General features: G+C 44.4%; 1 non-coding gene across 1 annotated transcript; it reads left to right on the top strand.

Annotated features, from left to right (window-relative positions):
- The first annotated feature begins 67,300 nt into the window (after positions 1 to 67,300).
- LOC148091712 (small nucleolar RNA SNORA74) lies at positions 67,301 to 67,495 on the top strand. Its single transcript, XR_015715610.1, has one exon. It is a non-coding gene; the product is annotated as a small nucleolar RNA SNORA74 (small nucleolar RNA).
- The last annotated feature ends 4,594 nt before the right edge of the window (positions 67,496 to 72,089 follow it).

Genomic DNA, 72,089 nt, shown 5'->3' with positions numbered 1-72,089 from the left:
CTAATGGACAGAATTAACAAACAAAAGAGAAACAAACTCCTAGATATAGAGAACAGACTGACAACTGTCAGACGGGAGGACGGTTGGGGGCTGGGTGAAAAAAGTGAAGGGATTAAGAAAACAAACCTCAGAGACAAAGACAACAGCCTGGTGATTACCAGTGGGAAGGGGGTGGGGGAAGGTAGAAGAGGGTACCGGGGGGATAAATGGTGATGGAAGGAGCCCTGATTGGGGTTGTGAATACACAACACAATGTACAGATGATGTATTATAGAATTGTACACCTGAGACCTATGTAATTTTATTAACCAATGTCACCCCAATAAAGTTAATAAAAAATAGATAAAAGTTTAAAAAAGAAAAAATCGAATGTGTGATCAAATTGTCTACACTTTGAATATAATCATAGTTTATTTTTAATTGTTTAGCTCATTACTATCTTTACAACACGTTATGTGAAAATGTTGATAACAACACAAGTAGTAATTATGCTTAAGTGAAAGCACAAAAATAGTTTGTGCAATACACTTCTAAGAATTTATGGATCAGGTATGTCTTTATGTTGTCATTCTTTCCACCTTTCCCAGTAGAACACCTACACCTGCATCACACAAATACAGTCACCTGTGATATTTGGCCCACTTTCACTTAACGGGAACCACCACTTTTCACATCTTTCTATGTGTTATGAAATTATATCTGTTATGCAGAAGAGTAGAATATATTTTATTGAACACTATGCTAGCTGCTGTTATAACTTTAAATATTTAGACATGTGGTCCATGAGTCTCTCTTTGTGTTCTTGTCCTGGCCTCTGCAAACATTAGGAGGAGGAGTTTTTCCAATGAGGAAAATTCTAACAAAATCCAATTAAATTTAAATGCAGATACACTCTAATGCCAGTAGGGGACACAGTGTCACTTCCTCCAAGAGTAACTTCCAGGTTGATGGCTGATGAAGGCTTTTTTTTTTTTTCGCCCCCAGAAACATCCAATAAAGGCACTTTTTATTTTCTTTATATTCAACAATCTTAACACCAGAAATTCAGCAAATAGAAGCAAATACTTTTTTTCTGGGATTTCTTGTTTGCTAACTGGCTTTCCCTTCTTTCAGCAACTCAAAGGTTAAAATGGAAATTAAAAAATTCATGATTAGGTCTTTGACATTAATATATACTTGACACTAGTTTACCAATCTGATCACTGAAAAGGACAATCAAATGACTGGAAATTTTTGTTAATTTTTTTTTAAATTTAAAAATAAATTTTAAAAAATGGCTGGAATTATGTGTGGCTAGGGTGCTTTTAGCATGAGGGGCTCTGTCACTCAACCCTTGGCAGCCTAGCTGTCCTCACCATTGGGCTGTGGTTCTACGATCAGGCTGGTTGACTGTGCTGTCATCTAGAAATATTATTGAGTGTGAGATACACTGTATAGTAAGGCTCCTGGGGACTACAGGAAGGGTGGGAGAAACAGAAGAAAATGTCACAGTGAGTTCCTATAAAAGTGTGTTTTTTCCTTACTTAAAATGTCAATCACTTAAGCATTATAATTTTTCTCATGATCCATGAGCTGCTTGAGTGTAATGTCATGTGCAGCTCTATGATAAATTCCTTAGATACTTCAACTTGTAGTGATGAGATTTGAGGAATGGGTTACAATGCTGTCCTTAATATAATACCTATAATCAAACCCTGTAAAGACCTATTATAAAGGACCTTTAAAATAATGTTAAAAGTTTGATGTAACACGTCAGTGTTTTGCCAGGCCAGCATAGCTCAGCGGTTGAGCGTCGACATGGGATCCAGGAGATCACGCTTCGATTCCTAGTCAGGGCACAGGCCGGGTAGTGAGCTCGATCCCCAGCGATGGGCATGCAGGAGGCAGCTGGTCAATGACACTCTCATCATTGCTGCTCCTATCTCTCTGTCCCCCTTCCTCTCCCTGAAATGAATGAGAATGTATTTTTTTTTAAAAAAAAGATTTCAGTGTTTTATTTTCTTAAGCAATAAAAAGGAGCTAAGATTTTTCTATTCCTATTATTGACTTACTACAATAAAATGTAATGCCCTATAGAATATTGCAGGATGAGCATTTTATTGCAGTAAATGAAAGCCAATAATAAACATTTGTCAAATTTGAGACAGTGTGACAAAACAAATGTATTCCAGGAAAGGTGTGTGTGAGCACAGGCTGCCCATTTGAGAACAAGCTGGGGGCTCGCTGTCTCTCTGGGCCTCAGTATTGTCATCTGTTGAATAAGAGCGGTGGAAAAGACTCTCTCAGATCCAAAAAACAGACAGAACAACTTTAACCAGTTAACTCTCACTTCATGCTTTAATGAGATTGGAATTACATTACTCAAGGGGGAACCTCAGAGAATACTTTCCATTCATTTCTAAATATTAACTTTATTTTCTAACCCATGTGGCACCCATCACCACCGCGCCTCACTCCTGCTGCTCTCTGCCCACAACGCCCTCATCTTTCTTCTTGCCCCGGCAAGCCGCCCCTCCCGCACCCCAATAAACCTGCAGGATACCTTTGCCAGCGGCCCAATACCAAGCTCCTCTCTTTCTGTGCACTCGCAGGTCTCAGTTCCCACCTGCTACAAGGTAGCAGTTGCTACCGGGGCCTCCCCCATAAACAGGGCGCTTCTCTAGGGAAGGCAGGACTCCCTCCTCTCCTCCCTGCAGCTGCTGAGCCACAATCTGGGACATGCCTGGAGCTCAACAAGTGTCTGACACATTATTTAAACTTAATTACAACGGAAAGGGCAATCTTCCTACAGAGACAGATTCACATTCCTCTGTAGCGGTATTGGAGAGGTGACAATAACTTTTTGAGAACCTCTAGAAAATAAACTATCTTTAGCCCAGCTTAGAAGTATCCATTGATTTTTGAAGTGTCCCTTGATTTGTAGAGAGCACAACACTATAGCAAGGATCAAAACCGAAATAGCCTACACGACGTTAGCACAATTCTCTTCCTTAAAGAAAGCCAATACCTAATCCCAGTCCCTGTAAGAAGCTGAAAGTAATATCGCTTTTTCATAACACAGAATACCAACAGTTTTAAATGCTCGGGTTTGTGGTATGTTTTTAAAACGAATTCAGGTAGGTTGGCCTCCTCTTATTCCTATCAACTCGTTTTCATCGAGCTGTCATTCTTCCCCATCAGTGTCCCCGCAAACACACAAAAGATGGGGCAGAGGGAACATCTCCTTGATGCCCTTTAAAGTTCCGAGCATTGCTCAGGGTTTCCGTTGGCCTGACAAAGTCAAACGACCCATCCACGCCAGCTCCCAGCATCTCCTCCATTTGTCTTCACCGGCGGCAGGGACATGGAAGAGACAGTGCATTTTATTGGCAAGTTCCAGTGCAGCTTTGTCTTAGGGGTAAGACAGGACAATGCACTTTCTGAAGTGGCCAACTAGCCACATATGAGAGTCTACGTGATCGCTCCAAGTGCAGGGGACACTCTGACCATCAGTGTTCACATGAAGCCGACGACAGGGTGCGCCTGTGGCTGGACTGGGTGGAGGTGGGGTGTCCTCAGATTCCCGGCCGGGGCCCAGACTCTCCCTCAGGCCCCCAGAGCACTGCGCTGGAACCAAAGGCCTTCAAAGGGCATCAGAGAATCTTTGCAGCTGGAAATAAGGTGAAATTAGTGAGGCCCCGGAGGGGGGAGTGTGTTTAGGGTGCTGTGGAGGCGGCAGTGCTGGGAGAGCCCGGCCCCTGCCAGGAGCCACTCGGGCGCCTCTGCATCTGCTTCGCTGCGGCATGAGCCCGGGCCAGGGAGGGTCATGGAAGGAGGTTCTAGCATCAGCATCAGGCCCGTCAGAGCACTCGGGGTGTGCATTCCAGACGGGGTGTTTACAGACACATGGCAGACGGGTGGGGTCACGGGGGACCAGCTTGCTCTCACAGCTGGTCTTCAATAATGACGGTGTTCATTCATCATCGTTCTCATCCCAAGCGGGGCTCGGGCTCTTCGGGCCTCTTTCCAGCAGCTCCCCTAGATCTCTGAGGACCCCCTCTCCTTTCTCCAGGTGTTTCTCCATATTCTCTCTGATCTTCCTTAATTCTTGGAACTTATCTCTCAGCTCGGACAAGATATTATCAACACTCCTCTCTTCCGCCGCAGGCTGAGCACCGTGTTCAGCTTCTGGAGGAGAAACTTGAGCAGCGGGTTCTCCCCTGGGGCTCAGCCTGCCTGTGGCCCAGGTGTGGGCACCTGTGTGGTGAGAGCCAGTGGCCTCCAGAATCCGCAGGGCTCCTCGCAACACAACTGCGCTCCTGCTCAGCTCCAGCTCTTCCTCCCAAGGCTCCTGCTCGGGTGTGTACGCAGGCAGCAGCTTCCTCGTGGTCTCGCGACTCTCACTGAGCTCCTCCCAGGAGCAGAGAGGAGCCCGAGACCGGAAAGGAGCTGCAGGTGGAAAAGAGCTTGGGCTCGATGACTTGGGGGTCTTTGGAGGCTCCAGGGGCCACCCGTTGATGCTGACCTCTCCAGGGCTGCTCTGGGAGGGCTGGGGCAGCAACCAGGAGTTGGGGGTCAGCTGCACATCCTTGTTACCACCATAATGCCCCCGTGGGGTGAGTGAGCTGCAGGGGAACACAGATCGCAGTTCCCTTGGCTTCTTCAAGTTCTCAAAAAAGGACCTGATGTAGAGCTCATCCAAGCATGGCCAGCTGTCTGCGAACTTGCAGGATACGGTGCTCCCTGATGTTTCCAGGCCATGCTTGGTGTTTTCCCTGCTCTCAATCTGCACAAGAAAAGAAAGGGAATGCTTAGTAGACTTAAGATTCTTTGGCAAAGGCTAGAAAAACAATCATACTAGAAGCCTAACAAGTCACATCACAAGCTGTACAATCAGAGGTAAAGTAAACTACCCCACCCACTGTGCCCACTGCCTCATCTTAACCCAATAAGAAATAAAGCTGAAGTTTACTTTTTTGTCTCTATTTTTCACAAGACAAGTTTGGCATAGTACGAATTAATAAATTACTTAACCTAAAATTATCTGACCCTTTGTGCATTAATGAAAACTGCTCCATCTCTGTTGCACATTAAAGGGACACAATGGCAGGGTGTGTGGTTTTAAGAGAATTCTTAATCAAGGCTTTAGTAAAAAAGTGTAGTACGCTAGTGACAGGTATAACCAAAAATATTCTCTGAATTAATATTATGACTTATGTGGAATTAAACCTTTCAACTTTGATTTACACTTCAGATATAGTTTCTAAGTGTGTGTTAAACAGGGAGGCCACAAATCCATTCCCTCTCCTCTTCCTTTTAGAAAGATCTCATGAAAATTAAAGACATAGCCCAGGCCAGTTTAGCACAGTGGATAGGGCATCAACCCACAGGCTGAAGGGTCCCAGGTTTGATACCTGTCACGGCTGTGGATATGGGTTGCAGGCTCCACCTCAGGCCCTGTCAGGGTCGGGGCACGTGCAGGAGGCAACCGATCCATGTGTCTCTCTCACATCAATGTTTGTCTCTTTTCTCTCTCCCTTTCGCTGTCTCTGATATGCATTGGGGGAAAAATCCTAAAGTGAGGAATAAAATAAAAAAGTTTAGAGACATAAAAAAGGTTTTTCATAATATAGTATATGCATCAGATGACTTTTAAAGTTTCAAAGCTGAAAACCAGACAGAGCAGTGGTAACTGCTGTGGCAGAACTCAGGAAACACAACCTTGGTGCCTGCAAATAGTGGCTGGGGCAGGAATTTGAGAGCTGGTGTTCCTGAGAGCACTCAAGGCAGCTTCAGAATTCAGAGGCTTCGCCCCCAGATCCTTGCAGTGACGCCTGTCACTTAACACAAGTCCTGCCCACTCCTGGTGCTTCCAATTAGACCCAAGGGACAAGCAGGGGCCACTGCACATCTAAGGAGAGCCAGCTAGTAAGACAGATCAAAACAGGAAGAATACAATGAATGGGAGAGAGAAAACTCAGAAGCAAATAAAAACCTAAAACCAATAGAATCCTTACTCAGCTTTAGAAAGGCCAAAAGTGAAAGAACCAAATGCCATTAAAAGAAGAATGACAGGATATCAAAGAACTCTCTCAATTAAAAACAACACAGACCAAACAAAGAATTCAATGGAAGGGCTGGAGCATAAAATAGAAAATCTCCAGGAAGTAGAAACAGACAAAATAAAAAACAGGAGGGGAAACACTTAGGCATCCACACAGGAACACTGGCCTAAGAGCTCCAACTTCTGAGTAAGAAGAGTCACTAGACAAAAGCGTAAGTGGAAAAAGTAACAAAAAAACAAAAACAAATTCGCTGAGAGAAGATCTGCAGACTTAATGATCATAATAAAATAAAAAGCTACATGACAAACTATATCATAAAATTTCAGAATCCCAGAGATAGGGAAGGTACCAAAAGCTTCTGAGGTCCTAAGAGACGAAAGGTCTGGGGTGAAAATGACTAAAATGGGTCCTGTACAAGGCACCAGAAGATGACAACAGACTTAAGAGCAACACTAAATGAGCAAACAGTGGAAACGTCTGAAAACTCCCAAAGTCAGTTTCAACCGAGAATTCTATATCCTATGAAATAGGAGGCATTTCAGTGAGGCGACATCTCTAGAAATGTCTGCCTATGTACCATTTCCCAGGAAAATGTGCTCCAGGAAAACAACGGAGTATAACGGGACCGAGGGCAACATGGACTAGAGTAGAGAAGATTCAACCCAGAAGAGCAGTTCTGCGAGATCCCAGGTGACTCCAAGAGATAAGCTGGGGAAACGGCCCAGAGCAGGCCTAGGGGAAACCAGTCATGCTGGGGTCGGATAACAAAAGGCCGGGAAGGCTGTTTCCAAGAAAAATATGAAACAGATGTGTTTCTTTCTTTTCTTTTCTTTCCTAAATATGTCTTTATTGATTTCAAAGAGAGGAAGGGAGAGGGAGAGAGAGATATAGAAAAACATCAATGATGAGAGTTATTGATCGGCTGCCTCCTGCACGCCCCCAACTGGGGATCGAGCCCACAGCCGGGCATGTGCTCTAACCAGGAATCCAACCTCGATCTCCTGGATCCTAGGTAGATGCTCAACCCCTGAGCCAAGCCAGGCCGGGAAAAACAGTGTTTCATAGATGGAAAATGTTTTCAATAGGCATGTGAAAAATGTGAATAATTCGAGAGAAAACAGCTGTTCCAAACAATCAAGGGAATAGTCACTAAATTAATTCCACACACACAGACAAATGAGCAATTCCTAAATATTAAATTAGTGTAGCATAAATGGAGTGTTTCTGTCCAATAGTCATCTTTTTGTCCCTGATTATTAGAGTGTTAAGTACAAAAGTTTGTTTCTGCCACCAGGAAGACCAGTCTACTTACTGCATCTGGTTATGTGACATCATGTTGGCTCGAAAGAGGGGGACTGAATGATCCTGGCTAAGTGGGGAGTGTTAGATGTCAGTAAAATTTGAGAAAGACAATAAAGGGTATACAAGGAAGAGGCACAGCCACAGAACTACATGGCTCAGCAGGGGAAAACATTTGCACGGGCATAATAATGTAACATTGATTCTGATTCAATAAAATTGTGATACATGGGAGGGAACAGAGGAGGGAAATAAGGGCACGGTGGAGTGAGAAAGCTAAGCTTGCACCAGCTAGGACAGGAAATCAGTAGACCGTGCTAAGCATTAAGTGAGCTAGTATACTTTTGTTACTTTTGTTAAAAAATAAGATTAAAAAATTAAGGCAAAACACATTAAGGCAGATCTTTATATCACAACCATGTCATTGACATTTAGGCCAGGCTGGCTGGAGTGGCTCAGTAGCTGAGCATCGACCCGGGCACCAGGCGGCCAGCAGTTCGATTCCAGTCAGGGCAAGTGCCAAGGCTGTGGGCTTGACCCCCAGCAGGGTGTGTGTGGGGGGCAGCCAATCGGTGTTGATGTTGATGTTTCTCTCTCATCAATGTTTCTATGTTTCTATCTCTCCTTCTCCCTTCCTCTCTCACAAAATCAATAAAAACTGTTTTTAAAAAAAGAAATTTAACCTAAATGTCAAAAACCTTTATAAAATAAAGGGGGGAGGGGGCGCATTACTAAGCCAAAGGCATTCCTGAATACGTATGTTTGAATTTTAGAGAAACAGAAGAGATTTAGAAAATCAACAAAAAGAAGCCCATTTTATTTTTTACGAATCATGGCAGACAACGTTTAAATCAAACCACTCATTTCTTAACTTTTCAACTGTTCACTTACATGAATTACATCATTGATCTTCCTCTGCTTTTGCCCTAAGAAGAGAAAAAAATTAACTGATCAATTCTGATCCAAATGCCACAGAAAAATAAAAGCTGCTGATTATCTGACAGATTGATTACTAACATACAAAATGATACAAAATGCTATTCCATTGTTTATAATATCTGACAAAATTTATCATTTAAATTACCTGGAAAGATGAGTCCCATAAAGTAAAATCTAAAAACTTAGCTTTACTTTCTGAAAAAACAGATATTCCCTGTTAGACGCAAATGAAAGAACATCCAAGTACAGAAGAAAACAGCAAAGCACATCGGAGCAGGTGAGGAACTTACCTAAGAGACAAATTTACCTGTGGCACATCTGGGTCTCCAGCCAGTAGTTGTTTCTAATCCTACATTGATTTATACCCACCTCACTTGAGTCACGAGGGCCTCACAGTTGGCAGCTCTAAGAACAAGTTTCAGGCCAGGCACTGATCCCTAGATGGATCAGCATCCATGGCTACATCCTGAACCACTTATTGGTAATCAATTAAAATACCTTAATAAACAAATAAATGGGTTTCTACTCCATTCATAAGTAACCTCTAAACTTGAATTTGAAATGAGTGAGCTCGCCTCACTGAACACTCCTGCAGCACACAAGTCATCCTGCTCTCACAAAGGCCAGAAGGAGAATAAAAGCTCCGAAGAGGGTCTGGGCTGGACTTTGTTTCCCACGCTCCTCCTGTAACATGGGCCGGGCATCGGGGGCACACAGCCCCATGACTGCAGGGACAGGGGCATGGGGGGCTTTCCCTTCACTGTCTCCCCTCTCTCTCTACCTGTTGGCTGTTGTCATGTTTTTAATTTGGCAACGTAAGGGAAAAGAGGTCAGCGCCCCATTTAAATAGTCAGGTATGGCATGTTTTAAAAGTTCTCACAGCTCATCAGTTGAAAATCGCCGATTTAGGCTAATTCTAACTCTATTCAACAAACGGGCTTATTTGGTGACCTGTGGTTCACTGTGGGGCTATTCCAGGGGACAAATTTAAATATTAGCATGGAACCTCCCTGTTCTAACCCCCAGAACGCTTCCCGCAGAGTGATTTTTAATTCTTGTGAAGAAGTGGTTTTTAACTCTTGTCCTGTATTTCCAAAGCTGAGGTGTCACTTCTTCCTTCCATGCCACCTGATTAGTTTTAGGCCTCAAATAGACTTATTTCTGGAGCTAATCACAGGCTATTTGTAAAAAACTTTAGCTACACCAATGTAGAGGGTGGTCTGCCTGCAGCCCAGCCTACACCAAGCTGGGATAATCTTCTACTTAGGCAGGAATACAAACCAGGCCCTCAGATTTTCATACAACAGTGTGCACCATATGGAATGAAGCTGTCATTTAAAAATATAACCCTGTGACACTCCTCAGTAATGTGCATGTCAAACCACTTCACCCAGCGGGTAAGAAAGTGGAGCAAGGTCCTCCTACATGAATGGCTCAGGCGCTAGATTCCACACCACGCAGTAATGCTTCTACTTTTAAAAGGGAACGTGGCCCAGCTGAGCATGGCTCAGCCACTGACCATCGACCTGGGAACCAGGAGATCAAGGTTCCATTCCCGGGCCCCACTTTCCTCCGCAGTCAGCTAATTCCTCCCTGATGGCCCTGAGCTGGCCTCTGCCTCAGCGGAGGGACACAGCTCCCTCCCCCAGCCCCCAGGCTGCTGCCGCTCCGGCTTCCATGCTGCCCTCAGGGCCTCTGACCATCCCAACTCTGGCTTCCCAACCGCTTCTCCAGCTGCCTCTAACTTGGTTCTCAGTCTTGCCTATTTTTAACTCCTCAATCCATGCTGTCCTCACTGGGGCTCAGATGTGACATTTCACAGAGTAAAACACACCTTTCTTGATGTATTTCTTAAGAGGATTTTGCTCAGTGCCTTGGACTTTTAAGAACATTTCTGAGTTGCAACTTACTTCCATTTTATTTTACGTTCTGTAGTGGTTGCTATTTTAACCCTAAGATTAATTATTTTTATACGTTAAAAAAAATGGGAGTGAAACAAATTTAGTATCCTAAAAGCTGATCACATGATGGGTCATTCTATAAATTCTTTTCCTATGTGTCATGTATCGGGAGTTTACATTTCTGCTCTATCAGGTTTCGTTTTTCAAGTCTCAGACAACACCTTTCATTCTTCTCAGAACCCATCTTCTCACATGTAAAACAGATATAGTTTCTATACCACCTAACTCAAAACATTTGTGAAGATCAGATAAAATGCAAGCGCAATCCATATACTGTATCTAAAGCACAAAAATGGCAAAACAAAGCTTTTCCAAATTGACTCAAAGCACAATGTGAACATTCAATATTTTATTGGAAAGTGTCTGAGTTGTGCACTCATTCTAAATTTCTCAGTGGCATCTTTATTAAATATGTTTTGGGTACCCGCTAAAGGGAAGGAAATGATAGTTACATGATTAGCAAGAACTATTCCCAGTGGGTTGGGTGTTTTTTTAAATAAAGAAATATGTACTTCCCCTGCCAGTGTCAAGCGCATTACTGCACCGCCTCTGTCTTTTTTTTTTTATATATATATAACCTAACCTGGAGATCAGCACATAGTCGTAAAGACTTACCTTGATGATTTGATAGCTCCACAGTTTTATACTGTGTGGGTGGAACAGTTTATTTTACCAGTCATTCACTGGACATGAGTTATTTCCATTATTTTCCTTTTGAAAATAATGCAACAAACACTTTGTGAATTCCTGGTTTTATCTGTATGGACCACGTCTTTGGGATAAAATCCTAAAAGTAGGATCTCTTTATCAATGCATCTGCATTGAGGTGAGGTTCTGTCAGCGGTCCCTTCGTGGGGTCAAACAGTTTTTCCTTTCCAGCAATACATAAAGATAGCGGTTTATTCTCAACCTTACCAAAAAATTAAGTGTCAAGTTTATGGATCTTCTCCCAATAGCTGAAAAAATGCAGTGTATTTATATTTACATTTCTCTTATATGTGTAGATGTGCTTAAAGGTAATTTGCAATTCCTTTAGTGACTTGTGTGTTCATATCTTTGTCAGTAGCTTCAGATTAATTTAGTTTCTTTGAGTCGGCCTATTTTAGGCCCTTATTGATTGTTTTGTTCAAGCCCCTGCTGGCTCTCCCCTGAGCTACTGCACCAGCCACTAACTGGTGTCTCCGCTGCCACCCTATCCTCACACTGTCACTCAGTAGCTTCTCTTTTTCCCTCCCACTCCCTTTCTCTTTCTCTGTCTAATTCACCTAATTCACCTCATGTCCTAGCAAATAATCCTCCAATGGATTCCCATTACAACTAGGCTAAAATTCATGTTTCTGTCGAGGCCCAGGAGGCACATACGGTCTTCACCCAGCACATTCCTGCAGGCGTCCCTCTCGCTGTGCAGCAGCCACCCCTGGGCCTCTCTGCTCTTTCCTGTGCTCAGTGTTCTCCCCCTGAGATGCTCTGCAGGGAGCCTGACCCCCACCCTCACCCCTGGCTCCCTCTCGTGTCCGGGACTGCTCAGTGTCGCTGCAGGACAGCGGCTGTCTGCAGCCACCCTGCCTTTCCTGAGGGCTCCTGTGCTGTGTGCCCCCAGCTCCTCTAGAATGAAAGGGCCTGAGGGAAGGGGAATTTGGGGGGTTGTATTGTATTGTGTTGTTTTGTTAATCCTAACCCAAGGATATTTTTTCTATGGATTTTTTGAGAGAGTGGAAGGAGGGAGGGAGGGGGAAAGAGAGAGGGGGGAAGAGAAACAACCATGGGAGAGAATCACATTGAATGGTTGCTTCCCACACATACCCAGACTGGGGTGGGAATCGAACCCACAACCCAGGTAGGTGCCCTTGACTGGGAAACAAACCCTGGACCCTTCAGAGCACCAGCCGGTGCACGAACCACGGAGCCACGCCGGCCAGGGTGAGGGGAGAGTTCTGTCCTGCGCATCCCTAGTTGTTCTGCACCTGGAATGATGCCCAATGAACATCTGTTTCCGGAACCAGAACCAGTTAAGTTTCTCTCAATTTCCCTATGTCTTCTAAGATTTCCTCTAAAGCTATATTTTGATTTCTCGTGTAAGATCAGCATTACTTGCAAATCTTAAGAGTAGTCATTCCAAATTGAAGACAAGAGATCCACAAAAGTTTAAAGGGGAGTTGTAATGTCCCATAAAAAAATAATGGTAACTTTAATTTGAGATAAGAAAATTTCATGTTAAAATACTTTAACTACAAAATGACATCCTAATTAGGTTATAGGAGAGTATACCAGAAAAGTTCAATGCCTCCATTTTATCTGTGTCCTTAGAATAGAGCATTAATGGGGACAGGAAGGGTTTCTCCTTAAAGAGGGCCAACCATGAAGGGTGGTGCTGATGGCGCTGCGCCACTTGCCCCGTCACTGAACAGCTGTCAGTCCCACGGGAGAGCCGCCTGCACTGCTGGGAACACACCCCGAGCGCCCTCCAGTGGGCAGGCCCAGACCCTGGAGATTAAGGCCATTGCTTCTCTTTAGAACAAAACTTTACAAAGCAGCACATAGACAGTGTAAAATAAACATAAGATTTTGTTGATATGCATACACAAGATTCACAAAGGATCAACATCCAAATATTACTTAAAGTGCTGGATATACTGAGCCTAAGTGAATGACTTTTCAGTATTTTTTAAATCTTTCCAATCAAATGATTAGTAATGTTAATCCTGAAAAGGAGTGTTTAAAATAGCTGCTGGAAAGAGGAAAGATCTGTTGCTCTGAGGTTTTTCTACATAATATTGCCAGTTCCTCCCCACTCACTCCTCAGGGGAAGGGGAAAAACGGGGCACGTGAGAGAACACCTAGAGCCAGCAAATTAGGAAAGTTCATAGGGTCATAACATAAAAGGCTGTGGGAAAAGTTGATGAGCAATAATAAAATCGGGTAACAGGACTTTAGCGTCTTTACTGAGGTACTGATACTACATCAGTTATGTTAGATATAGAGCTAGATAAAGACAAGGGAGTAGAAACATTCCTTTAACTTGATCTGAAATCTGTACTGGGTTATTACGAATAGCTTCTTTGAAATGCCTAAAGGAATCACGCTGGAACAAGACACAGCAACACTCATATGATTTTGTGTAACCAAATAATTCAGTGCCCTATTGTAGAAAATCAGAAATATTTTACATCTAAGTAGGTATTTCTCAGTCTCCTGAGAAACTGATATAAAATTTTCTGAAGTAAAGACATTCAAAGCAAACTTTCAATGTGCTTGTAATTGATATTTTCGTGTTGTGACCTTGTTTCTATGGGAACTTCATAGGCAAATGCTGAAATCGAGGCTTCTTGTATTACTTTATCAAATATCTCCTAAATATTCAAAACAAATTGAAATGAGAGTGTAACTATCATGTTCAACATAAGAAGGTGAATTCTGTTCTCGTAAAGCCTGTTTGTTAACTGTTCTGACCGCACACTATTTATCACAGCCCTGGGCTGACTCCACTTGCCTCACCTGCTGCCAGGCCCGGGTCTCCTGAAGCTCCTCTGTCCAGGGCATTCTCGGCTTTAAAGGAAAATCATCAGAACAAACTCATTAAAATCTAGCAATTTGTTTAGCTAGTAAATTCACACTATTTCCTGACTTCTACTTTTATTCTTATTCACTCCAATGAGCTTATAAACATAGGGCTGAGAGGTATGTGTTGCTTCTGAGTCCTGCACAGTCATTTTGGATGGAAATAATCAAAACTGGAGTAGGTTAAGACAGACCCGCTTTATGGGGAGATTCTAAAATATGAGCTGTGTTCTAAAGTTCTGTAAGCACCACGACAACTGCATCTGGCGTGTGTGTCACCTGCAAGTCAGCCCCTCCTACTCCATAGCTGTGCTCCACCCAGATTCACATCTCTCAGCCCGGCCTGTTCAGCGGCAATATAGGGACAGTTAACACGGGCCTCACTTGTAGTTAAAGGGGCCACATGATATATCCATCAAAGGGAGATGTAAATCTTCAAAGAATTTCATAAAAGTCCTTTATTGGTCTCTGGCACTATTATCTCCTAACACTTCCCATCTATGTTAAGGTTTACCATACAGCACCAAGCAGGGCACACATTTTTCCAAATTTTTATTCCCTTTTTGCTTAAAGCTACAGTTAATGAATTCACATCACTTTTTCACAACATTTAAGTGATATAAAAAAGCGGATTTCCCAGTTACAAAGCCACATGAACCATCTGGGTCAATCCATAGGTTTCATTACTACAAATCTTAATAAAATTAAGAGCTTAACTAAAGTTTAAGTACAATAAGAGCTTTAAGACATTTCATCTATGAACTAATGAAATAATATGGCATTTATTGTTTTCAAAGATTTTTTTATTGAGTTTTTAGAGAGAACTAGGGATCAGCTGCCTCCTGCCCACCCCCTACTGGAAATGGAGTCTGAAACCCAGGCATGTGTCCTGACCAGGAATTGAATCAGCAACCTCTGAGTGCATGGGATGAAGCTCAACCAACTGGGCCACAGGGGCCAGAGCGAATCTGGCATTTAAATGAAACAAATGGACAAATATATTTTAACAACTTTATGAGAGAATGGCTTCCACTTCAAAGAACAGTGTTCATGAGCCACATTGTTACCCAGAATTATTTTAAATCAACCATTTCCTCTCTTTTCCTTGTGTCCTCCATCTTCTCTGTGCCCCCCCATCACCACCCATTTGGTCTTTAAAACTTTCACCTCAACAGTCTAACAGGATTCTATTGGAAAGCAGCGGTGGGGGGATGGTCAGAGGTAACCATGGAGACATACATTCTTGTGCAGGATCAGACATCTTAATGCCAAAAATTTTAAATTACAAATCAAAGTCTAAATTTGCTTCTTTCTTTTTTGCAAAGGTTGAACAACAAGCAATCTTATGAACCACACCACCTCTCTTTAGAAGAGGCAATGTAAAAACAAAATCTCTTGAGTCACTAAAGACTAAAAGTGGAAAAGTAGAAATTTTCAAGTAATCGAACTCCATGGGTTCTCCTTTGGGTTAAAAAACCCAAACAAATGAATAAATAAAAATTATGATCTACAGTGCTAAGAGTGACATTTCACATTGTTCACTGATTTTATGTTTTATTTTCCACAATGTTCTTTCCTTCTGTGTTCAAATTGTAGTGGGAAAGGTTGAGGCAGCTCCATCCATAAAACTGAAAACAGATCACTTAACACCATATAGACCCCTGTGTCAGTGTCTACCTTGAATTTAAACAAGAAATTCTAAGTTGTTTGCTCCTGAACTGTCCAGAGTGTCAACTACCTTAACAGGTGGGGGCAAGGGTACCACCAAGCTTTTATCTGGTTCCTTCACTTAGGGACCATCTGGAAAGTTAAGAGTGGATACATAAAATGGATACTCCAATGGTGAGGTATTCAAGTTTTCATTGAGAAAGGAAGGAAACATACCCAAATGTTTTCATAAAATCTCAGGAAAAGCTAACTAGGGCTATAAAAGGGAATGGCTGAAGAGTAGAGTGACCCAGGCAGGGTTGAAAAAGAAAATTCGGTAAAGACCTGAGAGTTCTAGGTATGACTAGACTCGAGGGGGGCGGAATCAAGGGTGGGGTGCCAGGCCTAGCCAGCCTTGGTCCCTGGTGGCCAGCCCTGAAAAAGTCAGCTCCAGGCAGAAAGCCTCAGGCCATAGATCCCTCCCAAGGGATCCAGGGGACAAAAAATTCCAGAGGTACACCTGAGAACAGACACCACCCACCACCTCCTTACCTTGGAGCATCTGCAGGTCAGTGAGTTGCTGTCGATGTTGTTGCTCACTGCCTCCAACATCGAACTTCATGGATGTGGGCGATGCTGCTACAGCCACCATGTTTCCAGCTGCCACCTTATAAACTTCAGACTCGTAGTCAGGTTCTATTGGCCCTGAGCTTCGGCCCAGCTTCAGGCTGGCATTGGGCTTCAAGCAGCAGCTAAGCTCGTTGCCCATTGTGTACCTTCACTCCTCAATTCTGTCACCACCTTTACTTGTCACCCACCTTCCCTGCCTTCAGCAGTCTCTCCTCCAAAACAATGACACACCTGGCACCCTTCAAGCAGGCACAAACTAGCTTTCTGATGGCCTGGCTGCCAGGCACAGGGCCCGACAAGGGCTCAGGGCCCCTGCCACACACCCTCTGCTTTGCTGCTACTGCCTCCTTTTAGTTGACTAGTATGTGAGGATGGCGGCCAACCAAACTAATTCAAAAGGGGTAGGGAAGAGACTAACACTGAGAACTACAACCACTTCCAGAAGAGAACACAACCAAATCTCCTCCTCCTTCACAGCCAGTTCTCAACTGAAGAGCATTTTCCTGGCTGGGACCAGCCAACCAGAACCCATTCCGTGGTCACCTGGCTACCAGAGACCAATCACGCAGGATTCTTCCTATGTGCCGGGCTCACAGAAAAAGCATATGATTGTCTGGTAGGCATGGTTCACTCGTTGAGTATTGACCTATGATCCAGGAGATGGAGGTTGGATTCCCAATCAAGATACATGCCTGGATTGCAGACTCATCCCTCCTAGGGGGCTGCAGGAGACAGCCAATCAATGACTGTCATCATTGATGTTTCTCTCTCGCTCTCCCTCTCCCTTCCTCTCTCTCAAATAATAAAAACTCTAAAGAAAAAAAGCATGTTTTACAATGCCTGCCCCCTGCCCTCCATCTCCCCAAGGCCAGACCTCTGTTCTTCTTCACCTCGCCAGTAGATGTGCCATAGACTCAGGTTTCCATTCACTACAGCGGTGGGGAATGTCTGGCCCACTGGCTATATGCTGCCTGAGAAATCATTTGATCTGGCCCTGCCAAGTAAACCGCAGATGGGACTTGGAATTCAATAAATCTAGGAGCTTTTTTAATAGCTAATTTTTAAGCTGACGATTTTGTATGGCGTGAGAATGATGTTATAAATATCCAAATGGCCCTTGGCAGATAAAAGGTTCCCCAACCCTACATGATTACAGGCTGCCTGGAGCTGTCTGCTTGTGTGAAAAGTACAGCAGGCATTTGCTAATGCAAGCAAGCCGGTTTCATTAGCAACGCAGTTTCTTTGGGACTGTCAGCTGAGTTCTTTGATATGTTGCTCACCAAACTTCACTTTCCTAACTAAATGCTCCTCCTGTTTCCCTCCAAAAACTGTTAGTTTTAACCTGCATCTTGACCATAGCAACCTCTGGAGCCCTGGTCCTACTCTCAATTAACAGACTCTAAAATGCGGGTCAAAGACACCTTACTCCTCCACTTACTCAGGAGTAAAATCAGAAGCAAACTCATCCCTCCCAGTTCAGAAATGCAGGAATTCACTGATTTCCATTTCTCATTTCTGTTTCTCCCTACCACATAAAGAGTTTCCAGTTTTCCTTTCTTTCTGAACAACAAAGCTTAAAGCACAATTTTCTCACTCAAAATTGAGAAACTCAAAGTGGGATAACACTATCCTGATTTGATGAAGATGATGATAATGATGGTAACATTTGACAAACACCTACTGTGCCCCCAACCTTCTTTCAAGTGAGATATCTATTTAACCATCCAAAACCATCCTCATCTTATGGACTTTGCAGAAGAAACTGAGACACAGAAGTAAAGTAATACTTCTCAGGTCACATGATTTTTCAGGGATGGAGTGAGGATATGATTCCAGATAATTTTGGATAAGGACATTCTATCAGGATTTTTTTAAATTTTTTGATGTGGAACTTTAATATACTTTCTGTTTTTCAACAGTAAGTTTCTCCAATGTGCCAGACACTGTATGTTTGAAACACTCCCACCTTCAGTGAGTCCAGCAGATAGAAAAAACAAAGGCTTTAGCCAGACTCACTAAGAAACAAAGAGAGAGGACCCAAATAAATAAAATCAGAAATGAAAGAGGCGATATAACAACTGATCCAAAAGAAATACAAAGGATTGTAAGAAAATATTATGAGCAACTATATGCCAACAAATTGGACAACATAGGGGAAATGGACAAATTCCTAGAAGCATACAGCCTTCCAAAGCTGAATCAAGAAGAGGCAGAAAACCTGAATAGGCCGATAACAACAAATGAAATTGAAGCAGTAATCAAAAAACTACCAGCAAACAAAAGTCCTGGACCAGATGGATTTACAGGCGAGTTTTACCAAACCTTCTAAGAAGAATTAACACCTATTCTATTCAAACTATTCCAGGAAATTCAAGAGGAGGGAAAACTCCCAAAGTCGTTTTATGAGGCCAGCATCACCCTAATCCCAAAACCAGGTAAAGATACTACAAAGAAAGAAAATTATAGGCCGATATCCCTGATGAACATAGATGCTAAAATCCTCACTAAAATACTAGCAAACCGGATCCAGCAATACATTAAAAAGATCATACATCATGACCAAGTGGGATTTATTCTGGGGATGCAAGGCTGGTACAACATCCACAAATCAATAAATGTGATACATCACATAAACAAAATGAAGGACAAAAATCATATGATCATATCAATAGACGCAGAAAAAGCATTCGCAAAATACAGCACCCATTTCTGATAAAACTGTCAGCAAAGTGGGAATAGAGTGATCATACCTCAACATAATAAAGGCCATATACGACAGACCTACAGCCAACATCATACTCAATGGGCAAAAACTAAAACCATTTCCATTAAAAACCAGAACAAGACAGGAAGGTCCACTTTCACCACTCTTATTCAACATAGTTCTGGAAGTCTTCGCCATAGCCATCAGACAGGAGGAAAACATAAAGGTATCCAAATTGGAAAGGAGGAAGTACAACTTTCATTATTTGCAGATGACATGATATTGTACATAGAAAACCCTAAAGACTCCATCAAAGTGCTACTAGATTTGATCAATGAATTTGGCAAGGTAGCTGGATACAAAATCAACATCCGGAAATCAATGGCATTCTTATACACCAACAATGAACTTTCAGAGAGAGAAACTGAAAAAGCAATACCATTTACCATTGCAACTAAAAAAATAAGATACCTAGGAATAAGCTTAACCAAGGATGTAAAAGACCTGTACTCAGAAAACTAGGTGACACTGAAAAAAGAAATGGAGGAAGATTTAAACAGGTGGAAGAAGATACCATGCTCATGGATTGGGAGAATTAATATCATTAAAATGTCCATACTACCCAAAGCAATTTATAAATTTAATGCAATTCCTATGAAAATACCAACAGCATATTCCACAGACCTAGAACAAACATTTCAAAAATTTATATAGAACCAAAAAACACCCCGAATAGCGGCAGCCATCTTGAGAAAAAAGAACGGAGTGGGAGGGATCACATTGCCAGACTTCAAACTATATTACAAAGACACTGTAATCAAAACGGCCTGGTATTGGTACAACAACAGGCTTATAGATCAATGGAACAGAACAGAGACCCCAGAAATAGACCCACGACACTATGGTCAGTTAATATTTGACAAAGGAGACAAGAGTACCCAATGGAGTAAGGACAGTCTCTTCAATAAGTGGTGCTGGGAAAATTGGACAGATACATGCAAAAGAATGAAACTAGACCACCAACTTTCACCATACACAAAAATAAACTCAAAATGGATAAAAGACTTAAATGTAAGGCACGAAACCATAAAAATCCTGGAAGAAAACATAGGCAGTAAAATCACAGACACCCCACGTAGTGGACTTTTCACTGATACATCTCCTAGGGCAAGAGAAACAAAGGAAAAAATAAACATATGGGACTACATCAAACTAAAAAGCTTCTGCACAGCAAAAGAAAACAGCCTCAAAATGCAAAGGAACCCCACGGTCTGGGAAAACATATTTGCCAAGGATGAATCTGATAAGGGGCTAATTTCTAAAGTGTACAAAGAACTCATAGCACTCAGCAAGAGGAAGACAAACAACCCAATTAAGAAATGGGCAAAGGACTTAAATAGACAGTTCTTCAAATAGGGCATACAGATGGCCAAGAGACACATGAGAAAATGCTCAACGTCACTAATCATCAGAGAGATGCAAATTAAAACCACAATGAAGTATCAATTCACACCTGTCAGAAGGGCTGCCATCAACAAATCAACAAACAACATGTGCTGGCGAGGGTGTGGAAAAAGGGGAACCCTAGTACACTGCTGGTGGGAATTCAGACTGCTGCAACCACTATGGAAAAGAGTATGGAGGTTCCTCAGAAAATTAAAAATGGAGCTGCTGTTTGATCCAGTGATTCCACTCCTAGGAATGTATCTTAAGAATCCTGAAACATTCATCAGAAAGGATATATGTACCCCGATGTTCATAGCAGCACAGTTTACAATAGCTAAGATCTGGAAATAGCCCAAGTGCCCATCAGTAGATGAGTGGATAAATAAGCTGTGAGGCATTTACACCATGGAATACTATGCAGCTGTAAAGAAGAAGAATCTTGTACCCTTTGGGAAAGTATGGATGGACCTGGAGAATATTATGCTAAGTGAAATAAGCCAGGCAGCGAAAGACAAATATCACATGATCTCGCTTATATGTGGAATCTAAAGAACTTAATAAACTGATGAACAGAATAGATTCAATGACATGGAAGTATAGATGAGACTGATGAATGTCAGAGGGATGGAGGAGGGCGGGTGGGTGGAGGGGGAGAGAGTAACCAAAGAATTTATGTGCATATATACACAACCCAAGGACATGGACAATGGTGGGGAGAGGGACTGGGGAGGGGGAAAGGATGGGGTGGAATGGGTCATTGGGGAGAAAAAGGGGCACCTGTAATATTTTAAACAATAATAAAACTTAAAAAAAAAAAAAAAAAAAAAAAAGTTGGGTCATAGTTTATGACAGATATGGCCCAGTAATGAGATAACAGGTATTCACTTAAGTTGGACAGTGATATCATCTTTGTTCAAATCTGCCAACACTTCTCTGTAACTATAGGTATAACCTGCTGGCACTGAGGCCCTTGTTGACACTGAGGACTGAGGCCAGTGGCCCTACTGTTGTTGCTATTCTTAGTCTCTGGGCATGTAGGTTGCACCCAGCTTATAGAAGTACCACTTCCTGAATGTTTAATGTCAGTTCTTAACTGTGGTCAAGTAAGTGGATCAACCCAAGAGTCTTGGCTGAACTGGCACACTTACTTAACACATGGTTTTGAAATCAGTTTCATGTGTTCATTGCTCTTTGAGAAAGAGAGCCAGTTTGGTCTTTGGGTTCCAAAAAATAATCATCAAAAGGCAGCCTACAGAAGAATGACAAGTAAATGTTGATAGAGTCAATAGGCCTGGAGAGGACCTGGAAAGATAAGTAGGAGGCAAAAATGAGTTTTTTTGAATATATCTTTTGTTTTTTTTAAATACATCCTTATTGACTTCATAGAGAGGAAAGGAGAGGAAGAGAGAGGGAAAAACATCAATGATGAAAGGTATTGATCAGGTGCCTTCTGAACGCCCCCTACCTAGGGGGCTCGCAACCTGGGCATGTGCCCTGGCCAGGAACCGAACCATCACCTCCTGGTTCATAGGTTGAAGCTCAACCACAGAGCCATGGCGGCCGGGCAGTATATGCATTCTTAAAGGAAGTTACTGATGACGGCTCTTTCCATAAGTGTGAAGCCATCAGGAGCGTAAGAGGAGTTTGGAAACTAACAAAAGTCTTCTGAGAGGAGCATGCTACTCCATGTTTGGTCCAACACTGAACTATGTTTTTGCTCATGCACCCATAGCTTGTGATTTGATAGTAGGTTAGGAATTTCCAAATTGGGTGTGTTAGCCAGTAACTTTTCCCCCATAATTGACTAATAGAGATTGTACAGTTCCCTGAAATTTTATTTGCAGATATCAGAGGAGGCTTCCATTTTTCCATTCCCAAGGCATGGAAGTGCGGGGGAGAGAGAAAAAAAGAATTGAGAGAGGAGGGAGGGAGAGCAAGAAAGGAGAGGTGAAATATTGGCAGTTGGCAGTTGGAATCAGTTGGCAGTTATGGGATCAGTGAGTCTTCAGTTGGGATGGATGGAGCCTGAAGATTGGGGACTTGGGTGTAAGATGTAGGAATAGAAAACAGACATAATGGAGGGGAAGGGGGGGCAACCAGTTTACCTAAAATTTGGAGATGAGATGTTTGCTGAATGACCCTGATGAAAAGTACTTATGGATCAGTCTGAGGCCTGTTTAAAATGACACTTCATTCAGTTTATCAGATGAGTCAGCAGGATGGCCAAATGGGTAGGCAGGGGTACCAAGAGGGCTTAGGATTTGGGGCCAGGATCCCTGGCTCTCCTTTTTTTACTCCAATCCTTTAAGATGCTCTGCTAAATAAGCTTATATCTGTTAATAAGAGGGTTAAAAACATTTTGATACATCTTAATTTGGGGATCTCAAAAAATAAACAGCATAGAAATGATAATACTTTCATTCTAAATGGAAGGTTATCTTTTTAAATTTGTAACATAAGAAATAGAATGAGTCTAATAATTTCAATAATGCAGCATGTATAAATGCCAGGACAGTCTGTGGCATTTCCGTGAAGTGTCCCCATGGCTGTAAGTGAGGACTATGTGCGTCCTGAAGCAAAGAAGTGAGGGACAGCAGCAAGTCCACAGAAAGCCGGGAGGTCTTCAAGGTCCTGGATGCCCTGGCTCAAGTGGACAGGCACACACTGCACAGTACAATGAATAGAGCTTCCAGTGCCACATCTCAGCATCATGTGGAACTGAAGTGCTTCACATCTCAGGATAAAAATGGCTTCCTCTCCTTCCCTGTGAAAGGTGAGAGTGGGGCAGCGATCCTCAGAGTACACAGTGCCCCTTTCTGCCGTCCCCATCAACTCCCAACCTTTCAGAAGGTCACATGGAGATAAATGTGCAGTCTATTTAAATAATAAGGCAGGTTTGAAGAAAGAATTGCCTTCAGATGCATTTTCTCTGCTCCCTAAAGAGCTTTGTAAAATATTGGATACATGAGAAGAAAAAATAATACATCATCCATGCATCTCAACCAAAACTCGGTGAGTGGAAGGGACAGTAATAACATGTGTTCTCACTTGAAGCTTCAATCCACAGTTAAGGCAGGTTCCATGAAAGACCCATCCCAGGTGCTGACAGAAATAGTGCCCGTCACAAAGAGGTGGAGAGATCAGCTGAGAAATGTTCCTGAGTTAAAATTTGCTTCAATTTGTTTTTTATTGCAATGTCTTATGGGTAACCAAAAAATACTGTAAAAATAGGGCTTAAAAAAAAAAAAAAAAAAAAAAAAAGGTTATTTTCATAGTCCTAGCAATAATGAATGAATGCTAAGTACAGGAAGTTGATAATTCTAGTTGAAAGTTCAAGTGTGAGCAGGTGGCCGCTGGGCCCCAGACCCATCTACTAATTCTGCAGCCAGGAGGGTGTCAGCTCAATTGAGGGCCCTCCAGTGGGAAATGGGTGGGCACAGGGACAGGTCAGCAAGGTCATGAAACAAGAGCCATGGGCAACCAGAAAACGAACTATTTTTAAACTTGCCCAGTTCATAGGCATCAGAAGATTCCAATGAAATTAAAAAGGGCCACTTGATTAATAAACAGATGGCAAATCCCAAAAAGTCACACCTGATGCCCAACGAATATTTTGAGAAGTCTCAATGCACAGTGCTGTAACTTTGCTTTTCGAAGACGTAACACTTGTCTATGAAAAAGATCTCACTTGAAAACTGACCTCTTTGGAAACGGAAAATGGAAAGTACAGCCCCTGTGGCACTGTGATCCTATCTCCAAGGCAGAAGGACAAGCTGGGCTCCAAGGCTGAGCTTCCTGTCCAGGGGCCGCTGAGGCTTCTCCAGTCCCAGCGAGGTTGGCGGAGCCAGGATCAGGACTGGCTCCCTCTCCTCCTGCCCTGCAGCTTGCGTGCAGGGAGAAAACGGATCCACATTTAAACTTTCATCACTTAGGTGAAATTAAGATGTATATTGTTTTCTTCTTCTTTCCCAGGGAGCACCACAGTAATGCTACCCGCTGATGGGAAGAAAAAGCTCAGAGTATACAGTGGCCTGACGAAGTCACAGGACCCATCCCTGCCAGCTCCCACCATCACCTCCATTTCTCTTCACCAGCTGCAGTGACATGTAAGAAACAGTGCATTTAATTGCAGGTTCCAGTGAAGCTTTCTCTTTGGGGGAGGACAAGACAATGTACTTTGTTAGATGACCAACTAGCCTCCATATGAGAGTCTGTGTGATCTCTCCAGGTGCAGGGGACACTCTGATCATCACAGTGTTCACATGAAGCCGACAAGACAGTGCCCCTGTGGCTGGACTGGGTGGCGTGTGGCGTATTTTCAGATTCCCGGCTGAGGCCCAGACTCTCCCTGTCCCCCAGAACACTGCGCTGGAACCAAAGGCTTTCAAAGAGCATCAGAGTATCTTTGCTGTGGACACTGCAGTTCTGGAAGAGTCCAGCATCTACCAGAAGCCATTTGGGCACCTCTACGTCTGTTTTCCACGTGGCATGAGCACAACTCCTGGTTCAGGAGTCCAGGGAGGTTCATGGAAGGAAGTTCTAGCATAAGCATCAGGACAGTCAGAGCAATCGTGGATGTGCATTCAAAACAGGGCATTCACAAAAACGTGTCACACTGTTATACCCAGTTTACATGAGACTCATTCACACAGAGAATAAATTGAGTGTTTGGAGATTTATTTAGCCGCTGGCAGTGACTGCAAGGGGCTCTTGCCCTAAACAAACTCACAGCCCCAAACAGTTTTTGCAGGGAGAATATAGAGGTAGAAAAAACAAACAAACTACATTCTATTTGGTGAAGGGGGAGTAGTTCAGTCAAGGGGATGCAAGTGGTGGAACTAGCGAAGCAGTAGACAGAAGCTAAGATAAGCGTTAATTAACTTTCTAGTTATCTATCCTCTGGAATTTTGTGGGCTGCAATGCTTTACACTGCACCAAGAAAGCAGAAGAGGTCATTGCTTCTACATAATAAATTCTGTTGCTCTTGTTTATCTTAAAGTAGCAGTTGTAAGGGTAGAATACGAGGTGCTGTACTTCAACACGGGCTGGGGTGATGGGTGACCAGCTTGGTCTCATGACTGGTCTGCCAGAAAGAATGGACATTCATTTCATTAGACATTGGTCTCATCTGGAGCAGGGCTCGAGTTCTTCACACCTCCTCACACCAGAGCCCTCTAGGCCTCTGAGGGCTCTCTGTCCTTCCTCCAGAAACTTATTCATATTGTCCAAATTCATTTTTAGTTCTTTGAATTAATTATTCACCTCAGAGACCATATCATCAAGACTCTTCTCTTCTGTCACTGTCCGACCATTGCTTTTAGTTTCTGGAAGCAAGACTTGTGGAGCAGATTCTTCCTCTGAGCTCAGACTGCATGTGGGCCTCCCGTTAATGCTGGGGCCTGGAGTGCTGTGCTGGGAGGGGTGGGGCAGCAATTGGTAGTTGGGGGTCAGCTGCACCGGCTTGTTGTCTCCATTTTGGCCCGATAGGGTGAGCGAATGGGAGGGGAACACAGATCTCACTTCCCTCGGTTTCTTCAGATTCTCTAAAAAGCCTTTGATGAACTGCTCATCCATGTGTGGCCAGCTGTCTGCATCCTTGCCAGATAGGGTGCTCCCTGATATTTCCAGCCCAGGCCTATTATTTTCAATGCTCTTAATCTGCACAAGAAACGAAAGTGAATATTTAGTAGACTTAAGCTTGTTTGGCAAAGACTAGAAGAACAATCATACTAGAAACCTAACAAGTCACATCACAAGCTTTAAAATCAGAGGTCAAGGGCCTATACAAATTCTGTCCCCGCCCACTGTGCTCACTGCCTCATCCTAACCCTATAAGGAATAAAGCTGAAGTTTACTTTTTTCTCACTACTTTTTCACAAGACAAGTTTTGGATATTAAGAATTAATGACTTTTAATTAACTTAAAATTTCCTAACACTTTATGCATTAGTGAAAACTGCTCCACCTCTGTTGCACATTAATGGGACACAATGGAAAGGTGTGTGGTTTTAATAGAATTCTTAATCAAGGCTTTAATAAACAAGTGTAGTGCACTAATTACAGGTATAATGGAAAATATTCTGTGAATTCATGTTATTACTTACATGGAATAAAAACTTTCAACATTGATTTACACTTTAGATATAAGTTCTAAGTGTGTATTGAGCGTGGAGGCTTTACCACAAATCCATTCCCTCTCCTCTTCCTTTTAGAAATATCTCATTAAAATTATAGAAATAGCCTTGGCCACTTTAGCACAGTGGATATACCATCTGCCACGGGCTGAAGGGTCAGAGGTTCCATTCAGGTCAAGAGCATGGACCTCAGTTTCAGGCTCCATCCCTGGCCCCTGTCAGGGTTGGGCATGTGTGGGAGGGAGGCAGTCAATCGATGTGTCTCTCTCACATCAATCTTTGTCTCTCTCCTCTCTCCCTTTCACTCTCTCTGAAAAGCAATGAAAAAAATATCAAAGAGTGAGGATTGAGAAGAAATTTAAATATATACAAAAAAAGTTACTCACAATGTAGTATAAACAGCAGATGATTTTTAACATTTGAAAGTGGAAAACTGGACAGAAGAGTGGTAACTGAGGTGACAGAACACAAGAAGCACAAACTTGATGTCTACAAAGTGTGGCTGGGACAGGAATGAGAGCTGGTTTATCTGAGAGCACTCAAGGCAGGTTCAGAATCCAGAGGATTGGCCCCCAAATCCTTGCAGTGATGACTATCGGTGAACACAAGTCCTGCTCACTCCCTGTGCTTCCAAGTAGACCTAAGGGACAACCAGGGACCACTGCACACTCAAGGAGAGCCACCTAGTAAGAGAGATCAAAACAGGAAGAATGCAATTAATGACAGTGATAAAATTCAGAAGCAAATAAGAACCTAAAAAATATATAATTCTTACGCAACTTTAGAAAGGCAAAAAGGGAAATAATCAAATGCTATTAAAAGGAGAATGAAAGGTTATAAAAGAACTCTCTAAATTAAAAACACAGACAAATAATTTCATAGAAAGGCTGGAGCATAAATCAAGAAACTGCAGGAAGTAGAAACAGACAAAATAAAAAACAGGAGGGGAAAGGCTTTTAGATCCACACAGGAACACTGGCCTAGGAGTCCAACTTCTGAGTAATAAGGATCACTAGACAGAAGTATAAGTGGAAAAAACAAGAAAGAAACTAAAGCAATTCGCTGAGAGGAGAGAAGATCTGCAGACTTAATGATCATAATAAAATAAAAAGGTACAAGCCAAACTGTATCATAAGATTTCAGAATCCCAGAGATAGAGAAGGTACTAAAAGCTTCCAGAGATGCAAGGTCTGGGGTGAAAATGAGCAATATTGGTAATATACAACACATCAGACGATGCGAACAGACTGAAGAGCAACACTGCAAATGAGCAAACAGTAGAAATGTCTTAACACACCCAAAGTTAGTTTCCAACCTAGAATTCTATATCCTATAAAATAGGCATTTCAGTGGGGTGGGATCCATACAAATGTCGGCACATGTACCACTTCCCAGGGATATGCGATCCAGTAAAACCAGGGAGTATAACAAGACAGAGGGGAGCATGGGACATAGTATAGAGGAGATGCAACACAGGAGAGCAGTTCTGTGAGATCCCAGATGACTTCAAGAGTCATGCCAGGAAAACGGGCACAGAGCAGGCCTAGGGAAAACCAGTCATACTACAGCCAGATAACAAAAGGCCGGGAAGGTTGTTTCCAAGAAAAATATGAAATAGATGTGCTTCTTTTTTTTAAATGTTTTATTGATTTCAGAGAGAGGAAGGGAGAGAGACATAGAAACATCAATGATGAGAAAGTTGTCATTGATCAGCAGCTCCCTGTATGCCCCCAACTGCGGATTAAGCCCCCAACCCAGGCATGTGCCCTGCCCAGGAATCAAACCTCTGTCTCCTGGATCCTACGTCAATGCTCAACTGCTGATCCACACCTGGCCAGGAAAAATCAATGTGTTTCATAGATGGAAAATATTTTTGACAGGCATGTGACAAATGTCACTACATTTGAGGGGAAATAGCTGTTCAAAACAGGCAAGGGAATATAGTCAGGAAATTAATTCCACAAACACACACACAAATAAATTACTAAATATTAGTTAGTGTAGCATAAATGGAGTATTTCTGTCTAATAGTCATCTTTCTGTGCTTGATTATTAGATTGTTAGGTACAAAAATGTGTAGCTCTAACCAGGAAGAACAGCCTACACACTGCATCTGGATATGTGACGTAATGTTGGCTACAAAGAGGGGGACTGAATTATCCTGGATAAGTGGGGGAGTGCCAGATGTCAGTAAAATTTGAGAAAGAGAATAAAGGGTATACAAGGGAGAGGCGCAGCCACAGAACTACATGGCTTGGCAGGGAAAAAGATTTGCACAGTCATAACGTAACATTGATTCTGATTCAATAAAATTGTGGTACATGTGAGGGAGCAGAGGGAGGGAAATAAGGGTGCAGTGGAGTGAGAAAGCTAAGCTTTTACCTGCTAGGACAGGAAGTCAGTAAACAGTGTTAAACATCAAGTTAGCTATTATACTTTTGTTAAAAAGTGATTAAAAAATAAGGGCAAAACACATTAAGGCAGATTTTTAACTCACCTTGTTATTGAAATCTAGCCCAGCCTGGCCGGTGTGGCTCAGTAGTTGAGCATGGACCCAGGACCCAGGAGGTGAGCAGTTCAATTCCCAGTCAGGGAGCGTGGCAGGGCTGTGGCTTGATCCAAGCAGGGTGCATGTGGGAGGCAGCCAATCGATGTTGATGTTGATGTTTCTCTCTCATCAAAGTTTTTATGTTTCTATCTCTCCTTCTCCCCTCTTCTCTCACTAAAATCAATAAACATATTTTTAAAAAAGAAATTTAAGCTAAACCTCAAAAACCTTTAAAAAAACGGATATTACCAAGCCAAAGACATTCCTGAATACATATGTTTGAACATTAGAAAAACAGAAGATATTTAGAATATCAACAAAAAGAAGTCCATTATATTTTTTAGGAATCATGGCAGACAAGGTTTAAATCACACCATTAATTTATTAACTTTTCAACTGTTCTCTTACATGAATTACATCATTGGTCTTTCTCCTCTTTTGCTCTAAGAATAGAAAAAATATGATCAATTCTGATAGAAATGCCACAGAAAAAGTAAAGTTTCTGATTATCGGACAGGTTACTAACATACGAAATGATATAAAATTTTATTCAATTGTTTATAATATCCAACAAAATTTATAATTTAAATTACCTGGAATGATGTGTCCCATAAAGTAAATTCTAAAAACTTAGTTTTACTTTCTGACCAAACAAATATTCTCTGTTAGATGCAAATGAAAGAACCTCCAGGTACAGAAGAAACAGGTGAGGAACTTACCTAACAGACAAGTTTGCCTCTTGCATACCTGGGCTTCCACCAGGAGTTGTTTCTAATCCTACATTGATTTCTACCCACCTCATTGTGTCACTAGGACCTCACAGTTGGCAGCTCTGAGAACCAGTTTCTGGCCAGGCACTAATCCCTAGATGCACCAGCATCCCTGGCTGCATCGCGGACCACTTATTGGTAATCAACTAAAATCTCTTAATAAAAACATAAGAGGGTTTCTGCTCCATTGAAAAGTGACCTCTTTAAGTTTGAATTTGAAATGAGTGTGGTCACCTGAGTGAACACGCCTGCAGCACACAAGTCATCCTGCTCTCACAAAGGCCAGAAGAGTAAAAGCTCCAAGAGGGTCTGGGCTGATCTTTGTTTCCCATGCTCCTCCTGTAACGTGGGCCGGACATCGCAGGGGCACATCCCTCAAGACTGCAGAGAGGGGACATGGGGTAGCTTTCCCTTCCCTGTCTCCTCTCTCTCTATGAGTTGGCTGTTGTCATGTGTTTAATTTGGCAATATAAGGGAAACGAGGTCAGTGCCCCATCTAAATAGTCAGGTATTGCAAGTTTTAAAAGTTCTTGCAGCACACCAGTGAAAAATTGTCATTTAAGCTAATTCTAACTATATTCAACAAACAAGCTTATTTGGTGAGCCGTGGTTTACTTTGGGGCTATTCAACGTGGCACATTTAAATGTCAGCATGGAACCTCACTATTGTAATCCACAGCACACTTCCAGGATAGTGATTTTTAATTTTTTCAAAGAAATGATTTTTAACTTTTGCCCTGTATTTCCAAAGCTAAGGAGTCACTTCTTCCTTCCATGCCACGTGATTAATTTGGGGCCTCAAGTAGAAGGCTTTCTGGAGCTAAGCATAGGGCTATGTGTAAAAACCTTTTGCTATACCAATGTAGAGGGTGGTCAGCCTGCAGCCCACCTTACACCCAGGTGGGATAATCTTCTATTTAGGCAGAAATATAAAACAAGCCCTTATATTATCATAAAACAAAGTATGCACCATGTGGAATAATAAATCTGTCATTTAAAAAAATAACCCTGTGATTCTCCTAAGTAATGTCCATCTCAAACCACTTAACCCATCTTGTAAGAAAGTAGATCAAGATCCCACTAGATTAATGGCTAAGGCGCTATTTCCCAAACCATGCAATAATGTTTCTATTTTTCAAAGGGAATTTCCCTGGCCGGGCGTGGCTCAATGGTTAAGCATTGACCTAGGATCCAGGAGATCGAGGTCCATTTCCCAGTCAGGGCACATGCCCGGGTTGCGGGCTCGATCCCCAGTTGGGAGCGTGCAGGAGGCAGCCAATCAGTGACACTCTCATCATTGATGTTTCTATCTCTCCCTGTCCCTTCCTTTTTATGAAACCAATAAAGATATATTAAAAAATAAAAAAGGGGGGGATTTGTGGTCAAATCTAAATATGCTATATCTCTGGTTCTTAGAGGATCAAAATGCATGCTGATATGTTAAAAACTAATTAAGTAATGAATAAATCTACCAGTATTTCACAAATTTATCTACTTAGAATCCTTTCTCCCCGCCAAGTAATAGATTCCTACACAACCCTAATTTGGGGCTTCCTGCTTCATAGGAATCTGAATGATTCACTTGAACAGAATCGCCAGCACTAGAAACATACACAACAAACTGACTGCTTTGCTCTCCAAGGAAATTCCTGCACTGAATTTCAAGTTTATTAAACTGCTTGTGGAGAAATTAGTCAATATTTTTTGTAAAAGTCACATAAAATTATTTTAAAGGTTTTTCCCCTGCATATTTGAAAAACGAAGCCATGTAAGCTATTTTGAAAACTGAATTAATTCAGTTGTACAAAAAGTGACAGCTGCCTTCTAAGTTCAGACTAATTAAAGGCCTCAAGACGATTCCCTATCGAAAATAAAGCCAATATATTGCGTTTGAATCTAAAAAAGATATAGCAGAATCATTTGCCATTGCAGCCATGTTATGGATGAGTGCCTATGGCATGATAAAGTTTCATTAAAATTCTTCAGTGGAAAGAGCAGGAAAACTAATTATTAGAATCCAAAAAGAAGTAGGCCTGGCCCTAGCGAGTTTGGCTCAGTGAGTAGAGTGGTGGCCCAGGGACTCAGGGGTCTTGGGTTCAATCCCGGCCAAGGGAACATACCTGGGTTGCAGGTTTGATCAGATCCATGTTTTGACATGTTTGGGAAGCAACATATTGATATGTCCCTCTCACATCTATGTTTCATTCTCTTTCTCCCTTTACCTTCCTCCCTTCCACTCTTTGTAAAAAAAAAAGTCAATGAAAAAAATATCCTCAGGTGAGTGTTAACAAAATACCTTGAAAACCAGATGACTAAACCAAAAGGTTAAATCATATTTTGGGGCTCAATATATAATATTAACTTGCTTTCTAACTAAGGTGAAGGCATATTAGTGTAAAATACAAGCTATCATACAAGTTTCAGCTTCTACTCCAGCTTTGGATAGTTGAAAATTTCCTAGTCACGTGAATCAGGAACCTCACAGTGCCTGCATTTGTGACTCTTTGATCACAGTTTGACCACAGCTCACAGTGCGTTTCCCCTTTGGTGAGTTGCCTGTCACTTGTATACAGCGTATGTTTCCCACCCACTAGGATCCTAATATTTTCAGTTAGCATGAGGCTTTCAAGAAATATTTTTTGTTTAAAGCCTATAGCAATTTTAACTGTAACTGGCACTCTTTGCCAAGGAAAAATATTGCACCATCACTTTTTATAGAATGGATTTAAGCAGCATATTTCAGAAAGACACTGATTTCAACATCGATTCTAATATATTCCCATTGAAGAGAAATGTCAGCACTTCCTGGGGCAACAGCTGGGCCCCTCTTTAAGGTCCCTGCCTTTACTGAACTGCTCAGTCATTCCCATACTATTCATGACCATACAATGTATTAGTTTCATGACCCATAATACAAAATTCAGAATCTGAAGATAACCATATACACTGATTTTTTTATCCAAGTCCACATTTTCTGCCCCAGCCAGTTAATCCTACCTGACGGCCTTGCGCTGGCCTCTGCCTCAGCAGAGGGACACAGCTCCCTCCTGCAGCCCCCAGGCTGCTGCTGCTCCAGCCTCCACTCTGCTCTCCCGGCCTCTGACCATCCCAACTCTGGCTTCCCAACCACTCCAGCAGCTGCCTCTAACCTGGCTCAGTCTTGCCTTTTTTAAACTCCCAATCCATGCTTTAAGGACTGCGACTGAGATGTGACATTTCACAGAGTGAAGAACACCTTCCTTTATATATTTCTAAAGAGCATTTTGCTCAGTGTCTTGGAATTTTAAGAACATTTCTGAGTTGCAATTTACTGCCATTTTGTTTCTGTATTGTTGCTATTTTAACTCTAAGTTTAATTATTTTATTACACTAAAAAAAAAAAAAAAAAAAAGAGGGTGAAACAAAGGTAGGATCCTGAAAGCAGATCACATGATGGGCCATTCTATAAATTATTTTCCTGTGTGCCACATGTTGGGATTTTACATTTCTGCTCTATCAGGTTTCATTTTTCAAGTTTCGCACAATTCCATTTACACTGCTGAGAACCTGTCTTCTCACGTGTAAAAAAGATACAGTTTCTATACGACCCAACTCAAAACATTTGTGAGGATCAAAGAAAATGCAAGCGCAACCCATATACTGTGTCTAAAGCACAAAAATGGCAAAACAAAGCTTTTACAAATTAACTCGAGCACAATGTGAACATTCAATATTTTATTGGAAAGTGTCTGAATAGTGCACTCATTACAAATTTCTAAATGTCATCTTAACTACATATGTTTTGGCTAAACACTAAAGGGAAAGAAATAAGAGTCACATGATCAGCAAGAAATACTCCCAGTGGGTTGGGTTTTTTTCTAAAAAGCAAATACATACTTCCCCTGCTTCTCTCAAGTGGATTACTGCACTTCCTCTCTTTTTTTAAAATGTAATTATCGTGGAGATCAGACCATAGTCTGAATTATTTTATAGGTCCATAGTTCTATACTGTGTGGATGCAACAGTTTATTTTACCAGTCATTCATTGGATATGAGTTATTTCCATTATTTTTATTTCAAAAATAAAGCAACAAATTCTTTGTGAGTACCTAGTTTTATATTTGTGGACCATGTCTTTGGGATAAATTCCTAGGAGTAGGATCTCTTTATTGATGCATCTGCATTGTTGTGAGGTTCTGTCATCATTCCCTTCATGGGATCAAACAATTGTGCCTTCCAGCATGATATAAAGATAACCCTTTATTCTCAACCTTACCAAAAAATCAAGTGTCAAGGGTATGTATCTTCTCCCAATAGCTGAAAAAACACAGTATATTTATATTTATATTTTACTTACGTGTAAAGACCTGCTCAAAGGTAATTCACATTTTTTGTGTGTGAGTTGCCCATTTATATCTTTGTCAGTAGTTTCAGATTAACTTAGTTTCTGTAAGTCTGTTTTAGGCTCGCATTGGGTGTTTTGTTCAGGCCACTGCTGGCTCTCCCCTGAGCTACTGCACCAGCCTCTATGTGGCCTCCCTGCTCCCACCCTAGTCTCACACCATCACACAGTAGCTTCTATTTCTCTCCCTCTCCCTTTCTCTCTCTCTATTCACCTCATTTCCTTGTATATAATCCTCCAGTGGTTCCCCATTATAACAGGCTGAAATTCATATTTTTGTCGAGGACCAGGAGGCACACATGGTCTTCACCCATCACATTCCTCCAGGCGTCCCTTTCGCTCTGCAGCAGCCACCCCTGTGTCTCTCTGCTCTTTCCTGCACTCAGTGTGCTCCCACCTGAGGTGCTCTGCAGGGAGCCTGTCCCCCCTTCTCCCGTGCTCCCTCTCGTGCCCAGGACTGCTCAGTGTCACGCAGGAGAGCAGCTGTCTGCAGCCACCCTGCCTTTTGTGAGTGTTCACGTGCTGTCTGCCCCCAGCTCCTCTAGAATGTCAGGGCCTGAGGGAGGGGAGGGTTTGGGGGGTTGTGTTGTTTTATTTTGTTAATCCTGACCCAAGGATATGTTTCCATTGAGTTTTGGAGAGAGTGGAAGGAGGGAGGGAGGAGGGAAGAGAGGGGGAGAGAAGAGAGAAATATCCATGTGAGAGAGACACATTGAATGGTTGCTTCCCACATATACCTACACCCATGTGGGAACTGAACCCACAACCCAGGTGCATGCCCTTCAATGGAAAACAAACCCTGGACCCTTCAGTGCACCAAACGGCGCACTAACCACAGAGCCACACTGGCCAGGATGAGGGTGGAGTTTTGTCTTGTGTGTCACTATTTGTTCTGCACCTGGAATGATGCCCAATGAACATCTGTTTCAGTGAACCCAAACCAGTTAAGTTTCTCTCAATTTTCCTATCACTTCCAAGATTTCATCTAATGCTATATTTATATTTCTTGTGTAAGATGAGCATTACTTTTAAATCTTAAGAGTAGTAATTACAAATTAAACACACAAGAACCACAAAAATTTAAGAGGACTTACAATGCCCCATAAAAAAAAACAAAAAACAAACAAACAAACAAAAACAATGGTAAGTATAATTTGGGATAAGAAAATTTAATGTTAAAATAATTTAACTACAAAATGATGTCCTAATTAGGTTATAAGTGAGTATGCCAGAAAAGTACATTTCATTCATTTTTATCTGTGTCCTTAGAATACAGCGTTATAATGGGAATGGGAATGGTCTCCCTGAAAAGAGGGCCGACCTTAAAGGGCGGTGATGGATGGTGCTGCAGCCACCTGAGGGTTCACTGAGCAGCTGTGAGAGTCCTGGGAAAGCCTCCTGCACCTGCTGGAAACACACCCCGGAGCGCCCTCTAGAGGTCAAGCACAGTCCCAGGAGATTTAGGCCATCGCTCCTCTATAACAAAACTTTACAAAGCAGCACACAGACAGTGACCTCAATTTTGTAAAACAAACATAATATTTTGTTTATATGCATACAAAAAATCCACAAAGAATCAGCACCTAAATATTACTAAAAGTGCTGGATATTCTGAGCAACAGTGAATGGCTTTTCAGTATTTTCTAAATCTTTTCCATCAAATGATTATTAATGTCACCAAAAAGGAGTGTTTAAAATACCGGCTGGAAAGAGGAAAGGTCTGTTGCTCAGAGATTTTTCTACACAATACTGCCAGTTCCTCCCCACTCACTCCTCAGGGGAAGGGGAAAGAAAGGGACACTTGAGAGAACACCTAGAGCCAGCAAATTAGGAAAGTGCATAGAATCATAACATAAAAGGCTGTATGAAACATTGATGAGCAGTAATAAAATAGGGTAACAGGACTTTAGTGTCTTTACTGAGTGACTGATACTACATCAGTTATATTAGATATAGTGATAGATAAAGACAAGGGAGTACAAACATTCCTTTAACTTGGTCTGAAATCTGTACTAGGTTATTAGGAATAGCTTCTTTGAAATGCCTTGAAGACATCACGTTGGAACAAGGCAGAGCAACACTCACATGATTTTATGTAACCAAATAATTCAGTTCTCCATTGTAGAAAAGCAGACATGTTTTACATCTAAGTAGGTATTTCTCAGTTTCCAGGAAAGCTGATATAAAATGGTCTGTAATAACGACATTAAAAGGCAACTTTCAGTGTGCTTGTACTTAATATTTTAGGGTTATGACCTTGTTTCTATGGAAACTTAACAGGCAAATACTGAAGTTGTGGCTTCTTATATTACTTTATCAAATGCCTCCTAAATATTAAAAACAAATTGAAATGAAAACTATCATGTTGAAAAGAAGGCAAATTCTGTCCTCGTGAAGCCTGTTTATTAGCTGTCCTGACCGCACACTTTTTACCCCAGCCCTGGGCTTGTCCACTTGCCTCACCTGCTGCCACACCCGCGTCTCCGGAGCTCCTCTGTCCAGGGCATTCTCGGCTTTAAGTGAGAATCATCAGAACAAACTCATTAAGGTATAGCAACTTGTTCACCTAGTAATTCACACTATTTCCTGACTTCTACTTTTATTCTCATTCATTATAATGAGTTTATAAGCATAGGGCTGAGAGGTACATGTTGCTCCTGAGTCGTGTACAATCATTTTGGATGGAAATAATCAAAACTGGAGCAAAGTGGACAGAAGTCAAGAGAGAAGTGGGGAGGTCTCTGCCTTCCCCAGGAGCTCAGAATAACTGAGGATCCGCCGGGGGTGAGGCCAGGACTTTCCCCAGATTCCACTGTGTCTGTGGCATTTACAGAAGCCGTCCACACTCTGGGGCTGGCTCGCGTCTGCTCCCTTTGGCCAGGTCCCTACTCTGTGCACTGGGTCACACTGTGAGTAAAACCACTACTGGGCCCTGGGGACAGGACCTGCCAGACAAAATTACCTCAGATGTAAAGAAACACAATTGCCACCTTCACAGATGTGTCTTCCAAGTCAGCGCACCTCTGACTACACACAGGTCTCATCAAGAACATTTTCTCACTATTAGAAATGTCACTATTTAGATACCCCAAATCTACAATTATTCCTCCAGTAATGTAATTTTCAAAAAGTGCAGACCCCATAGAGATCATTTTTAAATGAACCCTAAAGCACTGTAGACTTTCTAATACTAATTTCCTTTCAAGAAATTAAATGTTATTCTAGTGTATAAAACTGGGCAAACTAAGAGATTGGATCCTAACACAAGATCCAATATGTAATTTAAGAAACAGGGTAAACTTCAAAAAAATAGCACAACAGAATGTAAGAGTTGTGGTTTTCATTTTGAAGAAAATATTTTCGGCATACTGTCTCTATCTAAAAGACTGTAAAATCACCTATAGGTACTAACCTTTTCCTCACACTCAATATATTTTATGAGAATCACAGATTAGGTTAGAGTGTGAGGTTTTAAATGAAAAAGTATACTTACTGAGGTCTCCTTTTTTCTTCAGCATCTTAGCTAGTACATAGTCAAAAAGTCCAGATTTTTTTCTTCATGGAACTTATGCCCATCATTATAATTTAAAAAGAATATTTTAATGTTAAAATAATAATGGAACTATTGGTTCCCTTTGAGTTCAACAGCTTTCCAGAAGTTTTGCTGTTGCTAAAAATAATCGTATTTTAAATAAAATGTTGGGGGTGTGTGTTTACTTGCCTCAATCCATAAACCCACTGCTGCAGCCCACAGTTGGATACATGCAGGGACTGAAAGAAGGAAATGACCCCCGCGAATTCCCTTCTGGGTGTTTTGAAGACAATGTTTGTTTCTGCTTTAGAGGAGTGCGCCGGCCATAAAGTACAGCAGAGTTACCATTTCCCCGCCCGCCCATGCCTCCTGTTTGTCCAGGTGGTTAACCTTCTGCAGACTGCAGACCCCTCTTGTCCCAGGAGCCCTGGAGAAGCAGAGGCCCCACTGCCTGGCTCAATAACCGGGGCACTGCTGGGCTCCGGCTGGAAGCCTGTCCTCAGCTCCACCTGTCAGCGCAGCAGCCACCAACTCACCTCAGCCTGGGGAGCAGGTGCGACCTGCCCCTGAATCACGGGGGACAGCTGCGCACAGAATTCAGTGGGAGCCGCGCTGGGGCTCTTGAGGGGCCTCTCAATTCTCCCACTTCTCACAGGACCCACGGACTCCCCTCGCCCAGCCTTAGTTAAAGTGACAGGGTGGAGCTGACCCGTGGGGTGACCCCAAAGCGCAAGCCCCAGGGGAACCCCAATCCCCCAACCATTTTAAAATATTTGTCAAGTGTGACAAACCCAAGGTCACTTCTGTAATGAACCCTCAGCTGCCGCCCGCAGTCACCAACACGCAGGACAGTCCACGTGCAGCCCTGGGGAGGGACCAGCACCCTCACCCTGCAGGTCCCCCCACCTGGTCCCCGGAGCTTCCTGGGCCGGCCTTGGGAAGGGGGCGGCGCGGGCGGGTGAGCTCAGGGCACTCACCCCATGACACTGATGAATGGGTCTTGCTCCAAACTGCAGCCCCAGGACCTCAGCTCCTTTCCTTGCAGAAGAGCAGCGGCACTAGGGCAGCAGGCGGACCGTGGGCGCCCGCAGGTGCGTGGCCTGGACCTGAGCCACGCAGGTGGGAGGGGGCGGCTTCCACAGGAGTCGGCCTCCGCTCCCAATGACTCCTCCACCCCGTGTGACACTGGCAGACCCTGGGGGGGGCGCAGCAGATCCTAGGACTCGCCCTCCCCCAACACTTGTCGCCCTCCCCTGGGTGGGCGCACAGGGCTACACTGGTGAGCTGGCCTAGCTGGGTGCTTTTACCGCTGCAGCGCCTCCTGGCAGGGCCTCCGCGCAGCACCGGGTGGCTGGGCGGCCCTGGGCCCCTTTCCACCCGCCCTCCTTGCTGATTAGATTTGGTCCATTCATTCTCCCCACCACGGTTTATGGGCAGTCTACCCCCTGCAGAAAAACTTCAGGACAGGAGGCTTCTGCTCTTTGGCCAAGTCAGTGACAGAGTCAGAATTTTTATTAGGTCACTGGTTTCCCCATTGTCATGTAGAACATCCCGACTTTTGGCATTGTTTATTAAATACTTTACATTAAAGAAGTGTTTTATTTTTATGTAAAATATATCATTAATTTGTCCTCTTATAGTCCAGATTTTTAGTTATTTGCATTCTGTACATTCCTCACATGAATGAATGATTAATCCAAGTTTTGATTCTGACTATATCACCTTATCAGTCACAATGGGCAAGGGCTGGCATGTCACAGGAACCCACTGACCGTATGTGTTAACATGTTAAGGTTTCTAATTTTCATTCATAAATCCTACAGCCAGATAGTCAGATAGTAGGGGAAGCATGATCACTAATTATACACAAACCAACCCATTAGGCTTCATTAAGTATCACAGTTCTGAACCTGGATGGCAGTGTTCACATTACAGGGGTGGATTCTGTCACTGTCGTCTGCACTGAACGGTGAGTCAGTATGACAGTCGGGGCTGGAGAAAATCCCAGCCTCACTTTCTCCCACACTGACCTAACTGAACCTGAACTACACAGTATGTTTCTCATAGTTGCCAAAATTGCAAACTCTTATACATGAGAAGTAAATCTCACTAAGAAACTTTTCTTAATGTCCCTACATGAACCTGGCAAGCCTTCCAGTAAGAATGTAGTAAAAATGACACTGATCCGCAGCCAAATGACTGTCTTGCAGGGAAGTTGTTAGCAAACCAGGGCAGTGAACATCTTGCCGCAGTACAGGCCTAACTTACAGGCAATGTAGGATCCCTTCTCCACCTCCATCCAGGTTCTTCTCTGACCCCTCTTCAGCCCTCTGCAGTCTTCCTTTGGCTCTGTACCACTGGACTGGCGTCATCCTGAGGTATGAAATTCCTTTAGTGCCTCCCATTCTATCACTCCCATCACTGTCCATCAGGGAAGCCCCGTGTCCCAGATGCCTGGGAAGGCAAGTTTATTTATATGACATTCTTTAGGTCTTGGCTCATCTATTGATTTGTCAGATGATTCTGAATAAAGGATGATTTTCTTTAAAACTTGCTACCATGTTAAAGAGACAGCTCAGGACCATCACTGACGCTCTTAGCCTTAGTTTTTCATGACCTAACCAATCTGTGGCACTTGTAATTCTCATACTCATGTCCCCTTATAGTCCATCACTGATTCAATTTTACTCTGCATATGTATGCTTATACAGGTGAGTTCTTGAGCTAGCAACCAAAACAACTATTCCAGTACATGTCTGCCTTAAAAATTCAATACCACACTGTGCCACAGGCCAGTCACAAGAAAGAGCAGGAGAAACAGCAACTTCATCTGTTTCTGCACAAAGTGATGGCCTACTAAGAGGAAAGAAACCTCAGCTGGGGCGATTCCCAACCCCCATTCCCACACTTTGTTTCACTGACTTCCTCTCCTTTTTTCCCACTCACCCCAGGTGCAGATTCCAAGGAAGAGCCCCCCTCTCCATGGGTCATCTGTCCCCAAGGCTCCTATGCCTTTGTGTCCCACTGCTATGGCTTCTTTAGGACACCAAAACCCTGGAATGAAGCAGATGTGAGTAGGTGCATTTACAGTAAGAGGAGAGAAGGGAGGGTACACTAAATAGGCAGTTGTCTGCATTCTCCAGAATTCTGGGGGTGACAGTGAGCACCCTCATCTTTAGCACACACCCCTCTTCTCACCTACATAAGCCCTGGACTTCCCCCACCAACATCACAAGCCCCTCCTCAGTGTCTTCCTTCCCCACGCAGTTGGCCTGCCACAAGCGACCATCAGGATGCCTTGGTTCTGTGCTCAGTGGTGCTGAGGCATCCTACTTGGCCTCTCTGGTCAAGAGCAATTTGAATCACTACTCAAAAGTCTGGATTGGCCTCCAGGATCCCACACAGGTGAGAAAACATCTCCTGTTACCTTCTAGCTGCTATTGTTACCCAGGCCTACTCCCTGTCCCCTATGCCTCTGTGGGAAATACGATAAAGAATCCAGGAGCTGAGAGATTCTAGGGTTCATTTAGGGTAAAGGAAGGACCTTGAGCCAAGTGAGGAGCTGAATTTTGTACAGGATCCTAATTTACAGTTGAAAGTAATCTATGGCTTGTCAAGCTTTTTACACTATTAAACATGAAGCCTTTAATTCAGTTCTCTGAGTTTACTGAGTCTACACAGTGTGCTGAGGGATCCTAAATGAAGGTAAGATGCATCTTCCCCAATAGCACAGACATTGTCCTGACGTCCAGAGGGAATGGCAAACGCACCAATTGTTGTGCAGCCAGTAATGTGTTACTCTGAGTGGTGCCCTTGGTGTTTGGGATTACTGGCTTTGGGACTTGCCAACAGGAGCTAGTTGTTAGGGAGAATTCCTCAAGGGAGAGTTCCGTGGAAACATCAGGAATAGCAAACCATATTCCATGGTGCTGAGGAGGGGATCAAGTATCCACCACAGAACAATATGCAAAATGTCCCTCAGCCATTCACCTTGACCTGGCTCTAATGACCACTCACCCTCACCTGGCTCCACCCTCTACTCCCTAGGGCTCTGAGCCCCATGAGAGGGGGATGTGTGTGAAGTGATAGTGATGTGATGAATTACTTCGCCTGGGAGAGACACCCCACCTCCATAAAAAACCCTGGCTACTGGGGGAGCCTGTCACAAAGCTCAGGTAAAAGAGAGAGGAACTACCTTCTCGCCAACCTTTCCATCCCCTTGTCTCCTATTTTTGGGTCTCAATTTCAGGGAATCCTCCTGAGCTGGGAGAGGCAATATTGGTTTGTCTTCTCCCATCGCCTCTCATCTCTCCTTTCTTTGGGTCTCCTTCCCGTCAAGTGGGACCCTGATGGAGATGAGGGAGGAATTCTGAATCCTAGGCCAGAGTCTGAGATGCTTCTCTGTTGGGTACAAGCTCCACCAGCACCATTCACTGGGACTCTTGTGTCTCTCTAGGATATCTGTCATGGAAAGATTATAACTGTTATGAGAAGTTATCCTATGCCTGCAAGTTCAAGGGTTAGGTCAGGTGGGCATGAACACCCTGAGTTTCATATGCAGCTCATCACGGACATGGGACCAAGTCAGAAGATCCACCCAGGAGAGAATATTCTACCCATACCTCAAACCTGACCCCTCACTCTGACTTTCCCTCCTCCCGCCCTGATTCAGGCTCTGCTCAGAATTATACACCCTGAGTTTTCTAAGAGCAGTAATAAAAATTTCATGTGTGATGGAGTCTCGTGTGCTTAGCTCTCATGGACGGGCGCCAAAGAGAAGGAACTAGTGGGAAGGAGTCTGTGAGCCTTATCTCTGCCCAGTTTCAGCCAGCCCCTGTAAAAATGACTAAATACACATTCTACATTTGTGATGAAGTGTCAGCCCTGCTCCTGCAGGATTTAGGTTGCATATGAAGACACTGCTCTCCCCCAACTCCACTTCTCCATGTTCCCGAGGCCCGGTGGATGACCCAGTCAGCCTAGTACTTCCTACATTATTAGGTGAAGCATCTGGTTTCATTTATTTTTATAAAGTTGTTTTTAAATTTAAAAAGTCTGATCTCTCATAAAAATACAATAAAAATGAATACAAAATTGGATAAAATACAATGAAAATACATACCTATTTTTCGTTATTCGTTTTCTCAGGTAAAATATAATTTGTCAAATTAATATAAATTTTGCAATATCTTTTTTTTGGACATTCACAAAATAAATTTTATTAATTTCAGTTTCATCTAAAAAACTTTCAGGTGCAATAAATGAATTAAAATGACATTTGGGAGGCACTTACAATTTATTTATTTATTAACTTTTGTATATCTTTATTGATTTCAGAGAGAGAAAGGGAGAGAGAGAAAAACATCAATGATGAGGGAGAGTCATTGACTAGCTGCCTCCTGCATGTCCCCTGCTAGGGATTGAGCCTGCAGCCCTGCATGTGCCCTGACTGGGAATTGAACCATGATCTCCTGGATTCTAGGTCAATGCTCAATCCCTGAGCCACACCTGGCTGGGCCAGGGACTTATATTTTAATCAGCTCATGAGAAATTTAGTAAAATAGCTGAACTGATAATATGCTGAAAGGTGATTGTCTACAATATTATCTTTTCTTTCTGCAAAGCAAAATCAACAGCTAACAAGTAATTCATCATTCCAGCTGGAACTGCTGACACCTGGGAAGCCTCGACTTAAACTTGCATCAGCTTAAATGCCATTGACCCAACACCCAAATGTATGATGACAGGGGGGTTCTCTAGTTGGCTTAAGACTGTAATTAAGATCCCATACCCAGAATTTCCACTTCAAAGAAGCAGGGTAATAAATAAATACAGTTGCTGCCACTGCAAAGGAGTCAAACAAACAAAAACTATTTTACCCATTTTTATGCCTCCATAAACACACACACTTTCCAGTGTTAAATCTTTTCTAATTCAAACAAACAGAAATGAAGTCCAAAGGTGTTACTGACATTCATACTTATCTTACCCAATACCCTGCTTCATTTGGGTAAAATTAAAAACCATATTTGAAGATTTTCATGGGTCATGCTGCTCCCCTGGCCCTCATGTTTTTATACTGGCAGCAATGTTTTTGGTTTGGGTTGTGTGTGTATGTTTTTCCAGAAAATCAACCAAAACAACAAAGGAGAACTTGGAGAAGAGAAAACTCATATTTCACTTCAGTAAAAGATCCATTAGGAACATTTTAAAGCTTTTCTAAACCAATTCATGGTTCAGAAAATACAATCAAGAGTCACTGGGGCCAGCTGTACAGCTGGAATTCACGGAACCATGCCTGCAAAACTGGGCCGTGAGTCTCAGGCCACACTGAGTTAGGAGACCAAAATCTTCTGCTTCCAGGCGGCATCTCAATCTGAAATCCAATCACTTGACTTGGAAGGCTAACAGACCCACAGTGTTAATTCCGAAGTTCATGGCTTTTAAACCTGAGCTCTCACACACGAAGATGGGGCTGGAAATTGCAAGACTTCGTCTCAAAGATGATTCTAGACTTTAATAACAACTCAATTTTAAGAGAGGCTCTTTAGCCCGGCCGGGCATGGCTCAGCGGTTGAGCATCGACCTAGGATCCAGGCGATCGGGGTTCGATACCCGGTGAGGGCACATGCCCGGGTTGCGGGCTGCAGCCGATCAATGACTCTCTCATTATTGATGTTTCTATCTCTTTCTCTCCCTCTCCTTTCCTCCCTCTGAAATCAATAAAGATATATTTTTAAAAAATAAAAATAAGAGGCTCTTTAACTGTAATAAAACAAAAATAGCAAAAGGCCAAGGCAATAGTCTGAGGGTTGGGGGATCACAGGGTGCGTTCTGAGCCCTGTGTTGTTTCCATATTGTTCTGTTATGTTGCAAACTACCCTCCGAGTGTAACAATGTGCACAGAGCTATGGGCTGCAGCTTGGAATCAAGCGCACTTTTCTGGAAGCCAGAGCCCAGAATCAATGAGCTGTAAATCTGCCAACTGCATGTTTATTCCCATCCTCATGGGCCCCACAGGCTGTGACAAGGAACCCGAAAACTTTTCCTTTGCAAACTAGCGCAGCTGAAGGCAGCTTGGAAGCAGAGCCAGCAGCCTTCCCCAGAAATGCGCCCAAGCCAAGCCCTCCAGTCCACAGCATTCTTGCCTGCAGCTTTATTCACACAAAGGTGCATGGCTTCCTGCAGGACCCCTTTCCAAAGTTGCTTGAACTGCACTGCGACCAGAGCACGAGGCCCTGAGGAAGTGGTACTAGCAGGGTTACTATGCTGTTGGGCAGTGTCCGGGGGCAGGACCTGCGGAGCTCCAGGCTCCTGTGTACCACCTTGCCCTCAGCTGCACCTGCAGCGGTGCTGGCCTTGCTTGTAGCCCAGGCAACTCCATACTGCAGAAGGGCCTGTAGACCCAGCAATGTGCACTGGAGGGGATGCCTCACTCCTGTTCTCCTTTGTGCGCCTTGGCCTCATTAGGCCTCCAGGAGCAGCGGGGTCCTGGCAGCAAGGGTCCAAGCCTCACTTTGCAGCCTGGTGGGAGCCCCAGTTCCTCTCTGCAATACCTTTTAATTTCTTTACTTAGCATCCGTGGTTGGCCAGTGAACTGTTTGAGTGGGAGCACTGGTGTTGCATTGAACTACAGATTGCCTTGTCCCTAGAGGTCTCTTGTGAGAATGAATCCCCGCAGGTTCTCTGTCTTTGGGGTTTAAAACATTCTGCCTTCAATTAGGTTGGAACTGAGGTAACGTCAATGTCTGGCAGGATTTCTATTGGTAATTTTTGAATAAATAAAATAACATTGAATATAAAGTGTAATAACATAATTTTAAAAAAAGGTTAAAAATAATTTTTGAAACAATTTCTCTTACCTGAATGATGGCAAGCCACAGTCATTTTATGTATTTTTATATTTCAAGACCACTGCTGTACTTTTCACCTTAGCAGTGCTCCTCCCTGCCCACGTTTCTATTGTGGACAAAAACATATACCTGGAGAGTTCCCTACTATGGAACCTGAGCAACTGACGATGGCCAGAGGAGTGTCACCTGCTGGTGCTCAAAGGCTGAATCACTGCACCTCTTCGAACCATTATTGGAGCGCAGAGCACATACTATCCTGGTTGAATCACATGAGTGATAAACTTTCTAGGGTCTTGGATCGAGATCATTATCAACTAAACCTCAGGAAGGTTTACCCTTAGAAGGACAAAGGCAGAGACTTTTGTTAGTGGCACATGTGGGTGCTTGTAGGAAAGAATATTGAAACTGGGTGGGCACCCAGGAATATCACCACACGCACATTCATACGGAGAGTTAGAAGTAGTGTAGTCTCCCGTTCACCACAGGGGATATGTTCCAAGTCCCCCAGTGGATGCCTAAAACTGCAAGCCCTGTAGATACTATGCATACATGCCTATGATAAAGTATAATTTTTAAACTAGGCACAGTAAGAGATTAACAACAGTAACTAATAATAAACTAGAACAATTATAAAAATGTAGTGTCATGAAAGTTACATAAACGTAACTATTAAGTAAAATAAAAGTGGCTTCAGCAGAAGCACTGAGATACTGAGAAGGTGGATCTGATAACCAAGGTGGCTACTAAGTGGCTAAGGGGTGGGTAGAGCACACAGTCAGGACATGCTGGACAAGGGGACGCTTAAGGTCCTGGGCTGGAGGGAGTGGGATGGCGAGAGATTTCACCATGCTTCGCAGCACAGTGCGGGACTTAAATTTTGTGCATCATTTATTTATGGCATTTGTATTTAATATTTTCAGGCCGCAGTTAACTCTGAAACCTCAGAAAGAGAAAAGGTAGGTAAGGAAGGGGGTGCTGCTGCCTGTGAAACTCGCCATGGTAATCAGTGGGGATTAAGGGATGTGAACATGACCTAAGCCTTCTCTTTTTTTGCTTGGAAATAAGCAATTACCATACTACAGCCATTGAAAGAAAAAAATCACAGGCAATTCCAGAGAGGAGTCATCGGGAGTTTGGCCGACTTCAAGTCAGGAATTGGTCACTTTCTTACAGCTAGTTTGACACCTGGCATCATAAATACCTGTCTTCCACTGTTTCTTGTGCCTGCAGTTGCATCTTTTAAGTTCTCTTTGCCAACTTGCATTGCGGATGGTCCTTTGTGGTTTCCCTTTGCCCAGATAATGGTTTGAATATGCCATGTTATTCTCTTCACTGTCCTCCCAAGGATGTGGCCAACATTATATTTAATTTACCTGGAACTACTTCAAGCCCACTTAGTGTCCATATCTTTGGTCTATAAATCAACTGGCTGCTGAGTAACTTCTTAAAATGCTGAAAAGTCATGACCGTTTTTTTGCTACCAATCATTTTCCCCGAAAGAAATGAAAATAATACAAATGACTCTCTTAAAGTGAAAATAATATGAAACATCATTGCAAGCAACCATGAGCATTTTAAGTCACTTAAGAGAATTTCTATGCCCTGGCCAGTGTGGCTCAGTTGGCTGGAGCATCATCCTGAACACGGAAAGGCCACAGTTTCAAATCCTGATCAAGGAACATGCCCAGGTTGCAGATAGCCTCCCTCTCTCTAAAAGTCAATAAACATACCCTCGGGTGAGGATTAAAAAAATAAAAATTAAAATAATATTTATTCCTATCTTTCCAAAAATGAAAATAGTAAACATTCAGCAAAGCAGGTATGTTTACTAATTGAGTTACAGCTATTGAAGTATTATAAACGGCACTGCAATGTCTCACATCTGCTAAATTATACAATGAACATGTGGGAGGAGGGGCACTAAAGGACCCCCCTTTTCTTTCCCTGACTCCCTGTCCTGCTCCAGTGCTTCTGTCAGAGTAGATGGGGAAGTGTGGTCATAACATGACCTGAGAGAGGGGAGCAGGGCCCAAGTCAAAGCTGAGCGAGTGAGCAGAGCAAACAGGACTCTGGGAGAACACGGGGTGGGAGTCAGAGATGCCCAGTGTGGAACGAGGCTCTCGGGCACAGGCTGGCAGGGCCCCACATAAGCTACCCGCCCTGCAGTCAGTGCCGACTTCATTCAGGCACAGGTGGAGTTTATGATTCCCTAGATCCTCCCAGGCATCCTGTTCCTATGCCCTTTAGGAGCAGAGGCCTTGAGAACAAGGTCTTTTCATAGAGGCTGTGGCCCAGAAGGGGATGAAGGAATCAGGCCTGAGAATAAGGGAGATATTTGGGGGGACTCATGGAAGAGAGAAGCAGACAGAGCCTTTCTCCCGCTCACAGCCCATTTCACCTCCAGCCTCACAGCCACTCCTCTGTAGCACAGAAACACCCACATAGGAGCGGGAAACTATCGCGTTCAAATGGAAGACTTCTTAAACTTGCTTCCTGACTGGCAGACTTTTGAATTTGTTAAAACATTTTTTTATTTGAATGAGGCGCCATGACCCAATGATGCCTCTCTTTGTACCAGCAGCACCTGGCCCCTTTGTTGACACTTAGTGTTCTTGATAAAGAACATGTAATTCTGACATTTTATCAGTTGTATTTGAAATGTAACTTGAGACTCATCCCACTTGTAATTATACTAAATATTTAGGTGGAGATTTGGAAATGCGTATGTAAAATTTTCTATGAACTTAGGTAAAAACATTGCACTGGGGGATATACACATACTATGGAGTTTGGTTTTTTAAAACCAGTAAGTATTACATCAAAATAATATTAACCGGAGATGCTCTCTGCACAATATGCCTGTAATCTTAGGTGCTACTCAGATTTGCTCATGGGGATGGTGAAAGCTTCTAGTTGTGTAATGCTCTGTGCATATTTATTCCTCAAGTCCATCCTTTCAGCTCAACCACCACCCACAACCTGAAGACCAACTTAAGTCCATTCTTTGGAACACTCAATGTTCAGCATCTCTGCTGCAGTCCTCGCACAGACCGTGACCCAGACTCTTAAGCCATATAGTCATCTTTCCCTAAAAATCACTTACTCTCACTAGTTAAATGAGCCCTCTTGGTTTACTGGGAGGAAAAGGATGTTCAGAGAAAAACTAAGAAACAATGCTCCACGTGGCCCTGACACTGGGGCACTTCTTCCAAGTTGAAGCTCTGAACTTTTAAACGTGGAGACGGTATCTCCCTCCAAAGCACAGGGCGGGCTTCTTTACAGGTTTGGAAATGGGGATAGTGCATCCTTTCAGAGTGAAGGAAGACAGGCCTGCTGATTCTCTAAGACAATAAAGATGACTCCCTCTGAAGTAAAGGGTAGATTTGCTTACTACATATGATAAAATCCAGGTTTCCCGAGTTCCTGTAGCATAATCATGGGGCTTATTCCTTTTCTATAACCTAACCCACTGCACACAAAGTCATCTGTGTGGGCCCATCTGTTTCCCCCCATGGGACGTACGAGTATAAAGAGTTAGGGGCTGAAGTCCTACACAGGTGGGGGCTGGTTGGGAGAGTAGAAGGACATGGTGACAGGGGCAGGTACATGCCATGTCACAGAGGACACTTCTCAGATCTCAAGTCCTTCAGGTGATTTCATATGAAAATAGGGAAATTATGTCAGTTATACAAGGTTGAGTGAAGTTCAACTCAGGGAAATGTGAGTGGCAGAAAGGCTCAGGCTATATGCAATCCTAATGACCCTCAACGACCCTTGATCTTATACAATATGCCTTCTTCTGTGTGAATAAAACCTGTAAACATGATGAGTTAGCAACCCCTAAACTAGGTGGTGTGGCAAAAGAGATTCTTGAAGATACTATTAAGGTCACTGATCAGTTAACTATGTGGCAACAATCGGGAGATTTCTGGGATATTACCGAAGTGGGACCATCTAAGCATACACACCATTTAAAAGCAGTTTTCTCTGTTTGGCAACATAAAGGGAAATCAAGAAATTCAAAGCACAAAAAAGATTCCTGGTGCCATTTCTGACTTAGAAGATGAAGGTGGTCTCCTGCCAAGAATGCAGCCTAGACTGGCACCTCACCTGACAGCCAGCCAGAAAAAGGAGACTTCAGTTCTACAACTGCAAGGAAGTGAACTTTGCCAAAAACTTGAGAGGGAACTTTTTACACAGGAAAAGTAAACTAATACAACTAGTCTCCATGGGATTAAATATGTGGTGCTGAGTCTGGAATCCCTGACTCATAATGACCGTCTATGAGAATCAAGGACCCTGTTTCTCTTAGATTATAATGAACAGATCTTAACCTATCGCTGGTAAATCCTAAACCTATATTAGGCCATGCTTAAGAAAAATACTGTGAGAGAATTCCCAGGTCTGACCCTGTTGTAGTCTCAAATTAGAAAAATAAACACAAACCAGTACTGACACGAACCAATAGAATATCCCACCAGGTGGCAGGATCTGAGGGCAGCCAGCAGGGCCCTATCAGGGAGATGATTAGAAGACGCTGAGTGATCTTGAGTGATCTCACCGTGTGCTCGGTAGAGGAAGAGCAGCATGGGCTCTCAGGCCACTTGCGAGGTAGTCAAAGTTCAAATAAAAGACGGGTTTAGGAAATACAGTGACACTCCATTAGAGTGACACAGGCAGAGGATATGCTAGTAGGGGAGGGCCAAGAGCAGGAATCTGCACATAGGGGGTGTTCAGAGACCAGAGAAAGCAGCTTGATCCTAATGGCAGATAAAAAGGAAAAACACTGAAAAGAGCTGAATTTTAGCTCCTTTTCTTCCACAGTATGATGGTGGACAAGTCAGTTACGTAAATTTCAAACTGCTTTTCCTTCTGTCCCAGCAAGCCTGCTCCACATCTTATTCCTGTGTCCCACAGATAGTCCCATTGTAGGCCCTCACAGGCTCAGCCAACCTCCTGCTGTCCTCCCCTCCTCCTCCCCCCTTCCCTCCTTCTCCTCCTGCCCATCTGCCCCTCCCTGGGCTGGTCAGGGCCATGGGAACTAGGCATCTGGTTGCCCCTAAGGAAGGGCTAAGCCTACATTTGACCTGGAGAGTATGCCATACTATTTATGGGAAGGGGACCTCATCTGTGACAATTCCCAAGGTGTATCAGGAGGACTTTACTCCTGAGGTCTCAACCTTACTCCTAAGGTCTCAATGTCCTTGTGTCAGTGTCCTCTGTAGGGCCTCTGAGCTTCTGCCCTTGACCTTCACTTGTAATTCAATCTCAAGGCTTCAAAGGAGCCGAAATCTAGAGCAAAAGATCTGTTTCTGGATTTCAGGCATTTACTTTTCTGGAGATTCCCTACTCAAAAGAAATAAACATCTGGTGGTTTGATGAGACATGCATTTCTGGCTGTCCAACGACCTAGGATTTGCAGGAGGGAGAGATCATGGATGTTTTTCTGTAATACCTGGTTCTTTTCTTGATGCCTTCCTGTCCTTTATTTCCATGGACACAAGCTCAGAGGAGAGAAGGGGAGAGGTTGAGGCGATGACTGCCTCTTCCAGGTCTCCATCCAGGATTCAGTTTATCGGACCCCATGTTTAGTTACCATGGGGGGGGGGAGGCTTTGTTGTATCTGTGTTGAGATAGGTAAAATCAATGGCCCCCTCCCAAACCCACACACTTGTGATGTTGGTGTATGTAAAAGACAAATTGTGAGTCAAAGATTGGGGACTTGATCTCTTACATTTATTCACTTGTTGGCCTCTTCCTGCCATGGCAAGAATGATTAATGGTGGGTGGTTACCTAGTGAATCACTCAGGCCTGAGAGAACTAGAAATGTTAAACATAAAGATAGTAAGAGAGGAGGTCAGCAAGCTTTGTTAATATAAAATAAATGATCCTAAAGCAAAACTGCTCAGGTTTAAAAGAATTCAACTCCAATACTTAGTAGCTATTTGATCTTAAGTTACTTACCTTCTCTGATCCTCTGCTCCTTCCTCTGTTAAATATGCTCCATAACAGCACCTAATTATGGGACTGCTCTTTGCTGGGGCTTAAACCAGTTGCTACCTGTACAGCATTAGGACAGTGCCTGGCACATGGAATGTGCTGCACATGGGCGTTAAGTAGAGTTGTTCTCTGGAGCATAAAAGACTCAGGCAGGATCCTTCCACTGTGGAGCACGGTCAGCCGTGGAAAGGCCTCAGTCCACCTCTCGCTCCCCAGCACCTCTTCCCCCAGGTCTAATTTTCACACCAGTCTCTTAGCGCCAGGGACTAAATCAAGAAGCTAATCTCTTTATAAAAGTCTAAAATATCTAGGACAAGGGTGGAGAGTAGTTGTTCCCAGAAGATGGCCAACAGCACCACGTTTCAGTCACAGCCTTGAAACTCTCAAAGTCTTACTGGGGCCTATTAAGAAATCACTGCACCTGGAGACACTTGAACGCTAGATGCCCAGGACACTCTATCAGAAGACTCTCCAGGCACTTGCTATGAGAAAGGGCAGAAACAAGCTCCTGTGAACCTTGTGAATCGAGGGTAGAGGGCAGAACTTTGAGGCCCTGAGGGCACGAAGGTAAATACTGAATGGGTTGGGGAGTAAGGCTCCCCTGAAAAAGGCCTCGCTCTGGACACAGTAAGAGCCCTTGGTTTTATTAGCCTGCATGTGGAATTTGGCCACCCATACATGGATAGAAGATTGACTCTAAGTAGAGGTACCTGGGGCAAGAAAGATCTTAATGAGAAACTGGGCCAGTTGTTATTAATTTTTAATCTTCCTCTTTTCTCCTGCAACTGTCCCCTCTCTAATACCATGCAAGTTCTCATATGTTCCTTTGCACACTTTAAAGCACTCATCTTTTGTATCTGGAAATGCACTGCTCCTTTGAAGTCTAATTAAAGTAATAAAACCCTCATATTAAAAGATAGGCCACAAAATACTGTTTCAATTTTTAATGTTAATTGCTTGTTCATTTGTGGCAAGGGAAACCTCTCGTGGCCCCAAATACACTGCACTCCTCAGACCTGCATCCTTCACTAACTCTAGAGAATATGACTGAATCCTTTATTTTTTTAAACAGACCTCTTTCCCTGGTTATAAGCTCTTAAGAAAGTATAACTACTTGCAGTAAGTGCAGAAATGAATTGGACTGATTAAACAAACACATATAAATCTACCACTCAAAATTAAAATGTTAACACATTAGTCTGTTTAAAATAAAAACTCCTTGCAACCCCTCCAGGCAACTACTACAATGCACTTCTCTCTATATTCTTCCATTCTGAGTTTTTATTTTCTAAGCTACATGTGAATTAATAATATATTTATCTGTTTTTTAAAAGCACTTATACATTCTCTTTAGTTTGTAACTTGTCGCAGCTGGCTTTTTTTTCCCGTCATTGTTAAGATTTATGTGATTTGGTTGAACTTCTGTTTAGTATCCCATAATATTTTAATTATCCATTTATCTTGATACACTCATTCCTCTTGCTATGGACATTTAGTTTAGGTTTTCCTTCCTAAATTTAATTCTATGTTGGCTTGTGTTTCTTACATTGCAAGTGGATGTTCCTTGATGATTCCTTTAACTCTTCAATTTCACCACACAAAGGCATCTCAGAGGCAGTTGACTTTGCACTAGAAGCTTCCATGTCTCCAGAAACCCTGCCTCACATTCAGCTACTTGGACCTTCCTCAGGCATTAGCTCCCTACAGCCCTCACCTGGTGGGACACTTTGAGAACATCTATGTCATGCTCGCTACTTCGGCTCAAACTTAGTGGACATGTTTAAATTTATGGGACTACTACCCTTGCCTCTTGAGGGGTTGCTGAGCCTAAAGCGAATGGAGGAACCACCTAAAGCCTCAGGAAATCGTGCTTAGTCTTTTGGATTCAGCCAAATTCCTCCCCACCGCTACCCACTCCTGCTACGAAAGGAAGAATTCCATATTTACAGAGAGAAGGAACTCTACCAAATTACTACTGGTAGGAGGGGGTTAGATTAAAGACACCATTGAATAAGATGTGTCCATCAATGTGATGCCGGTGTAATAACCTGATTGTTACTAATGGCAAAGGAGGAGATGGAAGGCTAGATATAGGCCTGCCATATATATAGCTTTGCCAAAAATTTGCATTTAATACTCTCCAATTCTGCTCCCTGCTGACTGATGGGGGATAGGGCTGCACAAGAACAGTTTAGACTCAAGTCCATAAGGTCTGAGTGACCTAGAAAGGTACCTACTTGTGTTCTAGTCATCCGTGGGAGAAATGAGTGGCCAGGATGAACATGGCCACTGCAAGAACATGAAATCTAAATATATAAAGTTCTAGACATAGGAGACACTCTCTCTTGGCTCCTCAGGCTCCTGTGGCTCCTGCAGCGGGGGACTGTGCTCCCTGTGCCCATGTGGCTCATGGACATGTGGGGCTGCTCTGCACCTGGACTAATGGACCTTAATTAGCTTCGATGCTGAAGTTCACCTGGCTGCAACATGAAATGGAGGTCTCTGGACACTGGCTTTGTTTCTGGCTTTACTGAACACCAAACTGCACCTTTTCCAGGACTGACTTAAGGGGCAGGGGACTTTGGAACCCCAAAAATGTCACTTCATGCATGCAAATAAAGTCTTCTTGCACATCCATCCTCCCATGAAGATTTTAGGAAATTTATTTTCTGAAGATGTTGCAAGAACCTCACTCCCACAGGGGTGGGAGTTAATTTTCTAGTACAAATGTAACGAATTATGAGCAACTAATCCACAATAGGATCCCCTTACCAAAATGCAGCCACTTGCCTTTTGTATAAACCGTCCCAGCTGGTGTGGCTTGTACTGGGGGGTGCTGTTGATGGTAAAGGCTTTCTAAAGGCCCCCTTGCAAACTGAGCCACCAGCTTGAGAACCATGTTCTCACACAGTTTCAAAGACGTGCTCCCATCTTTCAGAATGAGATCTGTGCTTCCTCCAGAGTAGTCTCTTCCCATGTGGGAAATGGACTTTGTAAAGAAATGGGTAAGCTCTTCAGTGCAGACATTCCATGTGCCCATGCCTCAAGCATTATGAATGCAAAATATCTGCAATTCCACAAGAGATGACCCTGTAGTGGTGAACCAAGCAGGTGGTGAATTTCATATGTGGAGTCTTTGGTGTTTTAAATCTCCTACACCCTGTCCAACACCCTGAAAAGGGCTGACACACAATGGTGGTCTGCTTTGATTCTATTCAGCCAGTTGTATGTTATATTAATGTTTTATCGCAGTTAGAACAAATCTGCACAAACATGGTGGCTTAAAACAACAGAAGTGTATTCTCTTACCTTTCCAGAGACCAGAAATCTGACAGTATCATTGGGACAATTCAAGGTGTTGGCAGAGCTGTGCTTGCTCCAGGTGCTCTGGTGGAGCCCTTCCCTGCACATGGTGTATATTATTGGGATAGTAACAGCGCTTCCTTCACAGGGCTGGTCTGAAGTTAAGTAAGTTGGTACATAAAGAAACTATATAAAATAACTGGTATTTGGGAAACAGTTAATAAATGTTGGTTATTGTATTTGAATATGAACAGGGTCCATTCTGAAGTAATATCTAAATAAATTCTTTGTCATAAGTTATGGATCCTGTGTGTGCAAAGCCTAAAGCAACCTGTGTGACCATCAGTTCCAAGGACAAGCAGCCAGTTGGAATAGAATTACTATCGAGGGAGATCTTAATAATTATGGCTGCTGCTCTTGGTCTATAGGACATGGGTTTGGGATACATTTTTATAAATTACTACTTGAACGGCTTCCTCTAGTCATGTTAAGAAATGCAGTCACACATTGAGGGGAGGGACAGTATTAGAAGAGAGGAGGAGATAAAAAAACCCTCAAGAATATGATAAGGCTTTTTCGTTTTATTTCTTGTGATCATATCCTAGGCTGGCATCTTCCCTGACAAAGGTCAATTTTACCTTAACTGAGCCTGTCTATTGTCTTTGCATCTATGATAACATATCTTTGGAATTTCAAAGTAATTTTCCTTTTCCCGGACCCTTCAAAACACAGGCACTGCTCTGTGGAGACCACGAGTCCCCTCATTGCTATTCAGCTAACTGCTGACTGTTAACTATCCTGTACCCACCTACACCCTAGGCTGAGAGAATTAGGCAAGGAGCTGGGCCCATTGTCTATGTCAGATTATGGGACCTTCTGGAAGAGAGTTTCAAGATCCTGGATTCTTCTCCCCTGAAGTGAATGGAATTGATTTCTGAAGGAACATCTGGAGGGAAGGATCTGCTGGAGATCACTGGAACTCCAGAATTCAAATTTGTCTTGAATCCTCTGGATTTCATACTGGAATTTGTCTTCATTGGACAGATGAGAGAGCAGAGGCCAAGGGCAGGTAAGTGACTTGCTCAAGGTAACACATACGTCTGTTCTAGGTCTAGGGTTTGGTGCCAAGTCCAGTGACTTTCTGGTTTCCTCACTGCTCCCCAGATCCAGACTCTGATGGCTGCAGAAGCTTAGGCCATAAAAACCAGTTTATTCCCAATAATTCCCAGTATGAGCACTTTTCTTGGCTTAATGGCCCAAACCTGTTTTGCCTATAAGGGATTAAGTGCTTCCAGCTGTTCTGCACTCAGCAGATACTGAATCTAAGGGTGGAATTTATATTAACCATTCACAAGACACACTTTGATTTGATGGAATGTCTCCACCATAGAAAGCAAACATGGCTAACTCTTGCGCTTGGTGATTCTGAGCACCACAGTGCACAGAAGCCTGACCCAGGTTGGGAGTCTAGCTCTGGTTTGGCATCTAGCCCTGTGTCATAGGACCTGAAGGAGGTCACTTAATGTCCTGGAACCTCCAATCCCTCATCTGAGCTGCATGATGGATCCCACAGTGAGTGAGGCTTAACTAAGATAATGTGTGACCCGTCAGTGTGCACAGGCTCTTCCTGGAGGGGACAGAAGAAACTGCCAACAGTGTTTGTCTTGGGAGGGGTGGTTGGACATGTGGGAGGGAGGGATGTTCTCTCTGAAACTTTTTATTATGTGTGGCTCTTCTTTATTATCAAAATATGTGTATTATGAAACACACACAAGTGTATATAATAGATATACATTTTTAAGGATGGTAAAAAAATGAACATACTGTACTCACTATGCAGCCTATGAAAGTAGCTTTGAAGCCACCGAGTGTTACATTTTGCAGTTAAGACTAGTTGTTAAGTGAAAACTTAAGTGAATTTTTAAGTACCGCAATGAAAGCCCAAGCCAAGTGCCTGGCCACATGAGGTAATCTGAACACAACCAGCTGCAGAGCCCAGTGTGCTATATATGTCCTTGTACCCTGCTGGTGTGGGTTATTCTTGGAAACACTAGAAGTACACATTCGTCCTGCTTCATCCCTGCTAATGCCATGTGGACCAAGAAGAACTACCTCAGAGAGCTCAGAACAATATTCAAAGTAAAGCCTGGAGCATATCCTCCAGGGAATTCTCCTGCAGGCCCAAAGCTGGTCTCAAACTATGTAGGGCTGGCAGGGCCATCACACAGGTAAGCTTCCTGCTAGTAAGCAAACACCAGGCTGGGTAATCAGGCACAAAACAGATGGCCAGCTGAGAAGACAGCTCTGAGGGCAGCTTAGAGGATTACATAAAGCCAGGTCTCAGCATGAGTCTGGAGTGGGTTCAACCACCATCTGCCTGGTGAATTCTGAGCCTCGGGCAGGGAATGCATGTGTCACAAAGGCCGAGGGTCTCCTGCTTTCTGTTCTGGTTCTGTGGTCTGGACACCGGATCCTTTGCCTAAGACCCCCCATGATGCCTCTGTCTGTGTGTCTGAGTCTGCTTTGTTGGCTTCAGGTTCCCTCCCTGGTGGTTGTTTTTTCTGGGTGAGACACCACAGTACCAAGTCCGAAGTGAGTGGTTTGTGAGTCCAGAAGGAGGCCTCCTGTGTCTGTGGGATGGGGGTTTAGGGTGAACAGGGCCTGGCAGAGCCCTGATCATACACATCTGCTGATTCCCAAGGGAGGGCTGAGGTCTGGAAACTTCTACTCCAAAGGGACAGAGGACAAAGAGAACTGCAGACGGGGCCCCAGGCCCCCTAGAACCAGAGACGAAGCTGGAATGAATTGTTCCCTAGAGTCTTATCCCCAACACCGACCCATCCAGCTCTGCCTGCCCTCCTCTACATGCATCTCTCCTGACAGCCATGGCCAGGCTCAGAACAGGACTGTGGTGCGCAGGCTGCTCACATGCCTGTCTCAGTCCTCAGCCAGATGTCCAGGGGCATGGAGCTCTGGGCTGGGCTGGGCAGTGTACTGGGCCTTCAGGAGAGCTGGCAGTGGGAGGGAGAGATTCACACACATTCTGTGTGAAACCTGGTGGATCACCCACCATGCCTCCTACTCTCATGACAACCACACAGGGGTCGGGGATGGCATGGGGCTGACCCCTGGGGGGCAGGAACAGCCATAAAGGCTCAGTCCCAAACAAGGGTGCCATGGGAGGGCAGTGTGGAAGGAAAGACCAGGACTCTGACTCTCCTGCCCATCTGACTGCCTGCAGGGCTATTGCTTGTGTTATGGGCACCTGGCTGGATCGGGTGAGATATTTCAGCCAGCCCCTCCATTTCTCCTGGTTCACCCTGGAGCAGGCCTTTATGTGGGGCAAACACCCGGCCTCACACATGCTGCACTGGGTCCCAACTGTTTGGGTCCAGCTGGAGCATCTTGAGCCCACTGGGGCAGAGCTGGAAGGTGAGGGGGCTGCAGTCTGGGAAGAAGATCTGCGGGTTGTGGGGTTGGGGTTTCATGGGCTGGAGGACCCTCAAAGGCAGTGGCATCTTTCCTGTCTCTGGGAAGGCATGGGAAAGTGAGGCATGTGGGTGAACCCGTCTATCTAACCTGCTCCAGAACCACCTCCAGAGCTGCATAGTAGTCCAGAACCAGAGGAAGGGCCTGCTCCGGTGCTAGAGCCTGGTTCAGCTGTGCCAGTGCTGGAGCCAGTGCCACCTCCATCAACCCCTCCAGACGTGGAGCAAGCACCAACATCCCCTTCAGCCCCAGGGCCAGCTCTGGAGGTGGAGCCACCTGGACCACCAGCTCTCATGAGAATTCTGAGAGCAAAGGCAGATCCAGCCCCAGCAGGCGACTACCCCCAGGCTGTGACCCCTAAACACCTAAGGGAGACGAAGTACAGCATCCGCCCCTTCCCTTCAAGACTAGTGGCAGAGCAACTCACAGCAATGGATGCGGTGAGCAGGGAGCTCTCCAGGTAAGGTGGGAGAGGCCTTCCCTCTATCCTTAGCTGCCCAGACCTGCCTTTCCCTACTCTGTACTCTTATGATCTGTACTCTCTACCACTTGGCACCCATGGGTCCTGACAACTTTCGTAACCCCTGAGCCTTTGCTGTCCACCTGCGGACATGGGGGGGACACTCACAAGATCTCCTGCAAAGTTGTTGTGCAGATCAGATGAGGGCCATCACACAGAAAGCTGGGTGGTGTCTGGGCAATAGAGAGCTCACTGTGTGCAGCAAGGTCCATGGGTCGCCCATCCCTGTGCCCATGAGGCTCAGCGGCTTCAGCACGTATTAGGCACCTCATGTGTACTGAACTAAAAGGAACACAAGCAGCCAGTGGTTGTTACTGCCACTGAATGCGGATCTGGGCCAGAGGGGTCATCAGATCCTGCAAGAAGCCCCTTGGTGAGGAGACGTGAGTCACATGCTAGACTTTGGGGTAAGTGAGGAAGGGCTAGAGGCAGGTGCTCCTGTCCCTTCCCCATCAGTCTTGGGCCCTGGGTCATCCAGGACTGGGTGCTCTCAGCGGACAGAGAATGAATCCCAGGGACTCCAAGGCAAAGGCCATATCCCCAGTCTTGAGTTTCAGCCTTGACCACTGACCCCTGCGGGAAATTGGGGACCCTGAGCTGGGGTGTGGCAGGGCTGGTTGACACTGCCCTTTCTCCCCTGGAGCTGTTCACAGAGGTGCTGCATTCTCAGTGCCTGGGCTCCATGTGGTCCCTCTGGGAAAATCCTGCCAATAGAACAGCTGGAACCAACTTCCCATGACACCATGGTGCAGTTCAATTGCGTGGCCATTTGCGTGATGACCACCTGTCTTGAGACCTAAGCATGATGGCCCAAGACAGGGCCAAAGTCACAGAGTACTGGATTAAGGTGGCCAAGGTATGAGATGAGAGGCCCAGAGGAGTCCCTATGTGGAGCCTTCAAAAATGCCTCCACTGCTTTGTCAACTGTGAGGACTGAGGCCTGAGGCCTGAGCCCCAGCACAGACTCTAGGTCCTCTCTCCAAGGGCATGCTGACCTTGAATCTCAGGTCCCAGTGGTGGAAGGCTCACTTCCTACCTGGCTCCTTCCTTGGGTTGAGCTAAGACTGTCCTCTCTGTATTGGTTTTTGGGTGCTAAACGTGTCCACCCTGAGCATCTGCCTCAGCCAGGAGTGGGTGTCAATTGAGGGAGACTGAAGCTCGAGCTCCAGCTCCTCACCTCACAGCGCATCTCCCCCCTTCCCAGGAGTGCCGAACCTTGGGGAACTTCTCTTTGCTCCATGCAATCCTGTGAAGTGTAGAAAGCAAGCCAGTCCATCGGCTGAAGATGTGGAAGGAAGTTCTCAGGTGTGGAGGCCTCTCCCATCATAGGATGGGGGTGTCTTCCATATGTTTCCCAATGTCCCCTCACCACCTGAGAGGCAGCCAACCCTGGGGACAGGGACCGGGTTCATGGGCGTAGTCTCTAAGCCTCCCTGGGACTTCAGGTCACCAGCTCTGTTTTAATAGTCAGTTCCCCTAAGTGTCAGAGACTGCATAGAGCCAAATAGGAGATTGGCTAGTGTTTCCAGCACCAGAACCTTATGCCCAGCTGAAACCAGAACTGGTCAAAACTGCTCAAGAGCAATGGGAATGGGGGCCCCGGTGACCAACATGAGAGCCCAGCCCCAGTCCCATGGACACGGTCCTGCTCAGACGAACCCATGAGGACCCTCACCCCGGGAGTTTGAAACTTTAGATTGTCAAAAGGAATTTGCCCTTAATGCCCCTCCCCCATCATTCCTAGACATGTCTTTCCTCTGTCATGCCCCTCAGGAAGAGCAGAGTCCAAATGAGAAAACTATGTGAGGAGAACAACCCAGTAACAGGAAAGAAGCTCATGAAGGTAGAGCTAGGCTGGACTTCTGGAAAGACAAGATGGTGGGGGAAGCCGGGACGGTTCAGGGTGTGGCTTTGGTCATTTGTCCCTTAAAGAATCTCTGAAAATGTTCACCCTCTCTGTCCCGATAAGCAGAAAGAGGATCTCTTTGGTCCATGGGCAGGTGGGGGGCAGTTTCAGGGGCAGGAGGCCAGGTCCCGGCACAGAGTGGTGGTGGCTGGGCTGCTCCAGGATGGGGTGCAGGCATGGCAGATTAAGCGCGTCTCTGGCTTTCAAGCAGGTCCATCCCGCTGGCACTTCGCTTCTTCTAGGCTGTGGGGTGAATGGGATGGGTGGGTGCCTTTCTTCGCCAAACCACCCCACCCTGTCCTTAGGAAGCCAGAGCCCTGCTGTTCCTTCTGTCTTCATCACACCTCCAAGGGGAGCGACCCTGCCTGCCCCAGGGGAGGGCCCTCCTGGGGATTTCCATGGGCCAGGTGAACATAAGGGCTGCTTGGCCCCCGGTCCCCTTTGTTGGAACAGACACAGAGAGGTGTTCATTCTGTGACTTCTCAATGCCCCCTGTAGCACTCGCTGCCAGTCACAGGATTCTCACTCAGCGCTCAGTGGGCACTAACACAGGCCAGGGAGCTTCTGAGAAGTGTCTGGGGAACTGGGGCATTGTTAGTGAGGTGGGGAGCTGTAGCTCTAACTTCGGTGTCCTTGAATTGACACAACCCATCCCGGGTAGGACGGATGCTCAGGGTGGGCACATTTAGCACAGACTTCTGATGCTTCCTGTCCATGAGGAGGTAAAGTGTTCTGTCACCTGCTACCCTGCCAGTCAGATGGGACACCCTGAGAATCCTGTCCCCAAGGGTAAAGAAAGACTACCGCCCAAGGGAGGGTCCTGGGCATTCCTTGGGGAGGTAAAGGTTTGGCATGGCCTTGGTATTAGTCTGATGGGCAGAGAATCCAGTGTGGTAGGCCAGGCCGGGCTGCTCAGCCAGTCTCCTGAAACACCTGTCCATCTATGCCTTGGCCCACTGGGGGCCTGGGCACAACCTGAGAGCCCAGAGGACAGGGCTCTGGACAGTGATGGGAATGGTGAGGGCAGATGGGACAAAGCCTCTGGCTGAGAGGGGCAGGTGGCCTCTCCTATGTGGGCTCCTGAGCCAGTCACTGTTCTCCTTCGGGTCCCCTGTTTCCTAGTGAGAGAGGTGGAGGGACCACCATCCTGGGCTACAGGACTCACAGGGTGCTCACAAAGATCAGACAGGAAAGGACGGTGCAGAGCCCCCTTCACTATTCCACCTGGAAGAGTAGGATGAGAGCAGTGATGCCAGTAACGACACTGAGTCCTCAAGAGGCCCTGTGAGTTAGGTGGAGATCTCACACTTTCCAGAGGAGGAAGCAGGTCAGGGAGGCCCGCTGCTGCCCAAGGCCACACATCAAGTGAGCATTGTAGCTGAGAGCTTGCCAGAATCAGAGCATGCTGGAGACACAGTAGCCCTGGCACCAGCTGATCTGGGTCTGATGTCCAGAGTGTGAGGTTGGGATGGAGGGGGAAAAGGGGTGGGGGGAGTATGTGCTCAATGACCATGTCCTGGACCCTGGCAGAAGCAGCCTTCCAGATTTGTCACTCTGATACTGAGCACAGAAGAGGCTGCATAAGAAGTTGAGTGAGCCTGTCTGGTGGGTGCTCCAGGGTCAGAGACAGGGGGTTCTGTCTGAGCTGGGTGCAGCAAACCTATGGGGGTGGGGCTGGCTCAGGACCACAAGCCCTGTGATTTGCCAAGATAGGCCCTGAAATGTGTTTAGGAGTTTTATTGGAGAGTGAGGGATGGGATAATTGAGGGGAGGCTCAAAGGGTCCTGGTCTGCTCCATGTGGGATCCCTGGGGTGGGCCAAGCAGCTGAAGATGGCAGGCTTTCAGGGGAGGCTGTGTTGACACAACTGAGAGCAGGGGCTCATCCCACCTTCACTGATTACCCAATGTGTCTCCTTCCTTGGGAAATTTCTAGGTGACCTGATGATGCTGGAAAGAGACAGATTTGGAGGTGGATGACCAGGATTAACCTTTGGGGAGAGAGCCCTGAATTGTCAGTAGAGCTGCCCCTGGGGGCTTGTCCATATAGCAATCCATGTCTCTGTAGTCTGGAGCCCAGAGACTAGCCTGGGTCCAAGTCCTGTCTTTCTGAGTTTCCCATCCCCTCCTGGGACCTGGCAGTATTGCAACATGAGTAGGGGTGGGCCCAGGGCTAACCATGCCTGGGGCGGCTCTTTCTGATAGACTTGGGTTCTCTGCCTTGCAGGGGAATCAGGTCCACAGAGAAAACCAGAGGAAGGTGAGTGGCTGTGGGACCTCCTGGGGGCAGGGGAAGGAGTGAAAATAGGGGACATGCACGACAGCACACTCCCGGGCTCCATCCCCTGCATCATACATCTATTGGGAGGCTTTTATAACAGAGGTGGGAGACCCCTACAGTTGGTGGCTGGGGTAGGGGGATGGCATCCAGGACAGCTTTCTGGAGGAAGAGCTGTTGCCCAACTATGAGCATGGGTAGGGTCTGGATGGAATTAGTGGAAGGGCAGTGCCCATGTGCAAAAAGACCCTGGACCTATCCCCTGCCCCGCTCCTCACTCGAGCTGTGTTTGCATCCTCTCTCTCTCCAGCACCAGGAACAGAAGGAAATGGAAAAGATAGTGGAGCTGCAGGAGGCTACTGAGAAATATGACATAGAGCCTGAGGAGCAATTCAGGGCCTGGTTCCTGGCCCTGGATCACACACCTGGGCCTGAGGCAAGAGGTGAGCTCCAGCAGGAGTTGGGTGAGAGTAGTGGTGGGCTCTCCCTGTGGATAGTCCAGAGAACCTGTGTCCATGGCTACTGGGTCAGCCCCAGACCTTGCTGTGTAGCACCTCCTAGAGCACCTGACGCTGGGAGGGACACCTGAGGTGTAACTCCTGGGAGCTCACAGGTGCCACTCTGTCCCGCAGTTAACTCCTGTCCTGCCAGCTGGAGCCCCAGTCCTAGATGTCCAGCTGTAGACTTGGGTCAAGAACATCATCTGTCACCGAGTGTCCAGGTGGGCAAAGCAACTTCTTCACCAGCAGGGACACTGCTGGGCCCTCAGGAGCACTGGGGAGCTGCTTCTGCCCTGGAAGGACAGTGGTAGTCCTACTGGTGCATTCTGCCAGGAGGGAGGGGAAACACCTACAACTTTCCTACAATTCTCCCCAAGGCCTCTTCATCCATAGAAGGGATGATGGTTATTTATGGTCAGCAGGCTTTGGAGACCAGCTCTGCTAAAGTCCCAGGGGCAGGGATTTCTGTCCATATGTGTCAGCTCCCGTCTGGCTGGGAGGGCACATTTTCCCTGTGAAAGGAAACTACATCTTGGACTAGAGCTGAGACACTGATGATGTCTCACCAGAGCAGAGCGTAGCAGACCAGGGCAGGTCAGAGGGAAGCCGATCAAAGCAAAGCTGTCTAGCCAGACAGGCCGCAAACTGTTATTGTCATGATGGGGGTTGACAAGTCTGAAGTCTGTGAGCAGACCAGCACGCTAAAAACAGCAACATGTTATACTGTGAACTGAGGTAGAATTTCCTCTGTACCAAGGAATCTTAATTTTCACTCCTAAGGGTTTCAGCTGAGTTACAGAACCCACCCCGTTTCCAGGGAAATTACCCCCAAAGTCAACTGATTCCAGATATGTTTGGTCCAATAACTGTGTGCTATAGCCCAGCCAAATGGACACAACTCTCACCATCAAAAGTTGCGGCAATTCTTTATCTAGATTAAGTATTAGACCCGTCCCTGATATTTGCTTTGCTACTATTTCCTCCCTTTCTATGGGTAGTCTTTTTTCTCCTGATAGTGTCCTTTGATGCACAGAAGTTTGGCACATTTATGAGGTTTTTTGTTTTTCAAGTAACAAAAAATTGTGCTTTGGAGCTCAACAAATGTTCACTCACTGATTTAAGAAAAAGAACCCAAAGAACACCTGGCTACCATGGCCAACTTGGCTGACCTCGAATGGTTGCCAGCTTACCTCTATGCCCTGTCTTACCATTTTGACCAGTCTTAATTCTGTGACCTGTTGAAACGTGATACCCCACAAAGCTGGGTTGGAGCCTCTGCAGGGTGACTCTCCAGCAGGCTCAGAGAAGGGCTCCCCAAGTTCTTGACATATTCAAACTCAGACTTGGCTGTTGAAACAGAGCTGGACACAAGGAGAACTAGGGAAGCCACCAGTAAAGGGACAGCAAGTGCTCCCAGGGAATGAGGAACCAGGCTGGCTGGGGTGTAGGAAAGTCGGGGGGGGGGTGTCCAGGCAAATATACGGCCCTTGGGTGGGTTGAAAATGTTATCCCAACCATTAAGGCTTTTTGGCAGGAAATGACATGATCTGATATATATTTTTTAAAGATCACTCTGTGATTTGGCATTTGAAATAAAATTTGAAAGGGTAGGATTTATACAGATGAAAGACTGTGACATGTGCTTCAGATACAGACAGTGGAAACATGGCTTGAAGGCAGGACAGATGAACACTGGAGACCAAAACCCACACTCTCAGAGACCTGTGTGTGATGGCACAGGATAGGGAAACAAAATACCTCCATGGAGAGGAGGGCAGGGTGGACGGGGTCCCTCCATGAAGAGGGCAGGGCATGGAGGACCAGAGATCCTTCATGAAGGGGGCAGGGCATGGAGGACAGGGTATCATCTATTGAGTTGAGAGGGCAGTGGTGACAGGAGACCGTCCATGGCGGCAGCAAGGCAGGGTGACAGGGTATCATCTATTGAGGTTAGAGGTCAGGCAGGAAAGGGGACCCTCCATGGAGGTCAGAGGGCAGGGAAAAAGGGGAAGTTCCACTGAGGGAAAAGGACAGGGAGGGCACAATAGGAAGGGCAGGGAGGACATGGGATGCTTCTTTAAACGGGAAGTTCTGGGGGTACAGAGGACCCTCCAAGGAGGAAAATGGGCAGGGGGACACGGAACCCCACTACTGAGAGGACAGGGCAGGGGGACATGGAACCCTCCATGGTGAACCAGGAAAGGTAGGCAAAGAGACCTAATTTGGAGATGAGAGTGGTGGGAGACAGGGCACCCTCCATGGAGGGGAATGGGAAGAAAACAGGGAATCCCCCTCTGCGGGGGCAGGAGGTGGAGGACAGGAAATCCTCCATGGAAGGGCAGGGGCGAAAGGAAAGAACATCTTACATGAAGTTTATAGGGCAGGAGGGACAGAGGACCTCCGTGGATGGGGCAGGGAAAGGGGACAGCACACCCTCCATGGAAGGGTATGGTCCTGGGAATAGGAAACCTCCCTTTGAGGGGGCAGGGCAGAAGAACAGGGCAATCTCCAAGCAGCTGACAGGGTAGGAAGGACAGGGGGACCCTAAGTTGATGGGGCAGGGCAGGGAGGATTGGGGAATCTTCATAGGAGGCATGGCAGGGGGACTGGGGACTCTTCATGGAGGGAGTTGGGCAGCAAGATCAGGCACCCTCGATAAACAGGAATGGGCAGGATGACAGGAAACCCCCCCCATGAAGGACAGGGAAGGGGTCAGGGCACCCTCCATGGAAAGAGCACACAGGGATATAGGGAACCTCCCTGAAGTTTGTCCTGCATTGGACAGGGGACCTTCCTTGGATGAGGCTGGGCAGAGGAATAAAGGACCCTCCATGGAGGGGAGGGGGAATGAAAAACAAGTGACCCTCTACAGAAGGGGGAAGGTAAGGAGGACAGGGGAGCCACCATGAAGTGGGCAGAGCAGTAGGGTGAGGAGAGGACGGAGAGGGGACAGGGGACACCGTCCTCTCCGTGTAGGGTCCCCTGTCCCCCATGGAAGGTTCCCTGTACCCCTTCCATCAATATTCCCTTTTCCCCCTGCCCTTCCATTCCTAGGGTCTCTTGTCCCCCTGCCATTCCCCTCTCACATCCCCTTTTCTCCCTGCCCTGCCACTTCCCAGGGTTCCCTGCATCCCCTACTCTTACCTATCTGTGATTGGTTCTTTTCCCGCCCTGCTTGTTCCCTCCATGGAGGATCTTCTGTTCCCTTGCCATGTCTCCTCACTCATAGGAAACTGTGCTCTAGTCTCTCCAGTCTTCATCTCTCTTCCCTCCAGGCCAAGTGCCCACTCTCTACCAGAAGCACATTTCTCACCCTCTTCATCTAAATCCTACCTGTGTCAAGACACATCTCAAGTATTATTTCAAATGTCAAATCAGAGTGATCTCCACAAGGAAGGGGGTGTGTGGGGAGGGAGAAAAAGTTATAGGGGTTACATATGGGGATGGAAGGAGACTTGACTTGGGGTGGTGAACGCATAGTATGATATACAGATGGTGCATTACAGAACCGTGTACCTGAAACCTATACAATTTTATTAACCAACATCACCCCAATCAATTCAATTAAAAATAAATAAAAAGTGGTGGCATTTGGAGGGTGATGAGATCATGAGGGTAGATTCCTCAGGAACAGGATCCCTTTTAAAGAAAACCCTAGACAAAAGTTATTGGCGGATCACTTTGTAAATTACATTTCTAACCTCTATGCTGAAAATGTGAAAATAATATTGAATGTCTGCTCTAACTGGGAAAAAAAATAATTTTCAATAAAAATGCTTCAAGTAAAATAAAAGTCAGAGTGATCTTTAACAAATATAAATCAGATCATTTCACTGTAGTGCCTAAAAGCCCTAAATGGCTCCAGCAGTGGTCAGCTGTCCAGAGGGCATCGCCTGTGATGGTGGGACACTACTGGGATAGGAATGCCCTGTCTTCTTCCTCCAGTTGCTCCCATAACTGTTTTAGTGGCACCGGGCACTGGTGCAAGGCAGAACTGTGCTTCCTTGAGGGCGAGCTAAGCATCACTTCGCTGCTCTGGTGTGGTAGCACAGAGAACAAAATATTTTTAAAGCTTCAAAGATTCTAATAGCAGTTTCAACCCACTCAAGAGATCTTTATCTGCCCTTCCCTGCACCCCAGCCAGCCAGGCTCACCCAGCCTTGAGGACAGAAGGCTAGGACATTGCTCCCCAGGCATCCAAGGTACATTCATCTGGTCAGATGTCTGAGCAGAACTGCAGTTCTCTTAGGATGGAAATGGAGGTAGGCATCAGACAGGATCAGCCAAACATGAGGACACTAAACTTTTCATGACACAGTGACTGGATCACAGCTGCAGGACCCCTAAATGGGCTCTTTCCCCCACAGCGTCCCAGCAGACCCAACAATTTCCCACAACAGGTAGTGGCTCCTGCCCTCTGGGAACACAAGGACCCTCTGCAAAGCCTTTGAGCTCATGCAGCTGATCTCAGGCTGCACATTACAGACACCTAAATCCTGGGAAGTGGACTGTTTTGACTTTTTAATTCCATTCTTTCAAAGACAGCCAGGCCTGGGTCTTTTGTACACTGCTCAAAGGTGCACGAGCATCCAGCGAGTAACAGCTAGACATGGTATACCTGTGACATTTACTGAGTAGCCTCAGACAAAGCACTGACACTGAATTTGAACCTGTATCAAACTAGTGACCACCACTCTCCCCTACCTGGGGACTCACTGAGATCCTACCTCATGCAACTTGAGTAACTCCAGAGGCTCTTTCAGGGACTTAGCCTAACAGGCCGCCAGCACATGGAGGATGGCAGCAGCGGATCATGGGGAGCCTTTGGACCTTTGCTGATCTTCCCCAAGGCTCAGTGCTAGTAAAAAGCCAGCTTGGTGTAATGACTGAATGTTCTTGCATTCAGTTAGGCCCAGCAGAGGCAGCCACCAACTGTGAGTTGCTTTGTAGCTCCAAATACATGGCCCTGGGCCAGTCACAGGAAGCATCTGACATTGGCTAACACCAGAGTCCCTCCCAGGAGACTCTAGGTCCAACGTGCTCAATGGCCAGCTACAGATAATATCAGAGCAGGATCCAATTAATTCTCAATTGATTAATCTAATTCACAAGCTAAGTGGATCCAAAGGGAGATCTCAACAAGAACCAGACTCTGCCGAGACCAATTCTATTTCACATGATCAGCACCTGCACAGCAGCTTGTACACTGTGGTCAGGGTTGATCCTCACAATCATCAGCCTGGAGATCAACCCCACACACGCACGGACCAATAGCAAACAAGACAACTACAATAGGAGAGCCCACATAAAAGATACAAGGGGCATTCCCGGAGCATTGAGATCAGGTTATCAAGAAGAATGAGACACTGAGTCCCACAGGAAACCTACTACATAAGGCCACACTACCAAGACTGGGAGTCTAATAAACAGAAGCAAACACACAGAGGCAGCCAAAATGGGGAGACAATGAAACATGCCCCAAATTAAAGAGCAGGAGACATTTCCATTTAAAAAGCTAAATGAAGTGGAGGAAGCAATCTACCAGATATAGAGTGGAAAATAATGGTTATAAGTATGTTAAAGGAACTCAGGGGAAGAAAGGATGAAGACAGTGAGAAGTTAAACAAAGAGATAGTGAACATGAAAAAAGACACAAAAACCATAAAAAAAGAATCAGTCAGAAATTAATAATAAAATATCTGAAGACAAGAACACACTAGAAGAAATAAATAGCCAGGTAGATAAAGCAGAGGATTGAATCTGTGATTTGGAAGACAAGGTAGCAGAAGACACCCAATCAGTGCATCAAAAAGGACAAACAATTTTAAAAAACGAGGACAGTCTAAGGGAGCTTTGGGACAACATGAAACATAACAATATCTGCATCATGGAAGCCAAAGGAGAAAAGAAAGAGCAAGGGATCCAGAACCTTAAAGGTAATAACGACTGAAAAGTCTTAATCTGGTAAAGAAAAAAGCCACACAAGTCCAGGAAGTCCAGAGTCCCAAAGAAGATGAACCCAAAGTGGCCCGCACGAAGACACATCAAAATGAAAATGGCAAAGGTGAAAGACAGAGAATCTTAAAAGAGCATGAGAAAGGCAGTCAGTTACCAAGAAGTTAGCTCCCATAACACCGTTAGCTCCTTTCTAAACAGAAACATTTCAGGCCAGAAGGGATTGGCATGAAATATGCAAAGTGATGAAAAGCAAGGACCTACAATGAAGACTACTCTACCCAGCTAGGCTATCAATTAATATTGACTATTGACAGAGAAATAAAGAGCTTCACAGACAAAAAGTTAAAGGAGTTTGTTACCCACACAACAATATTACGAGAACTATTAAAAAAGGGGAAAAAAAGAAGAGCACAGTTGAAAGTATAAAAGGCAATACATACCGATAATCACTTCAAATGTAAATGCCTTCAATACTCCAATCCAAAGACATGATAGCTGAGTGGATAAGAAAACAAGACCCATATATATGCTGTCAATAAGAGACTTATCTCAGATAAAAGAGATACAGACTAAAATAAAAGTAAAGGGATGGAAAATGATATTTCATGCAAATGAGAATGAAATAAAAACCTGGAGTCGCAATAGCTATATCAAAGTAAACTTTAAAACAAAGGCTATATTAAGACACAAAAAAGGACACTACCTAATGATAAAGGGAACAATCCAATAAGAGCATATATCCCTTGTAAATATTTAGGCATTCCACATAGGAGCACCCAAATATACAAAGCAAATCTTGATGAAGAGCCAGAGACAGTAACACAGGCATAGCAGGGGATTTAAAACCCCACTGACATCAATGGATAGATCTTCCAGACAAAAAATCGGAAAGGAAACAGTGGCCTTAAATTATATACTACATCAGAAGGATTTCATTGGTGTCTTCAGAACATTTTCTAGGACAGACCCCATGTTAGGACACAAAACAAGCCTCAGTAACTTTAAGACTGAAATCATATCGAGAATGTTCTCTGACCATAATAATATGAAACTAGAAATAAATCACAAGAAAAACACCTCTGTACAGGTGATGTATTACAGAATTGTACACCTGAAACCTATTTAATCTCATTAACTACTATCACCTCAATAAATTCAATAAAAAAGAAAATTAAAATAATGAGATGCAAAACAATACTTTCTGGAGATGGATGGTGGTGATCGCTTAAAAACATCAGTATACTTAATGCTACTGAATTGTATACTTAAGTGTGGTTAAAATTGTTAATCTTAAGATATCTACGTTTTGCCACAATAAAATAATGATGTATAGAATTAAAGAAACAAGAATAAAAAACTGTAAAACACAAAGGCATGGAAGATATATTTACATGTTACAAACAATGAATGAGATCAAGGGGAAAAAAATCAAAAGATGCCTTGAAATAAATGAACACGAGGATTGCAACAACCCAAATCTATGGACACAGAAAAAGCAGTCCTAAGGGACAAATTCCTAACATTACAGGCCTACCTCAAGAAACAGGAAAAATCTCAAATAAGCAATCTAACTTTACACTTAGAGGAACTAGAAAAACAAAGAAAGCTCAAAGTAGAAGGAAGGAAATAATGAAAATCAAAGCAGAAATAAAAACAAAGAGTCTAAAAAAAATACAAGTGATCAATGAAGCCCTAGCCAGTGTGGCTCAGTCATTATTGTTGGTGTACCCACTGAAGAGTTGTAGGTTGGATTACTGGTTAAAGTCACATACATGGGTTGCAAGTGCAGGAGGCAACCAAAACATGTGTCTCTCTCACATTGGTGGCTCCCTCTCTCTCTCTCCCTCCCCCCTCCCCCTCCCCCTCTCCCCCCCCCTCTCTCTCCCCCCCCACACACACACCATTACCCAGTCCTTTCTTACTCCCTTCCATTCTCTCTAAAAATAAAGCAATGGAAACATTTCTTCAAATGAGGAATAACAAAAACAACAACAAAAAGAAACCCAAGAGATAACAAGATTGACAAACCTTTATCAGATAAAGATACTATGAAAAAATTATAGGCCAATCTCCCTGATGAACATTGATGCTAAAATCCTCAACAAAATATTAGCAAACTGGATCCAGAAATACATTGAAATGATCATACATCACGATTAAGTGAGATTTGTTCTGGGGATGCAAGGTTGGGGCAATATCCACATATTGATACAGCATGTGAACAAAATAAAGAATAAAAATCACAATGATCATGTCAATAGATGCAGAAAAAAAAATCAGACAAAATTCAGCACCGATTCATGATAAAATCTCTCAGAAAAGTGGGAAAAGAGGGATCATATCTCAACATAGTAAAGGCCATAAAGGACAAACCCACAGCCAACATCATACTCAATGGGCAAAAACTAAAAGTGTTTCCCTTAAGATCAGGAACAAGAAAGGGTTGTCTGCTTTCACTACTCTTATTCAATATCCTGCTGGAAGATGCAGCTACAATGTTTAGGAACAAAAAAGAAATAGCATTTGTAATGGAAAAGAAGAAGTAAAACTATCATTATTTGCAGATGACATGATACTGTATATAGAGAACCTAAAAGATTCAACCAAAAAACTACTAGAACTGATTAACAAACTCAGTACAGTACTGGTACAAAATAAATATCCAAAAATCAGTTGCCTTTTTGTACACCA

Source organism: Miniopterus natalensis, chromosome 13, assembly GCF_054644295.1.
Source record: "Miniopterus natalensis isolate mMinNat1 chromosome 13, mMinNat1.hap1, whole genome shotgun sequence".
NCBI lineage: Eukaryota > Metazoa > Chordata > Mammalia > Chiroptera > Miniopteridae > Miniopterus > Miniopterus natalensis.
Note: the sequence above shows the minus strand (reverse complement) of the source record. Positions and strands in the feature narration are given on the sequence as shown.